Source organism: Oncorhynchus kisutch, linkage group LG8 (assembly GCF_002021735.2).
Source record: "Oncorhynchus kisutch isolate 150728-3 linkage group LG8, Okis_V2, whole genome shotgun sequence".
NCBI lineage: Eukaryota > Metazoa > Chordata > Actinopteri > Salmoniformes > Salmonidae > Oncorhynchus > Oncorhynchus kisutch.
Window position 1 is genome coordinate 45185395 of NC_034181.2, and position 71540 is coordinate 45256934.

Consider the following 71540-nt stretch of genomic DNA (forward strand, 5'->3'; position numbering starts at 1 on the left):
AGTGTGTGACAGGTTAGTACAGTGGTGAACCTATAGGCCTTCAGTGAGTGACAGGTTAGTACAGTGGCAAACTATAGGTCTTCAGTGTGTGACAGGTTAGTACAGTGGCAAACCTATAGGTCTTCAGTGAGTGACAGGTTAGTACAGTGGCAAACCTATAGGCCTTCAGTGAGTGACAGGTTAGTACAGTGGCAAACCTATAGGCCTTCAGTGAGTGACAGGTTAGTACAGTGGCAAACCTATAGGTCTTCAGTGTGTGACAGGTTAGTACAGTGGCAAACCTATAGGCCTTCAGTGTGTGACAGGTTAGTACAGTGGCAAACCTATAGGCCTTCAGTGAGTGACAGGTTAGTACAGTGGCAAACCTATAGGCCTTCAGTGTGTGACAGGTTAGTACAGTGGTGAACCTATAGGTCTTCAGTGTGTGACAGGTTAGTACAGTGGCAAACCTATAGGCCTTCAGTGAGTGACAGGTTAGTACAGTGGCAAACCTATAGGTCTTCAGTGTGTGACAGGTTAGTACAGTGGTGAAACATAGTCCTTCAGTGTGTGACAGGTTAGTACAGTGGCAAACCTATAGGTCTTCAGTGTGTGACAGGTTAGTACAGTGGCAAACCTATAGGCCTTCAGTGAGTGACAGGTTAGTACAGTGCAAACCTATAGGCCTTCAGTGTGTGACAGGTTAGTACAGTGGTGAACCTATAGGCCTTCAGTGAGTGACAGGTTAGTACAGTCGCAAACCTATAGGTCTTCAGTGTGTGACAGGTTAGTACAGTGGCAAACCTATAGGACTTCAGTGAGTGACAGGTTAGTACAGTGGCAAACCCATAGGCCTTCAGTGAGTGACAGGTTAGTACAGTGGTGAACCTATAGGCCTTCAGTGTGTGACAGGTTAGTACAGTGGCAAACCTATAGGCCTTCAGTGTGTGACAGGTTAGTACAGTGGTGAACCTATAGGCCTTCAGTGAGTGACAGGTTAGTACAGTGGCAAACCTATAGGCCTTCAGTGAGTGACAGGTTAGTACAGTGGCAAACCTATAGGCCTTCAGTGAGTGACAGGTTAGTACAGTGGCAAACCTATAGGCCTTCAGTGTGTGACAGGTTAGTACAGTGGCAAACCTATAGGCCTTCAGTGTGTGACAGGTTAGTACAGTGGCAAACCTATAGGTCTTCAGTGTGTGACAGGTTAGTACAGTGGCAAACCTATAGGTCTTCAGTGTGTGACAGGTTAGTACAGTGGTGAACCTATAGGCCTTCAGTGAGTGACAGGTTAGTACAGTGGCAAACCTATAGGCCTTCAGTGTGTGACAGGTTAGTACAGTGGCAAACCTATAGGTCTTCAGTGAGTGACAGGTTAGTACAGTGGCAAACCTATAGGTCTTCAGTGAGTGACAGGTTAGTACAGTGGCAAACCTATAGGCCTTCAGTGAGTGACAGGTTAGTACAGTGGTGAACCTATAGGCCTTCAGTGTGTGACAGGTTAGTACAGTGGCAAACCTATAGGCCTTCAGTGAGTGACAGGTTAGTACAGTGGAACCTATAGGCCTTCAGTGTGTGACAGGTTAGTACAGTGGCAAACCTATAGGCCTTCAGTGTGTGACAGGTTAGTACAGTGGCAAACCTATAGGTCTTCAGTGTGTGACAGGTTAGTACAGTGGTGAACCTATAGGCCTTCAGTGAGTGACAGGTTAGTACAGTGGCAAACCTATAGGTCTTCAGTGTGTGACAGGTTAGTACAGTGGCAAACCTATAGGTCTTCAGTGAGTGACAGGTTAGTACAGTGGCAAACCTATAGGCCTTCAGTGAGTGACAGGTTAGTACAGTGGTGAACCTATAGTCCTTCAGTGAGTGACAGGTTAGTACAGTGGCAAACCTAGTTCTTCAGTGAGTGACAGGTTAGTACAGTGGCAAACCTATAGGCCTTCAGTGAGTGACAGGTTAGTACAGTGGCAAACCTATAGGCCTTCAGTGTGTGACAGTTTAGTACAGTGGCAAACCTATAGGTCTTCAGTGTGTGACAGGTTAGTACAGTGGCAAACCTATAGGTCTTCAGTGTGTGACAGGTTAGTACAGTGGTGAACCTATAGGCCTTCAGTGAGTGACAGGTTAGTACAGTGGCAAACATATAGGTCTTCAGTGTGTGACAGGTTAGTACAGTGGCAAACCTATAGGTCTTCAGTGAGTGACAGGTTAGTACAGTGGCAAACCTATAGGCCTTCAGTGAGTGACAGGTTAGTACAGTGGTGAACCTATAGTCCTTCAGTGAGTGACAGGTTAGTACAGTGGCAAACCATAGTTCTTCAGTGAGTGACAGGTTAGTACAGTGGCAAACCTATAGGCCTTCAGTGAGTGACAGGTTAGTACAGTGGCAAACCTATAGGCCTTCAGTGTGTGACAGTTTAGTACAGTGGCAAACCTATAGGTCTTCAGTGTGTGACAGGTTAGTACAGTGGCAAACTATAGGTCTTCAGTGTGTGACAGGTTAGTACAGTGGTGAACCTATAGGCCTTCAGTGAGTGACAGGTTAGTACAGTGGCAAACATATAGGTCTTCAGTGTGTGACAGGTTAGTACAGTGGCAAACCTATAGGTCTTCAGTGAGTGACAGGTTAGTACAGTGGCAAACCTATAGGCCTTCAGTGAGTGACAGGTTAGTACAGTGGCAAACCTATAGGCCTTCAGTGAGTGACAGGTTAGTACAGTGGCAAACCTATAGGTCTTCAGTGTGTGACAGGTTAGTACAGTGGCAAACCTATAGGCCTTCAGTGTGTGACAGGTTAGTACAGTGGCAAACCTATAGGCCTTCAGTGAGTGACAGGTTAGTACAGTGGCAAACCTATAGGCCTTCAGTGTGTGACAGGTTAGTACAGTGGTGAACCTATAGTTCTTCAGTGTGTGACAGGTTAGTACAGTGGCAAACCTATAGGCCTTCAGTGAGTGACAGGTTAGTACAGTGGCAAACCTATAGGTCTTCAGTGTGTGACAGGTTAGTACAGTGGTGAAACATAGTCCTTCAGTGTGTGACAGGTTAGTACAGTGGCAAACCTATAGGTCTTCAGTGTGTGACAGGTTAGTACAGTGGCAAACCTATAGGCCTTCAGTGAGTGACAGGTTAGTACAGTGCTGAACCTATAGGCCTTCAGTGTGTGACAGGTTAGTACAGTGGTGAACCTATAGGCCTTCAGTGTGTGACAGGTTAGTACAGTGGTGAACCTATAGGCCTTCAGTGAGTGACAGGTTAGTACAGTGGCAAACCTATAGGTCTTCAGTGTGTGACAGGTTAGTACAGTGGCAAACCTATAGGCCTTCAGTGAGTGACAGGTTAGTACAGTGGCAAACCTATAGGCCTTCAGTGAGTGACAGGTTAGTACAGTGGTGAACCTATAGGCCTTCAGTGTGTGACAGGTTAGTACAGTGGCAAACCTATAGGCCTTCAGTGTGTGACAGGTTAGTACAGTGGTGAACCTATAGGCCTTCAGTGAGTGACAGGTTAGTACAGTGGCAAACCTATAGGCCTTCAGTGAGTGACAGGTTAGTACAGTGGCAAACCTATAGGCCTTCAGTGAGTGACAGGTTAGTACAGTGGCAAACCTATAGGCCTTCAGTGTGTGACAGGTTAGTACAGTGGCAAACCTATAGGCCTTCAGTGAGTGACAGGTTAGTACAGTGGCAAACCTATAGGTCTTCAGTGTGTGACAGGTTAGTACAGTGGTGAAACATAGTCCTTCAGTGTGTGACAGGTTAGTACAGTGGCAAACCTATAGGCCTTCAGTGTGTGACAGGTTAGTACAGTGGCAAACCTATAGGCCTTCAGTGAGTGACAGGTTAGTACAGTGGCAAACCTATAGGCCTTCAGTGTGTGACAGGTTAGTACAGTGGTGAACCTATAGGCCTTCAGTGAGTGACAGGTTAGTACAGTGGCAAACCTATAGGTCTTCAGTGTGTGACAGGTTAGTACAGTGGCAAACCTATAGGCCTTCAGTGAGTGACAGGTTAGTACAGTGGCAAACCTATAGGCCTTCAGTGAGTGACAGGTTAGTACAGTGGTGAACCTATAGGCCTTCAGTGTGTGACAGGTTAGTACAGTGGCAAACCTATAGGCCTTCAGTGTGTGACAGGTTAGTACAGTGGTGAACCTATAGGCCTTCAGTGAGTGACAGGTTAGTACAGTGGCAAACCTATAGGCCTTCAGTGAGTGACAGGTTAGTACAGTGGCAAACCTATAGGCCTTCAGTGAGTGACAGGTTAGTACAGTGGCAAACCTATAGGCCTTCAGTGTGTGACAGGTTAGTACAGTGGCAAACCTATAGGCCTTCAGTGTGTGACAGGTTAGTACAGTGGCAAACCTATAGGTCTTCAGTGTGTGACAGGTTAGTACAGTGGCAAACCTATAGGTCTTCAGTGTGTGACAGGTTAGTACAGTGGCAACCTATAGGCCTTCAGTGAGTGACAGGTTAGTACAGTGGCAAACCTATAGGCCTTCAGTGTGTGACAGGTTAGTACAGTGGCAAACCTATAGGTCTTCAGTGAGTGACAGGTTAGTACAGTGGCAAACCTATAGGTCTTCAGTGAGTGACAGGTTAGTACAGTGGCAAACCTATAGGCCTTCAGTGAGTGACAGGTTAGTACAGTGGCAACCTATAGGCCTTCAGTGTGTGACAGGTTAGTACAGTGGCAAACCTATAGGCCTTCAGTGAGTGACAGGTTAGTACAGTGGTGAACCTATAGGCCTTCAGTGTGTGACAGGTTAGTACAGTGGCAAACCTATAGGCCTTCAGTGTGTGACAGGTTAGTACAGTGGCAAACCTATAGGTCTTCAGTGTGTGACAGGTTAGTACAGTGGTGAACCTATAGGCCTTCAGTGAGTGACAGGTTAGTACAGTGGCAAACCTATAGGTCTTCAGTGTGTGACAGGTTAGTACAGTGGCAAACCTATAGGTCTTCAGTGAGTGACAGGTTAGTACAGTGGCAAACCTATAGGCCTTCAGTGAGTGACAGGTTAGTACAGTGGTGAACCTATAGTCCTTCAGTGAGTGACAGGTTAGTACAGTGGCAAACCTATAGTTCTTCAGTGAGTGACAGGTTAGTACAGTGGCAAACCTATAGGCCTTCAGTGAGTGACAGGTTAGTACAGTGGCAAACCTATAGGCCTTCAGTGTGTGACAGGTTAGTACAGTGGCAAACCTATAGGTCTTCAGTGTGTGACAGGTTAGTACAGTGGCAAACCTATAGGTCTTCAGTGTGTGACAGGTTAGTACAGTGGTGAACCTATAGGCCTTCAGTGAGTGACAGGTTAGTACAGTGGCAAACCTATAGGTCTTCAGTGTGTGACAGGTTAGTACAGTGGCAAACCTATAGGTCTTCAGTGAGTGACAGGTTAGTACAGTGGCAAACCTATAGGCCTTCAGTGAGTGACAGGTTAGTACAGTGGTGAACCTATAGTCCTTCAGTGAGTGACAGGTTAGTACAGTGGCAAACCTATAGTTCTTCAGTGAGTGACAGGTTAGTACAGTGGCAAACCTATAGGCCTTCAGTGAGTGACAGGTTAGTACAGTGGCAAACCTATAGGCCTTCAGTGTGTGACAGTTTAGTACAGTGGCAAACCTATAGGTCTTCAGTGTGTGACAGGTTAGTACAGTGGCAAACCTATAGGTCTTCAGTGTGTGACAGGTTAGTACAGTGGTGAACCTATAGGCCTTCAGTGAGTGACAGGTTAGTACAGTGGCAAACCTATAGGTCTTCAGTGTGTGACAGGTTAGTACAGTGGCAAACCTATAGGTCTTCAGTGAGTGACAGGTTAGTACAGTGGCAAACCTATAGGCCTTCAGTGAGTGACAGGTTAGTACAGTGGCAAACCTATAGGCCTTCAGTGAGTGACAGGTTAGTACAGTGGCAAACCTATAGGTCTTCAGTGTGTGACAGGTTAGTACAGTGGCAAACCTATAGGCCTTCAGTGTGTGACAGGTTAGTACAGTGGCAAACCTATAGGCCTTCAGTGAGTGACAGGTTAGTACAGTGGCAAACCTATAGGCCTTCAGTGTGTGACAGGTTAGTACAGTGGTGAACCTATAGTTCTTCAGTGTGTGACAGGTTAGTACAGTGGCAAACCTATAGGCCTTCAGTGAGTGACAGGTTAGTACAGTGGCAAACCTATAGGTCTTCAGTGTGTGACAGGTTAGTACAGTGGTGAAACATAGTCCTTCAGTGTGTGACAGGTTAGTACAGTGGCAAACCTATAGGTCTTCAGTGTGTGACAGGTTAGTACAGTGGCAAACCTATAGGCCTTCAGTGAGTGACAGGTTAGTACAGTGCTGAACCTATAGGCCTTCAGTGTGTGACAGGTTAGTACAGTGGTGAACCTATAGGCCTTCAGTGTGTGACAGGTTAGTACAGTGGTGAACCTATAGGCCTTCAGTGAGTGACAGGTTAGTACAGTGGCAAACCATAGGTCTTCAGTGTGTGACAGGTTAGTACAGTGGCAAACCTATAGGACTTCAGTGAGTGACAGGTTAGTACAGTGGCAAACCTATAGGCCTTCAGTGAGTGACAGGTTAGTACAGTTGTGAACCTATAGGCCTTCAGTGTGTGACAGGTTAGTACAGTGGCAAACCTATAGGCCTTCAGTGTGTGACAGGTTAGTACAGTGGTGAACCTATAGGCCTTCAGTGAGTGACAGGTTAGTACAGTGGCAAACCTATAGGCCTTCAGTGAGTGACAGGTTAGTACAGTGGCAAACCCATAGGCCTTCAGTGAGTGACAGGTTAGTACAGTGGCAAACCTATAGGCCTTCAGTGTGTGACAGTTTAGTACAGTGGCAAACCTATAGGCCTTCAGTGTGTGACAGGTTAGTACAGTGGCAAACCTATAGGTCTTCAGTGTGTGACAGGTTAGTACAGTGGCAAACCTATAGGTCTTCAGTGTGTGACAGGTTAGTACAGTGGTGAACCTATAGGCCTTCAGTGAGTGACAGGTTAGTACAGTGGCAAACCTATAGGCCTTCAGTGTGTGACAGGTTAGTACAGTGGCAAACCTATAGGCCTTCAGTGTGTGACAGGTTAGTACAGTGGCAAACCTATAGGCCTTCAGTGAGTGACAGGTTAGTACAGTGGTGAACCTATAGGCCTTCAGTGAGTGACAGGTTAGTACAGTGGCAAACCTATAGGTCTTCAGTGAGTGACAGGTTAGTACAGTGGCAAACCTATAGGTCTTCAGTGAGTGACAGGTTAGTACAGTGGCAAACCTATAGGCCTTCAGTGAGTGACAGGTTAGTACAGTGGTGAACCTATAGGCCTTCAGTGTGTGACAGGTTAGTACAGTGGCAAACCTATAGGTCTTCAGTGTGTGACAGGTTAGTACAGTGGCAAACCTATAGGCCTTCAGTGTGTGACAGGTTAGTACAGTGGCAAACCTATAGGTCTTCAGTGTGTGACAGGTTAGTACAGTGGCAAACCTATAGGTCTTCAGTGTGTGACAGGTTAGTACAGTGGCAACCTATAGGCCTTCAGTGAGTGACAGGTTAGTACAGTGGCAAACCTATAGGCCTTCAGTGTGTGACAGGTTAGTACAGTGGCAAACCTATAGGTCTTCAGTGAGTGACAGGTTAGTACAGTGGCAAACCTATAGGCCTTCAGTGAGTGACAGGTTAGTACAGTGGCAAACCTATAGGCCTTCAGTGAGTGACAGGTTAGTACAGTGGCAAACCTATAGGCCTTCAGTGTGTGACAGGTTAGTACAGTGGCAAACCTATAGGCCTTCAGTGAGTGACAGGTTAGTACAGTGGTGAACCTATAGGCCTTCAGTGTGTGACAGGTTAGTACAGTGGCAAACCTATAGGCCTTCAGTGTGTGACAGGTTAGTACAGTGGCAAACCTATAGGTCTTCAGTGTGTGACAGGTTAGTACAGTGGTGAACCTATAGGCCTTCAGTGAGTGACAGGTTAGTACAGTGGCAAACCTATAGGTCTTCAGTGTGTGACAGGTTAGTACAGTGGCAAACCTATAGGTCTTCAGTGAGTGACAGGTTAGTACAGTGGCAAACCTATAGGCCTTCAGTGAGTGACAGGTTAGTACAGTGGCAAACCTATAGTCCTTCAGTGAGTGACAGGTTAGTACAGTGGCAAACCTATAGGTCTTCAGTGAGTGACAGGTTAGTACAGTGGCAAACCTATAGGCCTTCAGTGAGTGACAGGTTAGTACAGTGGCAAACCTATAGGCCTTCAGTGTGTGACAGGTTAGTACAGTGGCAAACCTATAGGTCTTCAGTGTGTGACAGGTTAGTACAGTGGCAAACCTATAGGTCTTCAGTGTGTGACAGGTTAGTACAGTGGTGAACCTATAGGCCTTCAGTGAGTGACAGGTTAGTACAGTGGCAAACCTATAGGTCTTCAGTGTGTGACAGGTTAGTACAGTGGCAAACCTATAGGTCTTCAGTGAGTGACAGGTTAGTACAGTGGCAAACCTATAGGCCTTCAGTGAGTGACAGGTTAGTACAGTGGTGAACCTATAGTCCTTCAGTGAGTGACAGGTTAGTACAGTGGCAAACCTATAGTTCTTCAGTGAGTGACAGGTTAGTACAGTGGCAAACCTATAGGCCTTCAGTGAGTGACAGGTTAGTACAGTGGCAAACCTATAGGCCTTCAGTGTGTGACAGGTTAGTACAGTGGCAAACCTATAGGTCTTCAGTGTGTGACAGGTTAGTACAGTGGCAAACCTATAGGTCTTCAGTGTGTGACAGGTTAGTACAGTGGTGAACCTATAGGCCTTCAGTGAGTGACAGGTTAGTACAGTGGCAAACCTATAGGTCTTCAGTGTGTGACAGGTTAGTACAGTGGCAAACCTATAGGTCTTCAGTGAGTGACAGGTTAGTACAGTGGCAAACCTATAGGCCTTCAGTGAGTGACAGGTTAGTACAGTGGCAAACCTATAGGCCTTCAGTGAGTGACAGGTTAGTACAGTGGCAAACCTATAGGTCTTCAGTGTGTGACAGGTTAGTACAGTGGCAAACCTATAGGCCTTCAGTGTGTGACAGGTTAGTACAGTGGCAAACCTATAGGCCTTCAGTGAGTGACAGGTTAGTACAGTGGCAAACCTATAGGCCTTCAGTGTGTGACAGGTTAGTACAGTGGTGAACCTATAGGTCTTCAGTGTGTGACAGGTTAGTACAGTGGCAAACCTATAGGCCTTCAGTGAGTGACAGGTTAGTACAGTGGCAAACCTATAGGTCTTCAGTGTGTGACAGGTTAGTACAGTGGTGAACCTATAGTCCTTCAGTGTGTGACAGGTTAGTACAGTGGCAAACCTATAGGTCTTCAGTGTGTGACAGGTTAGTACAGTGGCAAACCTATAGGCCTTCAGTGAGTGACAGGTTAGTACAGTGCTGAACCTATAGGCCTTCAGTGTGTGACAGGTTAGTACAGTGGTGAACCTATAGGCCTTCAGTGTGTGACAGGTTAGTACAGTGGCAACCTATAGGCCTTCAGTGAGTGACAGGTTAGTACAGTGGCAAACCTATAGGTCTTCAGTGTGTGACAGGTTAGTACAGTGGCAAACCTATAGGCCTTCAGTGAGTGACAGGTTAGTACAGTGGCAAACCTATAGGCCTTCAGTGAGTGACAGGTTAGTACAGTGGTGAACCTATAGGCCTTCAGTGTGTGACAGGTTAGTACAGTGGCAAACCTATAGGCCTTCAGTGTGTGACAGGTTAGTACAGTGGTGAACCTATAGGCCTTCAGTGAGTGACAGGTTAGTACAGTGGCAAACCTATAGGCCTTCAGTGAGTGACAGGTTAGTACAGTGGCAAACCTATAGGCCTTCAGTGAGTGACAGGTTAGTACAGTGGCAAACCTATAGGCCTTCAGTGTGTGACAGGTTAGTACAGTGGCAAACCTATAGGCCTTCAGTGTGTGACAGGTTAGTACAGTGGCAAACCTATAGGTCTTCAGTGTGTGACAGGTTAGTACAGTGGCAAACCTATAGGTCTTCAGTGTGTGACAGGTTAGTACAGTGGTGAACCTATAGGCCTTCAGTGAGTGACAGGTTAGTACAGTGGCAAACCTATAGGCCTTCAGTGTGTGACAGGTTAGTACAGTGGCAAACCTATAGGCCTTCAGTGTGTGACAGGTTAGTACAGTGGCAAACCTATAGGTCTTCAGTGTGTGACAGGTTAGTACAGTGGTGAACCTATAGGCCTTCAGTGAGTGACAGGTTAGTACAGTGGCAAACCTATAGGTCTTCAGTGTGTGACAGGTTAGTACAGTGGCAAACCTATAGGTCTTCAGTGAGTGACAGGTTAGTACAGTGGCAAACCTATAGGCCTTCAGTGAGTGACAGGTTAGTACAGTGGTGAACCTATAGTCCTTCAGTGAGTGACAGGTTAGTACAGTGGCAAACCATAGTTCTTCAGTGAGTGACAGGTTAGTACAGTGGCAAACCTATAGGCCTTCAGTGAGTGACAGGTTAGTACAGTGGCAAACCTATAGGCCTTCAGTGTGTGACAGGTTAGTACAGTGGCAAACCTATAGGTCTTCAGTGTGTGACAGGTTAGTACAGTGGCAAACCTATAGGTCTTCAGTGTGTGACAGGTTAGTACAGTGGTGAACCTATAGGCCTTCAGTGAGTGACAGGTTAGTACAGTGGCAAACCTATAGGTCTTCAGTGTGTGACAGGTTAGTACAGTGGCAAACCTATAGGTCTTCAGTGAGTGACAGGTTAGTACAGTGGCAAACCTATAGGCCTTCAGTGAGTGACAGGTTAGTACAGTGGTGAACCTATAGTCCTTCAGTGAGTGACAGGTTAGTACAGTGGCAAACCCATAGTTCTTCAGTGAGTGACAGGTTAGTACAGTGGCAAACCTATAGGCCTTCAGTGAGTGACAGGTTAGTACAGTGGCAAACCTATAGGCCTTCAGTGTGTGACAGTTTAGTACAGTGGCAAACCTATAGGTCTTCAGTGTGTGACAGGTTAGTACAGTGGCAAACCTATAGGTCTTCAGTGTGTGACAGGTTAGTACAGTGGTGAACCTATAGGCCTTCAGTGAGTGACAGGTTAGTACAGTGGCAAACTATAGGTCTTCAGTGTGTGACAGGTTAGTACAGTGGCAAACCTATAGGTCTTCAGTGAGTGACAGGTTAGTACAGTGGCAAACCTATAGGCCTTCAGTGAGTGACAGGTTAGTACAGTGGCAAACCTATAGGCCTTCAGTGAGTGACAGGTTAGTACAGTGGCAAACCTATAGGTCTTCAGTGTGTGACAGGTTAGTACAGTGGCAAACCTATAGGCCTTCAGTGTGTGACAGGTTAGTACAGTGGCAAACCTATAGGCCTTCAGTGAGTGACAGGTTAGTACAGTGGCAAACCTATAGGCCTTCAGTGTGTGACAGGTTAGTACAGTGGTGAACCTATAGTTCTTCAGTGTGTGACAGGTTAGTACAGTGGCAAACCTATAGGCCTTCAGTGAGTGACAGGTTAGTACAGTGGCAAACCTATAGGTCTTCAGTGTGTGACAGGTTAGTACAGTGGTGAAACATAGTCCTTCAGTGTGTGACAGGTTAGTACAGTGGCAAACCTATAGGTCTTCAGTGTGTGACAGGTTAGTACAGTGGCAAACCTATAGGCCTTCAGTGAGTGACAGGTTAGTACAGTGCAAACCTATAGGCCTTCAGTGTGTGACAGGTTAGTACAGTGGCAAACCTATAGGCCTTCAGTGTGTGACAGGTTAGTACAGTGGTGAACCTATAGGCCTTCAGTGAGTGACAGGTTAGTACAGTGGCAAACCTATAGGTCTTCAGTGTGTGACAGGTTAGTACAGTGGCAAACCTATAGGACTTCAGTGAGTGACAGGTTAGTACAGTGGCAAACCTATAGGCCTTCAGTGAGTGACAGGTTAGTACAGTTGTGAACCTATAGGCCTTCAGTGTGTGACAGGTTAGTACAGTGGCAAACCTATAGGCCTTCAGTGTGTGACAGGTTAGTACAGTGGTGAACCTATAGGCCTTCAGTGAGTGACAGGTTAGTACAGTGGCAAACCTATAGGCCTTCAGTGAGTGACAGGTTAGTACAGTGGCAAACCTATAGGCCTTCAGTGAGTGACAGGTTAGTACAGTGGCAAACCTATAGGCCTTCAGTGTGTGACAGGTTAGTACAGTGGCAAACCTATAGGCCTTCAGTGTGTGACAGGTTAGTACAGTGGCAAACCTATAGGTCTTCAGTGTGTGACAGGTTAGTACAGTGGCAAACCTATAGGTCTTCAGTGTGTGACAGGTTAGTACAGTGGTGAACCTATAGGCCTTCAGTGAGTGACAGGTTAGTACAGTGGCAAACCTATAGGCCTTCAGTGTGTGACAGGTTAGTACAGTGGCAAACCTATAGGCCTTCAGTGTGTGACAGGTTAGTACAGTGGCAAACCTATAGGCCTTCAGTGAGTGACAGGTTAGTACAGTGGTGAACCTATAGGCCTTCAGTGAGTGACAGGTTAGTACAGTGGCAAACCTATAGGTCTTCAGTGAGTGACAGGTTAGTACAGTGGCAAACCTATAGGTCTTCAGTGAGTGACAGGTTAGTACAGTGGCAAACCTATAGGCCTTCAGTGAGTGACAGGTTAGTACAGTGGTGAACCTATAGGCCTTCAGTGTGTGACAGGTTAGTACAGTGGCAAACCTATAGGTCTTCAGTGTGTGACAGGTTAGTACAGTGGCAAACCTATAGGTCTTCAGTGTGTGACAGGTTAGTACAGTGGCAAACCTATAGGTCTTCAGTGTGTGACAGGTTAGTACAGTGGTGAACCTATAGGCCTTCAGTGAGTGACAGGTTAGTACAGTGGCAAACCTATAGGTCTTCAGTGTGTGACAGGTTAGTACAGTGGCAAACCTATAGGTCTTCAGTGAGTGACAGGTTAGTACAGTGGCAAACCTATAGGCCTTCAGTGAGTGACAGGTTAGTACAGTGGCAAACCTATAGGCCTTCAGTGAGTGACAGGTTAGTACAGTGGCAAACCTATAGGTCTTCAGTGTGTGACAGGTTAGTACAGTGGCAAACCTATAGGCCTTCAGTGAGTGACAGGTTAGTACAGTGGCAAACCTATAGGCCTTCAGTGAGTGACAGGTTAGTACAGTGGTGAACCTATAGGCCTTCAGTGTGTGACAGGTTAGTACAGTGGCAAACCTATAGGCCTTCAGTGTGTGACAGGTTAGTACAGTGGCAAACCTATAGGTCTTCAGTGTGTGACAGGTTAGTACAGTGGTGAACCTATAGGCCTTCAGTGAGTGACAGGTTAGTACAGTGGCAAACCTATAGGTCTTCAGTGTGTGACAGGTTAGTACAGTGGCAAACCTATAGGTCTTCAGTGAGTGACAGGTTAGTACAGTGGCAAACCTATAGGCCTTCAGTGAGTGACAGGTTAGTACAGTGGCAAACCTATAGGTCTTCAGTGTGTGACAGGTTAGTACAGTGGCAAACCTATAGGTCTTCAGTGAGTGACAGGTTAGTACAGTGGCAAACCTATAGGCCTTCAGTGAGTGACAGGTTAGTACAGTGGCAAACCTATAGGCCTTCAGTGAGTGACAGGTTAGTACAGTGGCAAACCTATAGGTCTTCAGTGTGTGACAGGTTAGTACAGTGGCAAACCTATAGGCCTTCAGTGAGTGACAGGTTAGTACAGTGGCAAACCTATAGGCCTTCAGTGAGTGACAGGTTAGTACAGTGGCAAACCTATAGGCCTTCAGTGTGTGACAGGTTAGTACAGTGGCAAACCTATAGGCCTTCAGTGTGTGACAGGTTAGTACAGTGGCAAACCTATAGGCCTTCAGTGAGTGACAGGTTAGTACAGTGGCAAACCTATAGGCCTTCAGTGAGTGACAGGTTAGTACAGTGGCAAACCTATAGGCCTTCAGTGAGTGACAGGTTAGTACAGTGGCAAACCTATAGGCCTTCAGTGTGTGACAGGTTAGTACAGTGGCAAACCTATAGGCCTTCAGTGTGTGACAGGTTAGTACAGTGGCAAACCTATAGGTCTTCAGTGTGTGACAGGTTAGTACAGTGGCAAACCTATAGGTCTTCAGTGTGTGACAGGTTAGTACAGTGGCAAACCTATAGGCCTTCAGTGAGTGACAGGTTAGTACAGTGGCAAACCTATAGGCCTTCAGTGTGTGACAGGTTAGTACAGTGGCAAACCTATAGGCCTTCAGTGTGTGACAGGTTAGTACAGTGGCAAACCTATAGGCCTTCAGTGAGTGACAGGTTAGTACAGTGGCAAACCTATAGGCCTTCAGTGAGTGACAGGTTAGTACAGTGGCAAACCTATAGGCCTTCAGTGTGTGACAGGTTAGTACAGTGGCAAACCTATAGGCCTTCAGTGTGTGACAGGTTAGTACAGTGGCAAACCTATAGGTCTTCAGTGTGTGACAGGTTAGTACAGTGGCAAACCTATAGGTCTTCAGTGTGTGACAGGTTAGTACAGTGGTGAACCTATAGGCCTTCAGTGAGTGACAGGTTAGTACAGTGGCAAACCTATAGGCTTCAGTGTGTGACAGGTTAGTACAGTGGCAAACCTATAGGTCTTCAGTGAGTGACAGGTTAGTACAGTGGCAAACCTATAGGCCTTCAGTGAGTGACAGGTTAGTACAGTGGCAAACCTATAGGCCTTCAGTGAGTGACAGGTTAGTACAGTGGCAAACCTATAGGTCTTCAGTGTGTGACAGGTTAGTACAGTGGCAAACCTATAGGCCTTCAGTGAGTGACAGGTTAGTACAGTGGCAAACCTATAGGCCTTCAGTGAGTGACAGGTTAGTACAGTGGCAAACCTATAGGTCTTCAGTGAGTGACAGGTTAGTACAGTGGCAAACCTATAGGCCTTCAGTGAGTGACAGGTTAGTACAGTGGCAAACCTATAGGCCTTCAGTGAGTGACAGGTTAGTACAGTGGCAAACCTATAGGTCTTCAGTGTGTGACAGGTTAGTACAGTGGCAAACCTATAGGCTTCAGTGAGTGACAGGTTAGTACAGTGGCAAACCTATAGGCCTTCAGTGAGTGACAGGTTAGTACAGTGGCAACCTATAGGCCTTCAGTGTGTGACAGGTTAGTACAGTGGCAAACCTATAGGCCTTCAGTGTGTGACAGGTTAGTACAGTGGCAAACCTATAGGTCTTCAGTGTGTGACAGGTTAGTACAGTGGTGAACCTATAGGCCTTCAGTGAGTGACAGGTTAGTACAGTGGCAAACCTATAGGTCTTCAGTGTGTGACAGGTTAGTACAGTGGCAAACCTATAGGCCTTCAGTGAGTGACAGGTTAGTACAGTGGCAAACCTATAGGCCTTCAGTGAGTGACAGGTTAGTACAGTGGCAAACCTATAGGTCTTCAGTGTGTGACAGGTTAGTACAGTGGCAAACCTATAGGTCTTCAGTGAGTGACAGGTTAGTACAGTGGCAAACCTATAGGCCTTCAGTGTGTGACAGGTTAGTACAGTGGCAAACCTATAGGTCTTCAGTGTGTGACAGGTTAGTACAGTGGCAAACCTATAGGTCTTCAGTGTGTGACAGGTTAGTACAGTGGCAAACCTATAGGCCTTCAGTGAGTGACAGGTTAGTACAGTGGCAAACCTATAGGTCTTCAGTGTGTGACAGGTTAGTACAGTGGCAAACCTATAGGTCTTCAGTGAGTGACAGGTTAGTACAGTGGCAAACCTATAGGCCTTCAGTGAGTGACAGGTTAGTACAGTGGCAAACCTATAGGCCTTCAGTGAGTGACAGGTTAGTACAGTGGCAAACCTATAGGCCTTCAGTGTGTGACAGGTTAGTACAGTGGCAAACCTATAGGCCTTCAGTGTGTGACAGGTTAGTACAGTGGCAAACCTATAGGCCTTCAGTGTGTGACAGGTTAGTACAGTGGCAAACCTATAGGTCTTCAGTGTGTGACAGGTTAGTACAGTGGCAAACCTATAGGCCTTCAGTGAGTGACAGGTTAGTACAGTGGCAAACCTATAGGCCTTCAGTGTGTGACAGGTTAGTACAGTGGCAAACCTATAGGCCTTCAGTGTGTGACAGGTTAGTACAGTGGCAAACCTATAGGCCTTCAGTGAGTGACAGGTTAGTACAGTGGCAAACCTATAGGCCTTCAGTGAGTGACAGGTTAGTACAGTGGCAAACCTATAGGCCTTCAGTGAGTGACAGGTTAGTACAGTGGCAAACCTATAGGTCTTCAGTGTGTGACAGGTTAGTACAGTGGCAAACCTATAGGTCTTCAGTGAGTGACAGGTTAGTACAGTGGCAAACCTATAGGCCTTCAGTGTGTGACAGGTTAGTACAGTGGTGAACCTATAGGCCTTCAGTGTGTGACAGGTTAGTACAGTGGCAAACCTATAGGTCTTCAGTGTGTGACAGGTTAGTACAGTGGCAAACCTATAGGCCTTCAGTGAGTGACAGGTTAGTACAGTGGCAAACCTATAGGCCTTCAGTGAGTGACAGGTTAGTACAGTGGCAAACCTATAGGCCTTCAGTGAGTGACAGGTTAGTACAGTGGCAAACCTATAGGTCTTCAGTGTGTGACAGGTTAGTACAGTGGCAAACCTATAGGCCTTCAGTGAGTGACAGGTTAGTACAGTGGCAAACCTATAGGCCTTCAGTGAGTGACAGGTTAGTACAGTGGCAAACCTATAGGTCTTCAGTGAGTGACAGGTTAGTACAGTGGCAAACCTATAGGCCTTCAGTGTGTGACAGGTTAGTACAGTGGCAAACCTATAGGCCTTCAGTGAGTGACAGGTTAGTACAGTGGCAAACCTATAGGTCTTCAGTGTGTGACAGGTTAGTACAGTGGCAAACCTATAGGCCTTCAGTGAGTGACAGGTTAGTACAGTGGCAAACCTATAGGCTTCAGTGAGTGACAGGTTAGTACAGTGGCAAACCTATAGGCCTTCAGTGAGTGACAGGTTAGTACAGTGGCAAACCTATAGGCCTTCAGTGTGTGACAGGTTAGTACAGTGGCAAACCTATAGGCCTTCAGTGAGTGACAGGTTAGTACAGTGGCAAACCTATAGGCCTTCAGTGAGTGACAGGTTAGTACAGTGGCAAACCTATAGGCCTTCAGTGAGTGACAGGTTAGTACAGTGGCAAACCTATAGGCCTTCAGTGTGTGACAGGTTAGTACAGTGGCAAACCTATAGGTCTTCAGTGAGTGACAGGTTAGTACAGTGGCAAACCTATAGGTCTTCAGTGTGTGACAGGTTAGTACAGTGGCAAACCTATAGGCCTTCAGTGAGTGACAGGTTAGTACAGTGGCAAACCTATAGGCCTTCAGTGTGTGACAGGTTAGTACAGTGGCAAACCTATAGGTCTTCAGTGAGTGACAGGTTAGTACAGTGGCAAACCTATAGGCCTTCAGTGAGTGACAGGTTAGTACAGTGGCAAACCTATAGGCCTTCAGTGAGTGACAGGTTAGTACAGTGGCAAACCTATAGGTCTTCAGTGTGTGACAGGTTAGTACAGTGGCAAACCTATAGGCCTTCAGTGTGTGACAGGTTAGTACAGTGGCAAACCTATAGGCCTTCAGTGTGTGACAGGTTAGTACAGTGGCAAACCTATAGGCCTTCAGTGTGTGACAGGTTAGTACAGTGGCAAACCTATAGGCTTCAGTGTGTGACAGGTTAGTACAGTGGCAAACCTATAGGCCTTCAGTGAGTGACAGGTTAGTACAGTGGCAAACCTATAGGCCTTCAGTGTGTGACAGGTTAGTACAGTGGCAAACCTATAGTCCTTCAGTGTGTGACAGGTTAGTACAGTGGCAAACCTATAGGTCTTCAGTGTGTGACAGGTTAGTACAGTGGCAAACCTATAGGCCTTCAGTGAGTGACAGGTTAGTACAGTGGCAAACCTATAGGCCTTCAGTGTGTGACAGGTTAGTACAGTGGCAAACCTATAGGCCTTCAGTGTGTGACAGGTTAGTACAGTGGTGAACCTATAGGCCTTCAGTGAGTGACAGGTTAGTACAGTGGCAAACCTATAGGTCTTCAGTGTGTGACAGGTTAGTACAGTGGCAAACCTATAGGCCTTCAGTGAGTGACAGGTTAGTACAGTGGCAAACCTATAGGCCTTCAGTGAGTGACAGGTTAGTACAGTGGCAAACCTATAGGCCTTCAGTGTGTGACAGGTTAGTACAGTGGCAAACCTATAGGCCTTCAGTGTGTGACAGGTTAGTACAGTGGTGAACCTATAGGCCTTCAGTGAGTGACAGGTTAGTACAGTGGCAAACCTATAGGCCTTCAGTGAGTGACAGGTTAGTACAGTGGCAAACCTATAGGCCTTCAGTGAGTGACAGGTTAGTACAGTGGCAAACCTATAGGCCTTCAGTGTGTGACAGGTTAGTACAGTGGCAAACCTATAGGCCTTCAGTGTGTGACAGGTTAGTACAGTGGCAAACCTATAGGTCTTCAGTGTGTGACAGGTTAGTACAGTGGCAAACCTATAGGTCTTCAGTGTGTGACAGGTTAGTACAGTGGTGAACCTATAGGCCTTCAGTGAGTGACAGGTTAGTACAGTGGCAAACCTATAGGCCTTCAGTGTGTGACAGGTTAGTACAGTGGCAAACCTATAGGCCTTCAGTGTGTGACAGGTTAGTACAGTGGCAAACCTATAGGCCTTCAGTGAGTGACAGGTTAGTACAGTGGTGAACCTATAGGCCTTCAGTGAGTGACAGGTTAGTACAGTGGCAAACCTATAGGTCTTCAGTGAGTGACAGGTTAGTACAGTGGAAAACCTATAGGTCTTCAGTGAGTGACAGGTTAGTACATTGGCAAAACCCATAGGCCTTCAGTGAGTGACAGGTTAGTACAGTGGTGAACCTATAGGCCTTCAGTGTGTGACAGCTTAGTACAGTGGCAATCTATAGGTCTTCAGTGTGTGAAAGGTTAGTACAGTGGCAAACCTATAGGTCTTCATTGTGTTACAGGTTAGTACAGTGGCAAACATATAGGTCTTCAGTGTGTGACAGGGTGAGTACAGCGGTGGTGAACCTATAGGCCTTCAGTGAGTGACAGGTTAGTACAGTGGCAAACATATAGGTCTTCAGTGTGTGACAGGTTAGAACAGTGGCAAACCTATAGGTCTTCAGTGAGTGGACAGGTAGTACAGTGGCAAACCTATAGGCCTTCAGTGAGTGAACAGGTTAGTAAGTGGCAAACCTACAGGCCTTCAGTGAGTGACAGGTTAGTACAGTGGCAAACCTATTGGTCTTCAGTGTGTGACAGGTTAGTACAGTGGCAAACCTATAGGACTTCAGTGAGTGAACAGGTTAGTACAGTGCAATCCCATAGGCCTTCAGTGAGTGACAGGTTAGTACAGTTGTGAACCTATAGGCCTTCAGTGTTGTGAAAGGTTAGTACAGTGGCAAACCTATAGGCCTTCAGTGTGTGACAGGTTAGTACAGTGGCAAACATATAGGTCTTCAGTGTGTGACAGGTGAGTACAGCGGTGAACCTATAGGCCTTCAGTGAGTGACAGGTTAGTACAGTGGCAAACATATAGGTCTTCAGTGTGTGACAGGTTAGAACAGTGGCAAACCTATAGGTCTTCAGTGAGTGACAGGTTAGTACAGTGGCAAACCTATAGGCCTTCAGTGAGGTACAGGTTAGTACAGTGGCAAACATATAGGTCTTCAGTGTGTTGACAGGTTAGAACAGTGGCAAACCTATAGGTCTTCAGTGAGTGACAGGTTAGTACAGTGGCAAACCTATAGGCCTTCAGTGAGTGACAGGTTAGTAAAGTGGCAAACCTACAGGCCTTCAGTGAGTGACAGGTTAGTACAGTGGCAAACCTATTGGTCTTCAGTGTGTGACAGGTTAGTACAGTGGCAAACCTATAGGACTTCAGTGAGTGACAGGTTAGTACAGTGGCAATCCCATAGGCCTTCAGTGAGTGACAGGTTAGTACAGTTGTGAACCTATAGGCCTTCAGTGTGTGACAGGTTAGTACAGTGGCAAACCTATAGGCCTTCAGTGTGTGACAGGTTAGTACAGTGGGTGAACCTATAGGCCTTCAGTGAGTGACAGGTTAGTACAGTGGCAAACCTATAGGCCTTCAGTGAGTGACAGGTTAGTACAGTGGCAAACCCATAGGCCTTCAGTGAGTGACAGGTTAGTACAGTGGCAAACCTATAGGCCTTCAGTGTGTGAAAGTTTAGTACAGTGGCAAACCTATAGGCCTTCAGTGTGTGACAGGTTAGTACAGTGGCAAACCTATAGGTCTTCAGTGTGTGACAGGTTAGTACAGTGGCAAACCTATAGGCCTTCAGTGAGTGACAAGTTAGTACAGTGGCAAACCTATATGTCTTCAGTGTGTGACAGGTTAGTACAGTGGTGAAGACATAGTCCTTCAGTGTGTGACAGGTTAGTACAGTGGCAAATCTATAGGTCTTCAATGTGTGACAGTTAGTACAGTGGCAAACCCATAGGCCTACAGTGAGTGACAGGTTAGTACAGTGCTGAACCTATAGGCCTTCAGTGTGTGACAGGTTAGTACAGTGGTGAACCTATAGGCCTTCAGTGTGTGACAGGTTAGTACAGTGGTGAACCTATAGGCCTTCAGTGAGTGACAGGTTAGTACAGTGGCAATCCCATAGGTCTTCAGTGTGTGACAGGTTAGTACAGTGGCAAACCTATAGGACTTCAGTGAGTGACAGGTTAGTACAGTGGCAATCCCATAGGCCTTCAGTGAGTGACAGGTTAGTACAGTTGTGAACCTATAGGCCTTCAGTGTGTGACAGGTTAGTACAGTGGCAAACCTATAGGCCTTCAGTGTGTGACAGGTTAGTACAGTGGTGAACCTATAGGCCTTCAGTGAGTGACAGGTTAGTACAGTGGCAAACCTATAGGCCTTCAGTGAGTGACAGGTTAGTACAGTGGCAAACCCATAGACCTTCAGTGAGTGACAGGTTAGTACAGTGGCAAACCTATAGGCCTTCGGTGTGAAAGTTTAGTACAGTGGCAAACCTATAGGCCTTCAGTGTGTGACAGGTTAGTACAGTGGCAAACCTATAGGTCTTCAGTGTGTGACAGGTTAGTACAGTGGCAAACCTATAGGTCTTCAGTGTGTGACAGGTTAGTACCGTGGTGAACCTATAGGCCTTCAGTGAGTGACAGGTTAGTACAGTGGCAAACCTACAGGCCTTCAGTGTGTGACAGGTTAGTACAGTGGCAAACCTATAGGCCTTAAGTGTGTGATGGGTTAGTACAGTGGCAAACCCATAGGCCTTCAGTGAGTGACAGGTTAGTACAGTGGTGAACCGATAGGCCTTCAGTGAGTGACAGGTTAGTACAGTGGCAAACGTATAGGTCTTCAGTGAGTGACAGGTTAGTACAGTGGAAACCTATAGGTCTTCAGTGAGTGACAGGTTAGTACATTGGCAAACCCATAGGCCTTCAGTGAGTGACAGGTTAGTACAGTGGTGAACCTATAGGCCTTCAGTGTGTGACAGCTTAGTACAGTGGCAATCCTATAGGTCTTCAGTGTGTGAAAGGTTAGTACAGTGGCAAACCTATAGGTCTTCATTGTGTGACAGGTTAGTACAGTGGCAAACATATAGGTCTTCAGTGTGTGACAGGTGAGTACAGCGGTGAACCTATAGGCCTTCAGTGAGTGACAGGTTAGTACAGTGGCAAACATATAGGTCTTCAGTGTGTGACAGGTTAGAACAGTGGCAAACCTATAGGTCTTCAGTGAGTGACAGGTTAGTACAGTGGCAAACCTATAGGCCTTCAGTGAGTGACAGGTTAGTAAAGTGGCAAACCTACAGGCCTTCAGTGAGTGACAGGTTAGTACAGTGGCAAACCTATTGGTCTTCAGTGTGTGACAGGTTAGTACAGTGGCAAACCTATAGGACTTCAGTGAGTGATAGGTTAGTACAGTGGCAATCCCATAGGCCTTCAGTGAGTGACAGGTTAGTACAGTTGTGAACCTATAGGCCTTCAGTGTGTGACAGGTTAGTACAGTGGCAAACCTATAGGCCTTCAGTGTGTGACAGGTTAGTACAGTGGCAAACATATAGGTCTTCAGTGTGTGACAGGTGAGTACAGCGGTGAACCTATAGGCCTTCAGTGAGTGACAGGTTAGTACAGTGGCAAACATATAGGTCTTCAGTGTGTGACAGGTTAGAACAGTGGCAAACCTATAGGTCTTCAGTGAGTGACAGGTTAGTACAGTGGCAAACCTATAGGCCTTCAGTGAGTGACAGGTTAGTACAGTGGCAAACATATAGGTCTTCAGTGTGTGACAGGTTAGAACAGTGGCAAACCTATAGGTCTTCAGTGAGTGACAGGTTAGTACAGTGGCAACCTATAGGCCTTCAGTGAGTGACAGGTTAGTAAAGTGGCAAACCTACAGGCCTTCAGTGAGTGACAGGTTAGTACAGTGGCAAACCTATTGGTCTTCAGTGTGTGACAGGTTAGTACAGTGGCAAACCTATAGGACTTCAGTGAGTGACAGGTTAGTACAGTGGCAATCCATAGGCCTTCAGTGAGTGACAGGTTAGTACAGTTGTGAACCTATAGGCCTTCAGTGTGTGACAGGTTAGTACAGTGGCAAACCTATAGGCCTTCAGTGTGTGACAGGTTAGTACAGTGGTGAACCTATAGGCCTTCAGTGAGTGACAGGTTAGTACAGTGGCAAACCTATAGGCCTTCAGTGAGTGACAGGTTAGTACAGTGGCAAACCCATAGGCCTTCAGTGAGTGACAGGTTAGTACAGTGGCAAACCTATAGGCCTTCAGTGTGTGAAAGTTTAGTACAGTGGCAAACCTATAGGCCTTCAGTGTGTGACAGGTTAGTACAGTGGCAAACCTATAGGTCTTCAGTGTGTGACAGGTTAGTACAGTGGCAAACCTATAGGTCTTCAGTGTGTGACAGGTTAGTACAGTGGTGAACCTATAGGCCTTCAGTGAGTGACAGGTTAGTACAGTGGCAAACCTACAGGCCTTCAGTGTGTGACAGGTTAGTACAGTGGCAAACCTATAGGCCTTAAGTGTGTGATGGGTTAGTACCGTGGCAAACCCATAGGCCTTCAGTGAGTGACAGGTTAGTACAGTGGTGAACCGATAGGCCTTCAGTGAGTGACAGGTTAGTACAGTGGCAAACGTATAGGCCTTCAGTGTGTGACAGCTTAGTACAGTGGCAATCCTATAGGTCTTCAGTGTGTGAAAGGTTAGTACAGTGGCAAACCTATAGGTCTTCATTGTGTGACAGGTTAGTACAGTGGCAAACATATAGGTCTTCAGTGTGTGACAGGTGAGAATACAGCGGTGAACCTATAGGCCTTCAGTGAGTGACAGGTTAGTTACAGTGGCAAACATATAGGTCTTCAGTGTGTGACAGGTTAGAACAGTGGCAAACCTATAGGTCTTCAGTGAGTGACAGGTTAGTACAGTGGCAAACCTATAGGCTTCAGTGAGTGACAGGTTAGTAAAGTGGCAAACCTACAGGCCTTCAGTGTGTGACAGGTTAGTACAGTGGCAAACCTATAGGCCTTAAGTGTGTGATGGGTTAGTACAGTGGCAAACCATAGGCCTTCCAGTGAGTGACAGGTTAGTACAGTGGTGAACCGATAGGCCTTCAGTGAGTGACAGGTTAGTACAGTGGCAAACGTATAGGCCTTCAGTGTGTGACAGCTTAGTACAGTGGCAATCCTATAGGTCTCAGTGTGTGAAAGGTTAGTACAGTGGCAAACCTATAGGTCTTCATTGTGTGACAGGTTAGTACAGTGGCAAACATATAGGTCTTCAGTGTGTGACAGGTGAGTACAGCGGTGAACCTATAGGCCTTCAGTGAGTGACAGGTTAGTACAGTGGCAAACATATAGGTCTTCAGTGTGTGACAGGTTAGAACAGTGGCAAACCTATAGGTCTTCAGTGAGTGACAGGTTAGTACAGTGGCAAACCTATAGGCCTTCAGTGAGTGACAGGTTAGTAAAGTGGCAAACCTACAGGCCTTCAGTGAGTGACAGGTTAGTACAGTGGCAAACCTATTGGTCTTCAGTGTGTGACAGGTTAGTACAGTGGCAAACCTATAGGACTTCAGTGAGTGACAGGTTAGTACAGTGGCAATCCCATAGGCCTTCAGTGAGTGACAGGTTAGAACAGTGGCAAACCTATAGGTCTTCAGTGAGTGACAGGTTAGTACAGTGGCAACCTATAGGCCTTCAGTGAGTGACAGGTTAGTAAAGTGGCAAACCTACAGGCCTTCAGTGAGTGACAGGTTAGTACAGTGGCAAACCTATTGGTCTTCAGTGTGTGACAGGTTAGTACAGTGGCAAACCTATAGGACTTCAGTGAGTGACAGGTTAGTACAGTGGCAATCCCATAGGCCTTCAGTGAGTGACAGGTTAGTACAGTTGTGAACCTATAGGCCTTCAGTGTGTGACAGGTTAGTACAGCGGCAAACCTATAGGCCTTCAGTGTGTGACAGGTTAGTACAGTGGCAAACATATAGGTCTTCAGTGTGTGACAGGTGAGTACAGCGGTGAACCTATAGGCCTTCAGTGAGTGACAGGTTAGTACAGTGGCAAACATAAAGGTCTTCAGTGTGTGACAGGTTAGAACAGTGGCAAACCTATAGGTCTTCAGTGAGTGACAGGTTAGTACAGTGGCAAACCTATAGGCCTTCAGTGAGTGACAGGTTAGTAAAGTGGCAAACCTACAGGCCTTCAGTGAGTGACAGGTTAGTACAGTGGCAACCTATTGGTCTTCAGTGTGTGACAGGTTAGTACAGTGGCAAACCTATAGGACTTCAGTGAGTGACAGGTTAGTACAGTGGCAATCCCATAGGCCTTCAGTGAGTGACAGGTTAGTACAGTTGTGAACCTATAGGCCTTCAGTGTGTGACAGGTTAGAACAGTGGCAAACCTATAGGCCTTCAGTGTGTGACAGGTTAGTACAGTGGTGAACCTATAGGCCTTCAGTGAGTGACAGGTTAGTACAGTGGCAAACCTATAGGCATTCAGTGAGTGACAGGTTAGTACAGTGGCAAACCCATAGGCCTTCAGTGAGTGACAGGTTAGTACAGTGGCAAACCTATAGGCCTTCAGTGTGTGAAAGTTTAGTACAGTGGCAAACCTATAGGCCTTCAGTGTGTGACAGGTTAGTACAGTGGCAAACCTATAGGTCTTCAGTGTGTGACAGGTTAGTACAGTGGCAAACCTATAGGTCTTCAGTGTGTGACAGGTTAGTACAGTGGCAAACCCATCGTTCTTCAGTGAGTGACAGGTTAGTACAGTGGCAAACCTAGAGGCCTTCAGTGAGTGACAGGTTAGTACAGTGGCAAACCTATAGGCCTTCAGTGTGTGACAGTTTAGTACAATGGCAAATCTATAGGTCTTCATTGTGTGACAGGTTAGTACAGTGGCAAACATATAGGTCTTCAGTGTGTGACAGGTGAGTACAGCGGTGAACCTATAGGCCTTCAGTGAGTGACAGGTTAGTACAGTGGCAAACATATAGGTCTTCAGTGTGTGACAGGTTAGAACAGTGGCAAACCTATAGGTCTTCAGTGAGTGACAGGTTAGTACAGTGGCAAACCTATAGGCCTTCAGTGAGTGACAGGTTAGTACAGTGGTGAAACTATAGTCCTTCAGTGAGTGACAGGTTAGTACAGTGGCAAACCCATCGTTCTTCAGTGAGTGACAGGTTAGTACAGTGGCAAACCTACAGGCCTTCAGTGAGTGACAGGTTAGTACAGTGGCAAACCTATAGGCCTTCAGTGTGTGACAGTTTAGTACAATGGCAAATCTATAGGTCTTCATTGTGTGACAGGTTAGTACAGTGGCAAACATATAGGTCTTCAGTGTGTGACAGGTGAGTACAGCGGTGAACCTATAGGCCTTCAGTGAGTGACAGGTTAGTACAGTGGCAAACATATAGGTCTTCAGTGTGTGACAGGTTAGAACAGTGGCAAACCTATAGGTCTTCAGTGAGTGACAGGTTAGTACAGTGGCAAACCTATAGGCCTTCAGTGAGTGACAGGTTAGTACAGTGGCAAACCTACAGGCCTTCAGTGAGTGACAGGTTAGTACAGTGGCAAACCTATAGGTCTTCAGTGTGTGACAGGTTAGTACAATGGCAAACCTATAGGCCTTCAGTGTGTGACAGGTTAGTAAAGTGGCAAACCTATAGGCCTTCAGTGAGTGACAGGTTAGTACAGTGGCAAACCTATAGGCCTTCAGTGTGTGACTGGTTAGTACTGTGGTGAACCTATAGTTCTTCATTGTGTGACAGGTTAGTACAGTGGCAAACCTATAGGCCTTCAGTGAGTGACAAGTTAGTACAGTGGCAAACCTATATGTCTTCAGTGTGTGACAGGTTAGTACAGTGGTGAAGACATAGTCCTTCAGTGTGTGACAGGTTAGTACAGTGGCAAATCTATAGGTCTTCAATGTGTGACAGGTTAGTACAGTGGCAAACCCATAGGCCTACAGTGAGTGACAGGTTAGTACAGTGCTGAACCTATAGGCCTTCAGTGTGTGACAGGTTAGTACAGTGGTGAACCTATAGGCCTTCAGTGTGTGACAGGTTAGTACAGTGGTGAACCTATAGGCCTTCAGTGAGTGACAGGTTAGTACAGTGGCAATCCCATAGGTCTTCAGTGTGTGACAGGTTAGTACAGTGGCAAACCTATAGGACTTCAGTGAGTGACAGGTTAGTACAGTGGCAATCCCATAGGCCTTCAGTGAGTGACAGGTTAGTACAGTTGTGAACCTATAGGCCTTCAGTGTGTGACAGGTTAGTACAGTGGCAAACCTATAGGCCTTCAGTGTGTGACAGGTTAGTACAGTGGTGAACCTATAGGCCTTCAGTGAGTGACAGGTTAGTACAGTGGCAAACCTATAGGCCTTCAGTGAGTGACAGGTTAGTACAGTGGCAAACCCATAGACCTTCAGTGAGTGACAGGTTAGTACAGTGGCAAACCTATAGGCCTTCAGTGTGTGAAAGTTTAGTACAGTGGCAAACCTATAGGCCTTCAGTGAGTGACAAGTTAGTACAGTGGCAAACCTATATGTCTTCAGTGTGTGACAGGTTAGTACAGTGGTGAAGACATAGTCCTTCAGTGTGTGACAGGTTAGTACAGTGGCAAATCTATAGGTCTTCAATGTGTGACAGGTTAGTACAGTGGCAAACCCATAGGCCTACAGTGAGTGACAGGTTAGTACAGTGCTGAACCTATAGGCCTTCAGTGTGTGACAGGTTAGTACAGTGGTGAACCTATAGGCCTTCAGTGAGTGACACGTTAGTACAGTCGCAAACCTATAGGTCTTCAGTGTGTGACAGGTTAGTACAGTGGCAAACCTATAGGACTTCAGTGAGTGACAGGTTAGTACAGTGGCAATCCCATAGGCCTTCAGTGAGTGACAGGTTAGTACAGTTGTGAACCTATAGGCCTTCAGTGTGTGACAGGTTAGTACAGTGGCAAACCTATAGGCCTTCAGTGTGTGACAGGTTAGTACAGTGGTGAACCTATAGGCCTTCAGTGAGTGACAGGTTAGTACAGTGGCAAACCTATAGGCCTTCAGTGAGTGACAGGTTAGTACAGTGGCAAACCCATAGACCTTCAGTGAGTGACAGGTTAGTACAGTGGCAAACCTATAGGCCTTCAGTGTGTGAAAGTTTAGTACAGTGGCAAACCTATAGGCCTTCAGTGTGTGACAGGTTAGTACAGTGGCAAACCTATAGGTCTTCAGTGTGTGACAGGTTAGTACAGTGGCAAACCTATAGGTCTTCAGTGTGTGACAGGTTAGTACCGTGGTGAACCTATAGGCCTTCAGTGAGTGACAGGTTAGTACAGTGGCAAACCTACAGGCCTTCAGTGTGTGACAGGTTAGTACAGTGGCAAACGTATAGGTCTTCAGTGAGTGACAGGTTAGTACAGTGGAAAACCTATAGGTCTTCAGTGAGTGACAGGTTAGTACATTGGCAAACCCATAGGCCTTCAGTGAGTGACAGGTTAGTACAGTGGTGAACCTATAGGCCTTCAGTGTGTGACAGGTTAGTACAGTGGCAATCCCATAGGCCTTCAGTGAGTGACAGGTTAGTACAGTTGTGAACCTATAGGCCTTCAGTGTGTGACAGGTTAGTACAGTGGCAAACCTATAGGCCTTCAGTGTGTGACAGGTTAGTACAGTGGCAAACATATAGGTCTTCAGTGTGTGACAGGTGAGTACAGCGGTGAACCTATAGTCCTTCAGTGAGTGACAGGTTAGTACAGTGGCAAACATATAGGTCTTCAGTGTGTGACAGGTTAGAACAGTGGCAAACCTATAGGTCTTCAGTGAGTGACAGGTTAGTACAGTGGCAAACCTATAGGCCTTCAGTGAGTGACAGGTTAGTACAGTGGTGAACCTATAGTCCTTCAGTGAGTGACAGGTTAGTACAGTGGCAAACCCATCGTTCTTCAGTGAGTGACAGGTTAGTACAGTGGCAAACCTAGAGGCCTTCAGTGAGTGACAGGTTAGTACAGTGGCAAACCTATAGGCCTTCAGTGTGTGACAGTTTAGTACAATGGCAAATCTATAGGTCTTCATTGTGTGACAGGTTAGTACAGTGGCAAACATATAGGTCTTCAGTGTGTGACAGGTGAGTACAGCGGTGAACCTATAGGCCTTCAGTGAGTGACAGGTTAGTACAGTGGCAAACATATAGGTCTTCAGTGTGTGACAGGTTAGAACAGTGGCAAACCTATAGGTCTTCAGTGAGTGACAGGTTAGTACAGTGGCAAACCTATAGGCCTTCAGTGAGTGACAGGTTAGTACAGTGGTGAACCTATAGTCCTTCAGTGAGTGACAGGTTAGTACAGTGGCAAACCCATCGTTCTTCAGTGAGTGACAGGTTAGTACAGTGGCAAACCTACAGGCCTTCAGTGAGTGACAGGTTAGTACAGTGGCAAACCTATAGGCCTTCAGTGTGTGACAGTTTAGTACAATGGCAAATCTATAGGTCTTCATTGTGTGACAGGTTAGTACAGTGGCAAACATATAGGTCTTCAGTGTGTGACAGGTGAGTACAGCGGTGAACCTATAGGCCTTCAGTGAGTGACAGGTTAGTACAGTGGCAAACATATAGGTCTTCAGTGTGTGACAGGTTAGAACAGTGGCAAACCTATAGGTCTTCAGTGAGTGACAGGTTAGTACAGTGGCAAACCTATAGGCCTTCAGTGAGTGACAGGTTAGTACAGTGGCAAACCTACAGGCCTTCAGTGAGTGACAGGTTAGTACAGTGGCAAACCTATAGGTCTTCAGTGTGTGACAGGTTAGTACAATGGCAAACCTATAGGCCTTCAGTGTGTGACAGGTTAGTAAAGTGGCAAACCTATAGGCCTTCAGTGAGTGACAGGTTAGTACAGTGGCAAACCTATAGGCCTTCAGTGTGTGACTGGTTAGTACTGTGGTGAACCTATAGTTCTTCATTGTGTGACAGGTTAGTACAGTGGCAAACCTATAGGCCTTCAGTGAGTGACAAGTTAGTACAGTGGCAAACCTATATGTCTTCAGTGTGTGACAGGTTAGTACAGTGGTGAAGACATAGTCCTTCAGTGTGTGACAGGTTAGTACAGTGGCAAATCTATAGGTCTTCAATGTGTGACAGGTTAGTACAGTGGCAAACCCATAGGCCTACAGTGAGTGACAGGTTAGTACAGTGCTGAACCTATAGGCCTTCAGTGTGTGACAGGTTAGTACAGTGGTGAACCTATAGGCCTTCAGTGTGTGACAGGTTAGTACAGTGGTGAACCTATAGGCCTTCAGTGAGTGACAGGTTAGTACAGTGGCAATCCCATAGGTCTTCAGTGTGTGACAGGTTAGTACAGTGGCAAACCTATAGGACTTCAGTGAGTGACAGGTTAGTACAGTGGCAATCCCATAGGCCTTCAGTGAGTGACAGGTTAGTACAGTTGTGAACCTATAGGCCTTCAGTGTGTGACAGGTTAGTACAGTGGCAAACCTATAGGCCTTCAGTGTGTGACAGGTTAGTACAGTGGTGAACCTATAGGCCTTCAGTGAGTGACAGGTTAGTACAGTGGCAAACCTATAGGCCTTCAGTGAGTGACAGGTTAGTACAGTGGCAAACCCATAGACCTTCAGTGAGTGACAGGTTAGTACAGTGGCAAACCTATAGGCCTTCAGTGTGTGAAAGTTAAGTACAGTGGCAAACCTATAGGCCTTCAGTGTGTGACAGGTTAGTACAGTGGCAAACCTATAGGTCTTCAGTGTGTGACAGGTTAGTACAGTGGCAAACCTATAGGTCTTCAGTGTGTGACAGGTTAGTACCGTGGTGAACCTATAGGCCTTCAGTGAGTGACAGGTTAGTACAGTGGCAAACCTACAGGCCTTCAGTGTGTGACAGGTTGTACAGTGGCAAACCTATAGGCCTTAAGTGTGTGATGGGTTAGTACAGTGGCAAACCCATAGGCCTTCAGTGAGTGACAGGTTAGTACAGTGGTGAACCGATAGGCCTTCAGTGAGTGACAGGTTAGTACAGTGGCAAACGTATAGGTCTTCAGTGAGTGACAGGTTAGTACAGTGGAAAACCTATAGGTCTTCAGTGAGTGACAGGTTAGTACATTGGCAAACCCATAGGCCTTCAGTGAGTGACAGGTTAGTACAGTGGTGAACCTATAGGCCTTCAGTGTGTGACAGCTTAGTACAGTGGCAATCCTATAGGTCTTCAGTGTGTGAAAGGTTAGTACAGTGGCAAACCTATAGGTCTTCATTGTGTGACAGGTTAGTACAGTGGCAAACATATAGGTCTTCAGTGTGTGACAGGTGAGTACAGCGGTGAACCTATAGGCCTTCAGTGAGTGACAGGTTAGTACAGTGGCAAACATATAGGTCTTCAGTGTGTGACAGGTTAGAACAGTGGCAAACCTATAGGTCTTCAGTGAGTGACAGGTTTGTACAGTGGCAAACCTATAGGCCTTCAGTGAGTGACAGGTTAGTAAAGTGGCAAACCTACAGGCCTTCAGTGAGTGACAGGTTAGTACAGTGGCAAACCTATTGGTCTTCAGTGTGTGACAGGTTAGTACAGTGGCAAACCTATAGGACTTCAGTGAGTGACAGGTTAGTACAGTGGCAATCCCATAGGCCTTCAGTGAGTGACAGGTTAGTACAGTTGTGAACCTATAGGCCTTCAGTGTGTGACAGGTTAGTACAGTGGCAAACCTATAGGCCTTCAGTGTGTGACAGGTTAGTACAGTGGCAAACATATAGGTCTTCAGTGTGTGACAGGTGAGTACAGCGGCAAACCTATAGGTCTTCAGTGAGTGACAGGTTAGTACAGTGGCAAACCTATAGGCCTTCAGTGAGTGACAGGTTAGTAAAGTGGCAAACCTACAGGCCTTCAGTGAGTGACAGGTTAGTACAGTGGCAAACCTATTGGTCTTCAGTGTGTGACAGGTTAGTACAGTGGCAAACCTATAGGACTTCAGTGAGTGACAGGTTAGTACAGTGGCAATCCCATAGGCCTTCAGTGAGTGACAGGTTAGTACAGTTGTGAACCTATAGGCCTTCAGTGTGTGACAGGTTAGTACAGTGGCAAACCTATAGGCCTTCAGTGTGTGACAGGTTAGTACAGTGGTGAACCTATAGGCCTTCAGTGAGTGACAGGTTAGTACAGTGGCAAACCTATAGGCCTTCAGTGAGTGACAGGTTAGTACAGTGGCAAACCCATAGGCCTTCAGTGAGTGACAGGTTAGTACAGTGGCAAACCTATAGGCCTTCAGTGTGTGAAAGTTTAGTACAGTGGCAAACCTATAGGCCTTCAGTGTGTGACAGGTTAGTACAGTGGCAAACCTATAGGTCTTCAGTGTGTGACAGGTTAGTACAGTGGCAAACCTATAGGTCTTCAGTGTGTGACAGGTTAGTACAGTGGTGAACCTATAGGACTTCAGTGAGTGACAGGTTAGTACAGTGGCAAACCTACAGGCCTTCAGTGTGTGACAGGTTAGTACAGTGGCAAACCTATAGGCCTTAAGTGTGTGATGGGTTAGTACAGTGGCAAACCCATAGGCCTTCAGTGAGTGACAGGTTAGTACAGTGGTGAACCGATAGGCCTTCAGTGAGTGACAGGTTAGTACAGTGGCAAACGTATAGGCCTTCAGTGTGTGACAGCTTAGTACAGTGGCAATCCTATAGGTCTTCAGTGTGTGAAAGGTTAGTACAGTGGCAAACCTATAGGTCTTCATTGTGTGACAGGTTAGTACAGTGGCAAACATATAGGTCTTCAGTGTGTGACAGGTGAGTACAGCGGTGAACCTATAGGCCTTCAGTGAGTGACAGGTTAGTACAGTGGCAAACATATAGGTCTTCAGTGTGTGACAGGTTAGAACAGTGGCAAACCTATAGGTCTTCAGTGAGTGACAGGTTAGTACAGTGGCAAACCTATAGGCCTTCAGTGAGTGACAGGTTAGTAAAGTGGCAAACCTACAGGCCTTCAGTGAGTGACAGGTTAGTACAGTGGCAAACCTATTGGTCTTCAGTGTGTGACAGGTTAGTACAGTGGCAAACCTATAGGACTTCAGTGAGTGACAGGTTAGTACAGTGGCAATCCCATAGGCCTTCAGTGAGTGACAGGTTAGAACAGTGGCAAACCTATAGGTCTTCAGTGAGTGACAGGTTAGTACAGTGGCAAACCTATAGGCCTTCAGTGAGTGACAGGTTAGTAAAGTGGCAAACCTACAGGCCTTCAGTGAGTGACAGGTTAGTACAGTGGCAAACCTATTGGTCTTCAGTGTGTGACAGGTTAGTACAGTGGCAAACCTATAGGACTTCAGTGAGTGACAGGTTAGTACAGTGGCAATCCCATAGGCCTTCAGTGAGTGACAGGTTAGTACAGTTGTGAACCTATAGGCCTTCAGTGTGTGACAGGTTAGTACAGCGGCAAACCTATAGGCCTTCAGTGTGTGACAGGTTAGTACAGTGGCAAACATATAGGTCTTCAGTGTGTGACAGGTGAGTACAGCGGTGAACCTATAGGCCTTCAGTGAGTGACAGGTTAGTACAGTGGCAAACATATAGGTCTTCAGTGTGTGACAGGTTAGAACAGTGGCAAACCTATAGGTCTTCAGTGAGTGACAGGTTAGTACAGTGGCAAACCTATAGGCCTTCAGTGAGTGACAGGTTAGTACAGTGGCAAACATATAGGTCTTCAGTGTGTGACAGGTTAGAACAGTGGCAAACCTATAGGTCTTCAGTGAGTGACAGGTTAGTACAGTGGCAAACCTATAGGCCTTCAGTGTGTGACAGGTTAGTACAGTGGCAAACCTATAGGTCTTCAGTGTGTGACAGGTTAGTACAGTGGCAAACATATAGGTCTTCAGTGTGTGACAGGTGAGTACAGCGGTGAACCTATAGGCCTTCAGTGAGTGACAGGTTAGTACAGTGGCAAACATATAGGTCTTCAGTGTGTGACAGGTTAGAACAGTGGCAAACCTATAGGTCTTCAGTGAGTGACAGGTTAGTACAGTGGCAAACCTATAGGCCTTCAGTGAGTGACAGGTTAGTACAGTGGCAAACCCATAGGCCTTCAGTGAGTGACAGGTTAGTACAGTGGCAAACCTATAGGCCTTCAGTGTGTGAAAGTTTAGTACAGTGGCAAACCTATAGGCCTTCAGTGTGTGACAGGTTAGTACAGTGGCAAACCTATAGGTCTTCAGTGTGTGACAGGTTAGTACAGTGGCAAACCTATAGGTCTTCAGTGTGTGACAGGTTAGTACAGTGGTGAACCTATAGGCCTTCAGTGAGTGACAGGTTAGTACAGTGGCAAACCTACAGGCCTTCAGTGTGTGACAGGTTAGTACAGTGGCAAACCTATAGGCCTTAAGTGTGTGATGGGTTAGTACAGTGGCAAACCCATAGGCCTTCAGTGAGTGACAGGTTAGTACAGTGGTGAACCGATAGGCCTTCAGTGAGTGACAGGTTAGTACAGTGGCAAACGTATAGGCCTTCAGTGTGTGACAGCTTAGTACAGTGGCAATCCTATAGGTCTTCAGTGTGTGAAAGGTTAGTACAGTGGCAAACCTATAGGTCTTCATTGTGTGACAGGTTAGTACAGTGGCAAACATATAGGTCTTCAGTGTGTGACAGGTGAGTACAGCGGTGAACCTATAGGCCTTCAGTGAGTGACAGGTTAGTACAGTGGCAAACATATAGGTCTTCAGTGTGTGACAGGTTAGAACAGTGGCAAACCTATAGGTCTTCAGTGAGTGACAGGTTAGTACAGTGGCAAACCTATAGGCCTTCAGTGAGTGACAGGTTAGTAAAGTGGCAAACCTACAGGCCTTCAGTGAGTGACAGGTTAGTACAGTGGCAAACCTATTGGTCTTCAGTGTGTGACAGGTTAGTACAGTGGCAAACCTATAGGACTTCAGTGAGTGACAGGTTAGTACAGTGGCAATCCCATAGGCCTTCAGTGAGTGACAGGTTAGAACAGTGGCAAACCTATAGGTCTTCAGTGAGTGACAGGTTAGTACAGTGGCAAACCTATAGGCCTTCAGTGAGTGACAGGTTAGTAAAGTGGCAAACCTACAGGCCTTCAGTGAGTGACAGGTTAGTACAGTGGCAAACCTATTGGTCTTCAGTGTGTGACAGGTTAGTACAGTGGCAAACCTATAGGACTTCAGTGAGTGACAGGTTAGTACAGTGGCAATCCCATAGGCCTTCAGTGAGTGACAGGTTAGTACAGTTGTGAACCTATAGGCCTTCAGTGTGTGACAGGTTAGTACAGCGGCAAACCTATAGGCCTTCAGTGTGTGACAGGTTAGTACAGTGGCAAACATATAGGTCTTCAGTGTGTGACAGGTGAGTACAGCGGTGAACCTATAGGCCTTCAGTGAGTGACAGGTTAGTACAGTGGCAAACATATAGGTCTTCAGTGTGTGACAGGTTAGAACAGTGGCAAACCTATAGGTCTTCAGTGAGTGACAGGTTAGTACAGTGGCAAACCTATAGGCCTTCAGTGAGTGACAGGTTAGTACAGTGGCAAACATATAGGTCTTCAGTGAGTGACAGGTTAGTACAGTGGCAAACCTATAGGTCTTCAGTGTGTGACAGGTTAGTACAGTGGTGAACCTATAGAACTTCAGTGAGTGACAGGGTAGTACAGTGGCAAACCTATAGGCCTTCAGTGAGTGACAGGTTAGTACAGTGGCAAACCTATAGGTCTTCAGTGTGTGACAGGTTAGTACAGTGGCAAACCTTTTGGCTTTCAGTGTGTGACAGGTTAGTACAGTGGCAAACCTATAGCCCTTCAATGTTTGACAGGGTAGTACAGTGGCAAACCTATAGGTTTTCAGTGTGTGACAGGTTAGTACAGTGGCAAACCTATAGGCCTTCATTGAGTGACAGGTTAGTACAGTGGCAAACGTATAGGTCTTCAGTGTGTGACAGGTTAGTACAGTGGCAAACCTATAGGCCTTCAGTGAGTGACAGGTTAGTACAGTGGCAAACCTACAGGCCTTCAGTGAGTGACAGGTTAGTACAGTGGCAAACCTATAGGCCTTCAGTGAGTGACAGGTTAGTACAGTGGCAAACCTACAGGCCTTCAGTGAGTGACAGGTTAGTACAGTGGCAAACCTATAGGTCTTCAGTGTGTGACAGGTTAGTACAGTGGTGAACCTATAGAACTTCAGTGAGTGACAGGGTAGTACAGTGGCAAACCTATAGGCCTTCAGTGAGTGACAGGTTAGTACAGTGGCAAACCTATAGGTCTTCAGTGTGTGACAGGTTAGTACAGTGGCAAACCTTTTGGCTTTCAGTGTGTGACAGGTTAGTACAGTGGCAAACCTACAGGCCTTCAGTGAGTGACAGGTTAGTACAGTGGCAAACCTACAGGCCTTCAGTGAGTGACAGGTTAGTACAGTGGCAAACCTATAGGTCTTCAGTGAGTGACAGGTTAGTACAGTGGCAAACCTATAGGCCTTCAGTGAGTGACAGGTTAGTACAGTGGCAAACCTACAGGCCTTCAGTGAGTTTTTTAATTTTTTTTTATTTCACCTTTATTTAACCAGGTAGGCTAGTTGAGAACAAGTTCTCATTTGCAACTGCGACCTGGCCAAGATAAAGCATAGCAGTGTGAGCATACAACAAAGAGTTACACATGGAGTAAACAATTAACAAGTCAATAACACAGTAGAAAACGAAGGGGGGGTCTATATACAATGTGTGCAAAAGGCATGAGGAGGTAGGCAAATAATTACAATTTTGCAGATTAACACTGGAGTGATAAAAGATCAGATGGTCATGTACAGGTAGAGATGTTGGTGTGCAGAAGAGCAGAAAAGTAAATAAATAGAAACAGTACGGGGATGAGGTAGGTGAAAAGGGTGGGCTATTTACCAATAGACTATGTACAGCTGCAGCGATCGGTTAGCTGCTCAGATAGCTGATGTTTGAAGTTGGTGAGGGAGATAAAAGTCTCCAACTTCAGCGATTTTTGCAATTCGTTCCAGTCACAGGCAGCAGAGTACTGGAACGAAAGGCGGCCAAATGAGGTGTTGGCTTTAGGGATGATCAGTGAGATACACCTGCTGGAGCGCGTGCTACGGATGGGTGTTGCCATCGTGACCAGTGAGCTGAGATAAGGCGGAGCTTTACCTAGCATAGACTTGTAGATGACCTGGAGCCAGTGGGTCTGGCGACGAATATGTAGCGAGGGCCAGCCGACTAGAGCATACAAGTCGCAGTGGTGGGTAGTATAAGGTGCTTTAGTGACAAAACGGATGGCACTGTGATAGACTGCATCCAGTTTGCTGAGTAGAGTGTTGGAAGCCATTTTGTAGATGACATCGCCGAAGTCGAGGATCGGTAGGATAGTCAGTTTTACTAGGGTAAGCTTGGCGGCTTGAGTGAAGGAGGCTTTGTTGCGGAATAGAAAGCCGACTCTTGATTTGATTTTCGATTGGAGATGTTTGATATGAGTCTGGAAGGAGAGTTTGCGGTCTAGCCAGACACCTAGGTACTTATAGACGTCCACATATTCTAGGTCGGAACCATCCAGGGTGGTGATGCTAGTCGGGCATGCAGGTGCAGGCAGCGACCGGTTGAAAAGCATGCATTTGGTCTTACTAGCGTTTAAGAGCAGTTGGAGGCCACGGAAGGAGTGTTGTATGGCATTGAAGCTTGTTTGGAGGTTAGATAGCACAGTGTCCAGAGACGGGCCGAAAGTATATAGAATGGTGTCGTCTGCGTAGAGGTGGATCAGGGAATCGCCCGCAGCAAGAGCAACATCATTGATATACACAGAGAAAAGAGTCGGCCCGAGAATTGAACCCTGTGGCACCCCCATAGAGACTGCCAGAGGACCGGACAGCATGCCCTCCGATTTGACACACTGAACTCTGTCTGCAAAGTAATTGGTGAACCAGGCAAGGCTGTCATCCGAAAAACCGAGGCTACTGAGTCTGCCGATAAGAATATGGTGATTGACAGAGTCGAAAGCCTTGGCGAGGTCGATGAAGACGGCTGCACAGTACTGTCTTTTATCGATGGCGGTTATGATGTCGTTTAGTACCTTGAGTGTGGCTGAGGTGCACCCATGACCGGCTCGGAAACCAGATTGCACAGCGGAGAAGGTACGGTGGGATTCGAGATGGTCAGTGACCTGTTTGTTGACTTGGCTTTCGAAGACCTTAGATAGGCAGGGCAGGATGGATATAGGTCTGTAACAGTTTGGGTCCAGGGTGTCTCCCCCTTTGAAGAGGGGGATGACTGCGGCAGCTTTCCAATCCTTGGGGATCTCAGACGAGATGAAAGAGAGGTTGAACAGGCTGGTAATAGGGGTTGCGACAATGGTGGCAGATAGTTTCAGAAATAGAGGGTCCAGATTGTCAAGCCCAGCTGATTTGTACGGGTCCAGGTTTTGCAGCTCTTTCAGAACATCTGCTATCTGGATTTGGGTAAAGGAGAACCTGGAGAGGCTTGGGCGAGGAGCTGCGGGGGGGGCGGAGCTGTTGGCCGAGGTTGAAGTAGCCAGGCGGAAGGCATGGCCAGCCGTTGAGAAATGCTTATTGAAGTTTTCGATAATCATGGATTTATCAGTGGTGACCGTGTTACCTAGCCTCAGTGCAGTGGGCAGCTGGGAGGAGGTGCTCTTGTTCTCCATGGACTTCACAGTGTCCCAGAACTTTTTGGAGTTGGAGCTACAGGATGCAAACTTCTGCCTGAAGAAGCTGGCCTTAGCTTTCCTGACTGACTGCGTGTATTGGTTCCGGACTTCCCTGAACAGTTGCATATCACGGGGACTATTCGATGCTATTGCAGTCCGCCACAGGATGTTTTTGTGCTGGTCGAGGGCAGTCAGGTCTGGGGTGAACCAAGGGCTGTATCTGTTCTTAGTTCTGCATTTTTTGAACGGAGCATGCTTATCTAAAATGGTGAGGAAGTTACTTTTAAAGAATGACCAGGCATCCTCAACTGACGGGATGAGGTCAATGTCCTTCCAGGATACCCGGGCCAGGTCGATTAGAAAGGCCTGCTCACAGAAGTGTTTTAGGGAGCGCTTGACAGTGATGAGGGGTGGTCGTTTGACTGCGGCTCCGTAGCGGATACAGGCAATGAGGCAGTGATCGCTGAGATCCTGGTTGAAGACAGCGGAGGTGTATTTGGAGGGCCAGTTGGTCAGGATGACGTCTATGAGGGTGCCCTTGTTTACAGAGTTAGGGTTGTACCTGGTGGGTTCCTTGATGATTTGTGTGAGATTGAGGGCATCTAGCTTAGATTGTAGGACTGGCGGGGTGTTAAGCATATCCCAGTTTAGGTCACCTAACAGAACAAACTCTGAAGCTAGATGGGGGGCGATCAATTCACAAATGGTGTCCAGGGCACAGCTGGGAGCTGAGGGGGGTTGGTAGCAGGCGGCAACCGTGAGAGACTTATTTCTGGAGAGAGTAATTTTCAAAATTAGTAGTTCGAACTGTTTGGGTATGGACCTGGAAAGTATGACATTACTTTGCAGGCCATCTCTGCAGTAAACTGCAACTCCTCCCCCTTTGGCAGTTCTATCTTGACGGAAGATGTTATAGTTGGGTATGGAAATCTCTGAATTTTTGGTGGCCTTCCTGAGCCAGGATTCAGACACAGCAAGGACATCAGGGTTAGCAGAGTGTGCTAAAGCAGTGAGTAAGACAAACTTAGGGAGGAGGCTTCTGATGTTGACATGCATGAAACCAAGGCTTTTTCGAACACAGAAGTCAACAAATGAGGGTGCCTGGGGACATGCAGGGCCTGGGTTTACCTCCACATCACCCGCGGAACAGAGAAGGAGTAGTATGAGGGTGCGGCTAAAGGCTATCAAAACTGGTCGCCTAGAGCGTTGGGGACAGAGAATAAGAGGAGCAGGTTTCTGGGCATGGTAGAATATATTCAGGGCATAATGCGCAGACAGGGGTATGGTGGGGTGCGGGTACAGCGGAGGTAAGCCCAGGCACTGGGTGATGATGAGAGAGGTTGTATCTCTGGACATGCTGGTAGTAATGGGTGAGGTCACCGCATGTGTGGGAGGTGGGACAAAGGAGTTATCAGGGGTATGAAGAGTGGAACTCGGGGCTCCATTGTGGACTAAAACAATGATAACTAACCTGAACAACAGTATACAAGGCATATTGACATTTGAGAGAGACATACAGCGAGGCATACAGTAATCACAGGTGTTGAATTGGGAAAGCTAGCTAAAACAGTAGGTGAGACAACAGCTAATCAGCTAGCACAACAACAGCAGGTAAAATGGCGTAGACTAGGCAACGGGGCCAACAGATAAAACAAACAAGCAGAATGGAGTACCGTGATTTATGGACAGTCCAGCGTGCATCAGCTATGTAGCCAAGAGATCAGTGTCCAGGGGGCAGCGGTGGATGGGGAAGGGAAGCTGGACTGGCGAGTGTTATCCAGGTTAAAAAAACGAACAATGACTAAATAGCTTGTAGCTAGTTAGCTGGTTAGCTTCTGGAGGTTCTTGAGTGTGTTCTAAAAATAAATAAAAAATAATAGCGATTCCGTATCACATTGGGTGAGGCAGGTTTCCGGAAGGTATAAACAAATTAAAAGTCAAAAGAGATAGAAAGTAAATATGGGTCCGGAGGGCGTTTGGGACGCAGGGATTCAGGCGGTTAGCAGGCCTGTGCTAACAAGCTAACAGTTTGTAGGCCCGGGCTAGACAAGGTAGCAGTTAGCGGACCGGAGCTGGACAAGCTAGCAGTTAGCAGGCCGAATTAGCAAGCAGGGAGATAGCGAGGGCTAGAGAGTTAGCCTTTGGGGGACGTCGCGATGGGGTGAGTCTGTTTATTCCTCTTCATGCGGTGACATCGATAGACCGGTCGTGGGCCCGGGTATTGTAGCTCAGGAGTATGCTACGGTGGTAGCGCAGGCCGGGCTAGCTTCAAGCTAAGTGGGTGGAAACGCTAGCCAGGGGTAATCGTCCAGGGTTGCGGTTTAGCTGGATAGCTAGTTGTGAAGATCCAGCGTATTTGGAAGCTTAGGTTTAGCGAAATGTTTTTAAAGGGATAGCTATGTAAAAAACGAAAAATATGTAAAAAAACGAAAAATAAACAAAATATAAACAAAATATACAGGGACACGACACGACAGGACGACTTACTGCTACGCCAGGTTAGTACAGTGGCAAACCTATAGGTCTTCAGTGTGTGACAGGTTAGTACAGTGGCAAACCTATAGGCCTTCAGTGTGTGACAGGTTAATACAGTGGCAAACCTAAAGGCCTTCAGTGAGTGACAGGTTAGTACAGTGGCAAACCCATCGTTCTTCAGTGAGTGACAGGTTAGTACAGTGGTGAACCTATAGGTCTTCAGTAAATGACAGGTTAGTACAGTGGCAAACCTATAGGTCTTCAGTGAGTGACAGGTTAGTACAGTGGCAAACCCATAGGTCTTCAGTGTGTGACAGGGTAGTACAGTGGCAAACCTATAGGTCTTCAGTGAGTGACAGGTGAGTATAGCGGTGAACCTATAGGCCTTCAGTGAGTGACAGGTTAGTACAGTGGCAAACATATAGGTCTTCAGTGTGTGACAGGTTAGAACAGTGGCAAACCTATAGGTCTTCAGTGAGTGACAGGTTAGTACAGTGGCAAACCTATAGGCCTTCAGTGAGTGACAGGTTAGTACAGTGGCAAACCTACAGGCCTTCAGTGAGTGACAGGTTAGTACAGTGGCAAACCTATAGGTCTTCAGTGTGTGACAGGTTAGTACAGTGGCAAACCTATAGGCCTTCAGTGTGTGACAGGTTAATACAGTGGCAAACCTAAAGGCCTTCAGTGAGTGACAGGTTAGTACAGTGGCAAACCCATCGTTCTTCAGTGAGTGACAGGTTAGTACAGTGGTGAACCTATAGGTCTTCAGTAAATGACAGGTTAGTACAGTGGCAAACCTATAGGTCTTCAGTGAGTGACAGGTTAGTACAGTGGCAAACCCATAGGTCTTCAGTGTGTGACAGGGTAGTACAGTGGCAAACCTATAGGTCTTCAGTGAGTGACAGGTCAGTACAGTGGCAAACCTACAGGCCTTCAGTGAGTGACAGGTTAGTACAGTGGCAAACCTACAGGCCTTCAGTGAGTGACAGGTTAGTACAGTGGCAAACCTATAGGCCTTCAGTGAGTGACAGGTTAGTACAGTGGTGAACCTATAAGCCGTCAGTGTGTGACAGGTTAATACAGTGGTGAACCTATAGGCCTTCAGTGTGTGACAGGTAAGTACAGTGGTGAACCTATAGGCCTTCAGTGAGTGACAGGTTAGTACAGTGGCAAACCTACAGGCCTTCAGTGAGTGACAGGTTAGTACAGTGGCAAACCTATAGGCCTTCAGTGAGTGACAGGTTAGTACAGTGGTGAACCTATAAGCCGTCAGTGTGTGACAGGTTAATACAGTGGTGAACCTATAGGCCTTCAGTGTGTGACAGGTAAGTACAGTGGTGAACCTATAGGCCTTCAGTGAGTGACAGGTTAGTACAGTGGCAAACCTACAGGTCTTCAGTGTGTGACAGGTTAGTACAGTGGTGAACCTATATTCAGTGTGTGACAGGTTAGTACAGTGGTGAACCTATAAGCCTTCAGTGTGTGACAGGTTAGTACAGTGGCAAACGTGTAGGTCTTCAGTGTGTGACAGGTTAGTACAGTGGCAAACCTTTTGGCTTTCAGTGTGTGACAGGTTAGTACAGTGGCAAACCTATAGCCCTTCAATGTGTGACAGGGTAGTACAGTGGCAAACCTATAGGTCTTCAGTGTGTGACAGGTTAGTACAGTGGCAAACCTATAGGCCTTCAGTGAGTGACAGGTTAGTACAGTGGCAAACGTATAGGTCTTCAGTGTGTGACAGGTTAGTACAGTGGCAAACCTATAGGCCTTCAGTGAGTGTCAGGTTAGTACAGTGGTGAACCTATAGTCCTTCAGTGAGTGACCGGTTAGTACAGTGGCAAACCCATCGTTCTTCAGTGAGTAACAGGTTAGTACAGTGGCAAACCTACAGGCCTTCAGTGAGTGACAGGTTAGTACAGTGGCAAACCTATAGGCATTCAGTGTGTGACAGTTTTGTACAGTGGCAAATCTATAAGTCTTCATTGTGTGACAGGTTAGTACAGTGGCAAACCCATAGGCCTACAGTGAGTGACAGGTTAGTACAGTGCTGAACCTATAGGCCTTCAGTGTGTGACAGGTTAGTACAGTCGCAAACCTATAAGTCTTCAGTGTGTGACAGGTTAGTACAGTGGCAAACCTATAGGACTTCAGTGAGTGACAGGTTAGTACAGTGGCAAACCCATAGGCCTTCAGTGAGTGACAGGTTAGTACAGTTGTGAACCTATAGGCCTTCAGTGTGTGACAGGTTAGTACAGTGGCAAACCTATAGGCCTTCAGTGTGTGACAGGTTAGTAAAGTGGTGAACCTATAGGCCTTCAGTGAGTGACAGGTTAGTACAGTGGCAAACCTATAGGCCTTCAGTGAGTGACAGGTTAGTACAGTGGCAAACCCATAGGCCTTCAGTGAGTGACAGGTTAGTACAGTGGCAAACCTATAGGCCATCAGTGTGTGAAAGTTTAGTACAGTGGCAAACCTATAGGCCTTCAGTGTGTGACAGGTTAGTACAGTGGCAAACCTATAGGTCTTCAGTGTGTGACAGGTTAGTACAGTGGTGAACCTATAGGTCTTCAGTAAATGACAGGTTAGTACAGTGGCAAACCTATAGGTCTTCAGTGAGTGACAGGTTCACCACTGTACTAACCTATAGGCCTTCAGTGTGTGACAGGTTAGTACAGTGGCGAACCTTTTGGCTTTCAGTGTGTGACAGGTTAGTACAGTGGCAAACCTATAGCCCTTCAATGTGTGACAGGGTAGTACAGTGGCAAACGTATAGGTCTTCAGTGTGTGACAGGTTAGTACAGTGGCAAACCTACAGGCCTTCAGTGAGTGACAGGTTAGTACAGTGGCAAACCTATAGGCCTTCAGTGAGTGAGAGGTTAGTACAGTGGCAAACCTATAGGCCTTCAGTGAGTGACAGGTTAGTACAGTGGTGAACCTATAGTCCTTCAGTGAGTGACAGGTTAGTACAGTGGCAAACCCATCGTTCTTCAGTGAGTGACAGGTTAGTACAGTGGCAAACCTACAGGCCTTCAGTGAGTGACAGGTTAGTACAGTGGCAAACCTATAGGCCTTCAGTGTGTGACAGTTTAGTACAGTGGCAAATCTATAGGTCTTCATTGTGTGACAGGTTAGTACAGTGGCAAACATATAGGTCTTCAGTGTGTGACAGGTTAGAACAGTGGCAAACCTATAGGTCTTCAGTGAGTGACAGGTTAGTACAGTGGCAAACCTATAGGCCTTCAGTGAGTGACAGGTTAGTACAGTGGCAAACCTACAGGCCTTCAGTGAGTGACAGGTTAGTACAGTGGCAAACCTATAGGTCTTCAGTGTGTGACAGGTTAGTACAATGGCAAACCTATAGGCCTTCAGTGAGTGACAGGTTAGTACAGTGGCAAACCTATAGGCCTTCAGTGAGTGACAGGTTAGTACAGTGGCAAACCTATAGGCCTTCAGTGTGTGACAGGTTAGTACAGTGGTGAACCTATAGTTCTTCAGTGTGTGACAGGTTAGTACAGTGGCAAACCCGTAGGCCTTCAGTGAGTGACAGGTTAGTACAGTGGTGAACCTATAGGTGTTCAGTGAGTGACAGGTTAGTACAGTGGCAAACCTATAGGTCTTCAGTAAATGACAGGTTAGTACAGTGGCAAACATAAAGGCCTTCATTGAGTGACAGGTTAGTACAGTGGCAAACCCTTAGGCCTTCAGTGACTGACAGGTTAGTTCAGTGGCAAACCTATAGGCCTTCAGTGAGTGACAGGTTAGTACAGTGGCAAACCTATAGGCCTTCAGTGAGTGACAAGTTAGTACAGTGGCAAACCTATATGTCTTCAGTGTGTGACAGGTTAGTACAGTGGTGAACCTATAGGACTTCAGTGAGTGACAAGTTAGTACAGTGGCAAACCTATATGTCTTCAGTGTGTGACAGGTTAGTACAGTGGTGAAGATATAGGCCTTCAGTGTGTGACAAGTTAGTACAGTGGCAAACCTATATGTCTTCAGTGTGTGACAGGTTAGTACAGTGGTGAACCTATAGGACTTCAGTGAGTGACAGGTTAGTACAGTGGTGAACCTATATTCAGTGTGTGACAGGTTAGTACAGTGGTGAACCTATAAGCCTTCAGTGTGTGACAGGTTAGTACAGTGGCAAACGTATAGGTCTTCAGTGTGTGACAGGTTAGTACAGTGGTGAACCTATATTCAGTGTGTGACAGGTTAGTACAGTGGTGAACCTATAAGCCTTCAGTGTGTGACAGGTTAGTACAGTGGCAAACGTATAGGTCTTCAGTGAGTGACAGGTTAGTACAGTGGCAAACCTATAGGTCTTCAGTGAGTGACAGGTTCACCACTGTACTAACCTATAGGCCTTCAGTGTGTGACAGGTTAGTACAGTGGCGAACCTTTTGGCTTTCAGTGTGTGACAGGTTAGTACAGTGGCAAACCTATAGCCCTTCAATGTGTGACAGGGTAGTACAGTGGCAAACGTATAGGTCTTCAGTGTGTGGCAGGATAGTACAGTGGCAAACCTACAGGCCTTCAGTGAGTGACAGGTTAGTACAGTGGCAAACCTATAGGCCTTCAGTGAGTGAGAGGTTAGTACAGTGGCAATCCTATAGGTCTTCAGTGAGTGACAGGTTAGTACAGTGGTGAACCTATAGTCCTTCAGTGAGTGACAGGTTAGTACAGTGGCAAACCCATCGTTCTTCAGTGAGTGACAGGTTAGTACAGTGGCAAACCTACAGGCCTTCAGTGAGTGACAGGTTAGTACAGTGGCAAACCTATAGGCCTTCAGTGTGTGACAGTTTAGTACAGTGGCAAATCTATAGGTCTTCATTGTGTGACAGGTTAGTACAGTGGCAAACATATAGGTCTTCAGTGTGTGATAGGTGAGTACAGCGGTGAACCTATAGGCCTTCAGTGAGTGACAGGTTAGTACAGTGGCAAACATATAGGTCTTCAGTGTGTGACAGGTTAGAACAGTGGCAAACCTATAGGTCTTCAGTGAGTGACAGGTTAGTACAGTGGCAAACCTATAGGCCTTCAGTGAGTGACAGGTTAGTACAGTGACAAACCTACAGGCCTTCAGTGAGTGACAGGTTAGTACAGTGGCAAACCTATAGGTCTTCAGTGTGTGACCGGTTAGTACAGTGGCAAACCTATAGGCCTTCAGTGTGTGACAGGTTAATACAGTGGCAAACCTAAAGGCCTTCAGTGAGTGACAGGTTAGTACAGTGGCAAACCCATCGTTCTTCAGTGAGTGACAGGTTAGTACAGTGGTGAACCTATAGGTCTTCAGTAAATGACAGGTTAGTACAGTGGCAAATCTATAGGTCTTCAATGTGTGACAGGTTAGTACAGTGGCAAACCCATAGGCCTACAGTGAGTGACAGGTTAGTACAGTGCTGAACCTATAGGCCTTCAGTGTGTGACAGGTTAGTACAGTGGTGAACCTATAGGCCTTCAGTGTGTGACAGGTTAGTACAGTGGCAAACCTATAGGCCTTCAGTGTGTGACAGGTTAGTACAGTGGCAAACCTATAGGACTTCAGTGAGTGACAGGTTAGTACAGTGGCAATCCCATAGGCCTTCAGTGAGTGACAGGTTAGTACAGTTGTGAACCTATAGGCCTTCAGTGTGTGACAGGTTAGTACAGTGGCAAACCTATAGGCCTTCAGTGTGTGACAGGTTAGTACAGTGGTGAACCTATAGGCCTTCAGTGAGTGACAGGTTAGTACAGTGGCAAACCTATAGGCCTTCAGTGAGTGACAGGTTAGTACAGTGGCAAACCCATAGGCCTTCAGTGAGTGACAGGTTAGTACAGTGGCAAACCTATAGGCCTTCAGTGTGTGAAAGTTTAGTACAGTGGCAAACCTATAGGCCTTCAGTGTGTGACAGGTTAGTACAGTGGTGAACCTATAGGACTTCAGTGAGTGACAATTTAGTACAGTGGCAAACCTATATGTCTTCAGTGTGTGACAGGTTAGTACAGTGGTGAACCTATAGTTCTTCAGTGTGTGACAGGTTAGTACAGTGGCAAACCCGTAGGCCTTCAGTGAGTGACAGGTTAGTACAGTGGTGAACCTATAGGTCTTCAGTGAGTGACAGGTTAGTACAGTGGCAAACCTATAGGTCTTCAGTAAATGACAGGTTAGTACAGTGGCAAACATAAAGGCCTTCAGTGAGTGACAGGTTAGTACAGTGGCAAACCCTTAGGCCTTCAGTGAGTGACAGGTTAGTTCAGTGGCAAACCTATAGGCCTTCAGTGAGTGACAGGTTAGTACAGTGGCAAACCTATAGGCCTTCAGTGAGTGACAAGTTAGTACAGTGGCAAACCTATATGTCTTCAGTGTGTGACAGGTTAGTACAGTGGTGAAGATATAGGCCTTCAGTGTGTGACAGGTTAGTACAGTGGTGAACCTATAGGACTTCAGTGAGTGACAGGTTAGTACAGTGGTGAACCTATATTCAGTGTGTGACAGGTTAGTACAGTGGTGAACCTATAAGCCTTCAGTGTGTGACAGGTTTGTACAGTGGCAAACGTATAGGTCTTCAGTGTGTGACAGGTTAGTACAGTGGTGAACCTATATTCAGTGTGTGACAGGTTAGTACAGTGGTGAACCTATAAGCCTTCAGTGTGTGACAGGTTAGTACAGTGGCAAACGTATAGGTCTTCATTGAGTGACAGGTTAGTACAGTGGCAAACCTATAGGTCTTCAGTGTGTGACAGGTTAGTACAGTGGTGAACCTATAGAACTTCAGTGAGTGACAGGGTAGTACAGTGGCAAACCTATAGGCCTTCAGTGAGTGACAGGTTAGTACAGTGGCAAACCTATAGGTCTTCAGTGTGTGACAGGTTAGTACAGTGGCAAACCTTTTGGCTTTCAGTGTGTGACAGGTTAGTACAGCGGCAAACCTATAGCCCTTCAATGTGTGACAGGGTAGTACAGTGGCAAACCTATAGGTCTTCAGTGTGTGACAGGTTAGTACAGTGGCAAACCTATAGGCCTTCAGTGAGTGACAGGTTAGTACAGTGGCAAACGTATAGGTCTTCAGTGTGTGACAGGTTAGTACAGTGGCAAACCTATAGGCCTTCAGTGAGTGACAGGTTAGTACAGTGGCAAACCTACAGGCCTTCAGTGAGTGACAGGTTAGTACAGTGGCAAACCTATAGGTCTTCAGTGTGTGACAGGTTAGTACAGTGGTGAACCTATAGAACTTCAGTGAGTGACAGGGTAGTACAGTGGCAAACCTATAGGCCTTCAGTGAGTGACAGGTTAGTACAGTGGCAAACCTATAGGTCTTCATTGTGTGACAGGTTAGTACAGTGGCAAACCTTTTGGCTTTCAGTGTGTGACAGGTTAGTACAGTGGCAAACCTATAGCCCTTCAATGTGTGACAGGGTAGTACAGTGGCAAACATATAGGTCTTCAGTGTGTGACAGGTTAGTACAGTGGCAAACCTATAGGCCTTCAGTGAGTGACAGGTTAGTACAGTGGCAAACGTATAGGTCTTCAGTGTGTGACAGGTTAGTACAGTGGCAAACCTATAGGCCTTCAGTGAGTGACAGGTTAGTACAGTGGCAAACCTACAGGCCTTCAGTGAGTGACAGGTTAGTACAGTGGCAAACCTATAGGCCTTCAGTGTGTGACAGTTTAGTACAGTGGCAAATCTATAGGTCTTCATTGTGTGACAGGTTAGTACAGTGGCAAACATATAGGTCTTCAGTGTGTGACAGGTGAGTACAGCGGTGAACCTATAGGCCTTCAGTGAGTGACAGGTTAGTACAGTGGCAAACATATAGGTCTTCAGTGTGTGACAGGTTAGAACAGTGGCAAACCTATAGGTCTTCAGTGAGTGACAGGTTAGTACAGTGGCAAACCTGTAGGCCTTCAGTGAGTGACAGGTTAGTACAGTGGCAAACCTACAGGCCTTCAGTGAGTGACAGGTTAGTACAGTGGCAAACCTATAGGTCTTCAGTGTGTGACAGGTTAGTACAGTGGCAAACCTATAGGCCTTCAGTGTGTGACAGGTTAATACAGTGGCAAACCTAAAGGCCTTCAGTGAGTGACAGGTTAGTACAGTGGCAAACCCATCGTTCTTCTTTGAGTGACAGGTTAGTACAGTGGTGAACCTATAGGTCTTCAGTAAATGACAGGTTAGTACAGTGGCAAACCTATAGGTCTTCAGTGAGTGACAAGTTAGTACAGTGGCAAACCCATAGGTCTTCAGTGTGTGACAGGGTAGTACAGTGGCAAACCTATAGGTCTTCAGTGAGTGACAGGTCAGTACAGTGGCAAACCTACAGGCCTTCAGTGAGTGACAGGTTAGTACAGTGGCAAACCTACAGGCCTTCAGTGAGTGACAGGTTAGTACAGTGGCAAACCTATAGGCCTTCAGTGAGTGACAGGTTAGTACAGTGGTGAACCTATAAGCCGTCAGTGTGTGACAGGTTAATACAGTGGTGAACCTATAGGCCTTCAGTATGTGACAGGTAAGTACAGTGGTGAACCTATAGGCCTTCAGTGAGTGACAGGTTAGTACAGTGGCAAACCTACAGGTCTTCAGTGTGTGACAGGTTAGACAGTGGTGGACCTATATTCAGTGTGTGACAGGTTAGTACAGTGGTGAACCTATAAGCCTTCAGTGTGTGACAGGTTAGTACAGTGGCAAACGTGTAGGTCTTCAGTGTGTGACAGGTTAGTACAGTGGCAAACCTTTTGGCTTTCAGTGTGTGACAGGTTAGTACAGTGGCAAACCTATAGCCCTTCAATGTGTGACAGGGTAGTACAGTGGCAAACCTATAGGTCTTCAGTGTGTGACAGGTTAGTACAATGGCAAACCTATAGGCCTTCAGTGTGTGACAGGTTAGTACAGTGGCAAACCTATAGGCCTTCAGTGAGTGTCAGGTTAGTACAGTGGTGAACCTATAGTCCTTCAGTGAGTGACCGGTTAGTACAGTGGCAAACCCATCGTTCTTCAGTGAGTAACAGGTTAGTACAGTGGCAAACCTACAGGCCTTCAGTGAGTGACAGGTTAGTACAGTGGCAAACCTATAGGCATTCAGTGTGTGACAGGTTAGACAGTGGTGGACCTATATTCAGTGTGTGACAGGTTAGTACAGTGGTGAACCTATAAGCCTTCAGTGTGTGACAGGTTAGTACAGTGGCAAACGTGTAGGTCTTCAGTGTGTGACAGGTTAGTACAGTGGCAAACCTTTGGCTTTCAGTGTGTGATAGGTTAGTACAGTGGCAAACCTATAGCCCTTCAATGTGTGACAGGGTAGTACAGTGGCAAACCTATAGGTCTTCAGTGTGTGACAGGTTAGTACAATGGCAAACCTATAGGCCTTCAGTGTGTGACAGGTTAGTACAGTGGCAAACCTATAGGCCTTCAGTGAGTGTCAGGTTAGTACAGTGGTGAACCTATAGTCCTTCAGTGAGTGACCGGTTAGTACAGTGGCAAACCCATCGTTCTTCAGTGAGTAACAGGTTAGTACAGTGGCAACCTACAGGCCTTCAGTGAGTGACAGGTTAGTACAGTGGCAAACCTATAGGCATTCAGTGTGTGACAGTTTGTACAGTGGCAAATCTATAGGTCTTCATTGTGTGACAGGTTAGTACAGTGCCAAACATATAGGTCTTCAGTGTGTGACAGGTGAGTACAAGCGGTGAACCTATAGGCCTTCCAGTGAGTGCCAGGTTAGTACAGTGGCCAAACATATAGGTCTTCAGTGTGTGACAGGTTAGAACCAGCTGGCAAACCTATAGAGGTCTTCAGGAGTGACAGGTAGTACGTAGTGAGCAAACCTGTAGGCCTTCAGTGAGTGACACGGTTAGTGCAGTGGCAAACCTACAGCCTTCAGTGAGTGACAGTTTTAGTACAGTGGCACAACCCTATAGTTCTCAGTGTGTGGACAGGTTAGTACAGTGTGGCAAACCCCACCTTAGGCCTTCAGTGTGTGAAACAGGTTAATTACAGTGGAACTAAGGCCCTTCAGGAGAAACTGGACAGGTTAGTACAGTGGCAAACCCATCGTTCTTCAGTGAGTGAAAGGTTAGACAGTGTTGAACCTATAGGTCTTCATAATGACAGGTTAGTACAGTGGCAAACCATATAGTCTTCAGTGAGTGACAGTTAGTACAGTGGACAACCATAGGCTTCAGTGTGTGACAGGTTAGTACAGTGGCAAACCTATAGGTCTTCAGTGTGTGACAGGTTAGTACAGTGGCAAACCTATAGGTCTTCAGTGTGTGACAGGTTAGTACAGTGGCAAACCTATAGGCCTTCAGTGAGTGACAGGTTAGTACAGTGGCAAACCTATAGGCCTTCAGTGAGTGACAGGTTAGTACAGTGGCAAACCTATAGGCCTTCAGTGTGTGACAGGTTAGTACAGTGGCAAACCTATAGGTCTTCAGTGTGTGACAGGTTAGTACAGTGGCAAACCTATAGGTCTTCAGTGAGTGACAGGTTAGTACAGTGGCAAACCTATAGGCCTTCAGTGAGTGACAGGTTAGTACAGTGGCAAACCTATAGGCCTTCAGTGAGTGACAGGTTAGTACAGTGGCAAACCTATAGGCCTTCAGTGTGTGACAGGTTAGTACAGTGGCAACCTATAGGCCTTCAGTGTGTGACAGGTTAGTACAGTGGCAAACCTATAGGCCTTCAGTGAGTGACAGGTTAGTACAGTGGCAAACCTATAGGTCTTCAGTGTGTGACAGGTTAGTACAGTGGCAAACCTATATTCAGTGTGTGACAGGTTAGTACAGTGGCAAACCTATAGGCCTTCAGTGTGTGACAGGTTAGTACAGTGGCAAACCTATAGGTCTTCAGTGTGTGACAGGTTAGTACAGTGGCAAACCTATAGGCTTTCAGTGTGTGACAGGTTAGTACAGTGGCAAACCTATAGGCCTTCAGTGTGTGACAGGTTAGTACAGTGGCAAACCTATAGGTCTTCAGTGTGTGACAGGTTAGTACAGTGGCAAACCTATAGGCCTTCAGTGAGTGACAGGTTAGTACAGTGGCAAACCTATAGGTCTTCAGTGTGTGACAGGTTAGTACAGTGGCAAACCTATAGGCCTTCAGTGAGTGACAGGTTAGTACAGTGGTGAACCTATAGTCCTTCAGTGAGTGACAGGTTAGTACAGTGGCAAACCCATAGTTCTTCAGTGAGTGACAGGTTAGTACAGTGGCAAACCTATAGGCCTTCAGTGAGTGACAGGTTAGTACAGTGGCAAACCTATAGCTTCAGTGTGTGACAGGTTAGTACAGTGGCAAATCTATAGGTCTTCATTGTGTGACAGGTTAGTACAGTGGCAAACCCATAGGCCTTCAGTGAGTGACAGGTTAGTACAGTTGTGAACCTATAGGCCTTCAGTGTGTGACAGGTTAGTACAGTGGCAAACCTATAGGCCTTCAGTGTGTGACAGGTTAGTACAGTGGTGAACCTATAGGCCTTCAGTGAGTGACAGGTTAGTACAGTGGCAAACCTATAGGCCTTCAGTGAGTGACAGGTTAGTACAGTGGCAAACCTATAGGCCTTCAGTGAGTGACAGGTTAGTACAGTGGCAAACCTATAGGCCTTCAGTGTGTGACAGGTTAGTACAGTGGCAAACCTATAGGTCTTCAGTGAGTGACAGGTTAGTACAGTGGCAAACCTATAGGTCTTCAGTGAGTGACAGGTTAGTACAGTGGCAAACTATAGGCCTTCAGTGTGTGACAGGTTAGTACAGTGGCAAACCTATAGGCTTTCAGTGTGTGACAGGTTAGTACAGTGGCAAACCTATAGGCCTTCAGTGTGTGACAGGTTAGTACAGTGGCAAACCTATAGGTCTTCAGTGTGTGACAGGTTAGTACAGTGGCAAACCTATAGGCCTTCAGTGAGTGACAGGTTAGTACAGTGGCAAACCTATAGGCCTTCAGTGAGTGACAGGTTAGTACAGTGGCAAACCTATAGGCCTTCAGTGAGTGACAGGTTAGTACAGTGGTGAACCTATAGTCCTTCAGTGAGTGACAGGTTAGTACAGTGGCAAACCTATAGGTCTTCAGTGAGTGACAGGTTAGTACAGTGGCAAACCTATAGGCCTTCAGTGAGTGACAGGTTAGTACAGTGGCAAACCTATAGGCCTTCAGTGTGTGACAGGTTAGTACAGTGGCAAACCTATAGGTCTTCAGTGTGTGACAGGTTAGTACAGTGGCAAACCTATAGGCTTCAGTGTGTGACAGGTTAGTACAGTGGCAAACCTATAGGCCTTCAGTGTGTGACAGGTTAGTACAGTGGCAAACCTATAGGTCTTCAGTGTGTGACAGGTTAGTACAGTGGCAAACCTATAGGCCTTCAGTGAGTGACAGGTTAGTACAGTGGCAAACCTATAGGTCTTCAGTGTGTGACAGGTTAGTACAGTGGCAAACCTATAGGCCTTCAGTGAGTGACAGGTTAGTACAGTGGCAACCTATAGTCCTTCAGTGAGTGACAGGTTAGTACAGTGGCAAACCTATAGGTCTTCAGTGAGTGACAGGTTAGTACAGTGGCAAACCTATAGGCCTTCAGTGAGTGACAGGTTAGTACAGTGGCAAACCTATAGCCTTCAGTGTGTGACAGGTTAGTACAGTGGCAAACCTATAGGTCTTCAGTGTGTGACAGGTTAGTACAGTGGCAAACCTATAGGCCTTCAGTGAGTGACAGGTTAGTACAGTGGTGAACCTATAGGCCTTCAGTGTGTGACAGGTTAGTACAGTGGCAAACCTATAGGCCTTCAGTGTGTGACAGGTTAGTACAGTGGTGAACCTATAGGCCTTCAGTGAGTGACAGGTTAGTACAGTGGCAAACCTATAGGCCTTCAGTGAGTGACAGGTTAGTACAGTGGCAAACCTAGGCCTTCAGTGAGTGACAGGTTAGTACAGTGGCAAACCTATAGGCCTTCAGTGTGTGACAGGTTAGTACAGTGGCAAACCTATAGGCCTTCAGTGTGTGACAGGTTAGTACAGTGGCAAACCTATAGGTCTTCAGTGTGTGACAGGTTAGTACAGTGGTGAACCTATAGGTCTTCAGTGAGTGACAGGTTAGTACAGTGGCAAACCTATAGGTCTTCAGTGAGTGACAGGTTAGTACTGTACAAACCTATAGGCCTTCAGTGTGTGACAGGTTAGTACAGTGGCGAACCTATAGGCTTTCAGTGTGTGACAGGTTAGTACAGTGGCAAACCTATAGCCCTTCAGTGTGTGACAGGTTAGTACAGTGGCAAACCTATAGGTCTTCAGTGTGTGACAGGTTAGTACAGTGGCAAACCTATAGGCCTTCAGTGAGTGACAGGTTAGTACAGTGGCAAACCTATAGGCCTTCAGTGAGTGACAGGTTAGTACAGTGGCAAACCTATAGGCCTTCAGTGAGTGACAGGTTAGTACAGTGGTGAACCTATAGTCCTTCAGTGAGTGACAGGTTAGTACAGTGGCAAACCCATCGTTCTTCAGTGAGTGACAGGTTAGTACAGTGGCAAACCTACAGGCCTTCAGTGAGTGACAGGTTAGTACAGTGGCAAACCTATAGGCCTTCAGTGTGTGACAGTTTAGTACAGTGGCAAACCTATAGGTCTTCAGTGTGTGACAGGTTAGTACAGTGGCAAACATATAGGTCTTCAGTGTGTGACAGGTTAGTACAGTGGTGAACCTATAGGCCTTCAGTGAGTGACAGGTTAGTACAGTGGCAAACATATAGGTCTTCAGTGTGTGACAGGTTAGTACAGTGGCAAACCTATAGGTCTTCAGTGAGTGACAGGTTAGTACAGTGGCAAACCTATAGGCCTTCAGTGAGTGACAGGTTAGTACAGTGGCAAACCTATAGGCCTTCAGTGAGTGACAGGTTAGTACAGTGGCAAACCTATAGGCCTTCAGTGTGTGACAGGTTAGTACAGTGGCAAACCTATAGGCCTTCAGTGAGTGACAGGTTAGTACAGTGGCAAACCTATAGGCCTTCAGTGAGTGACAGGTTAGTACAGTGGCAAACCTATAGGCCTTCAGTGTGTGACAGGTTAGTACTGTGGTGAACCTATAGTTCTTCAGTGTGTGACAGGTTAGTACAGTGGCAAACCTATAGGCCTTCAGTGAGTGACAGGTTAGTACAGTGGCAAACCTATAGGTCTTCAGTGAGTGACAGGTTAGTACAGTGGCAAACCTATAGGTCTTCAGTGAGTGACAGGTTAGTACAGTGGCAAACCTATAGGCCTTCAGTGAGTGACAGGTTAGTACAGTGGCAAACCTATAGGCCTTCAGTGAGTGACAGGTTAGTACAGTGGCAAACCTATAGGCCTTCAGTGAGTGACAGGTTAGTACAGTGGCAAACCTATAGGCCTTCAGTGAGTGACAGGTTAGTACAGTGGCAAACCTATAGGTCTTCAGTGTGTGACAGGTTAGTACAGTGGTGAACCTATAGGCCTTCAGTGAGTGACAGGTTAGTACAGTGGCAAACCTATAGGTCTTCAGTGTGTGACAGGTTAGTACAGTGGTGAACCTATAGGCCTTCAGTGAGTGACAGGTTAGTACAGTGGCAAACCTATATTCAGTGTGTGACAGGTTAGTACAGTGGCAAACCTATAGGCCTTCAGTGTGTGACAGGTTAGTACAGTGGCAAACCTATAGGCCTTCAGTGAGTGACAGGTTAGTACAGTGGCAAACCTATAGGCCTTCAGTGAGTGACAGGTTAGTACAGTGGCAAACCTATAGGCCTTCAGTGAGTGACAGGTTAGTACAGTGGCAAACCTATAGGCCTTCAGTGTGTGACAGGTTAGTACAGTGGCAAACCTATAGGCCTTCAGTGTGTGACAGGTTAGTACAGTGGCAAACCTATAGGCCTTCAGTGAGTGACAGGTTAGTACAGTGGCAAACCTATAGGCCTTCAGTGAGTGACAGGTTAGTACAGTGGCAAACCTATAGGCCTTCAGTGAGTGACAGGTTAGTACAGTGGCAAACCTATAGGCCTTCAGTGTGTGACAGGTTAGTACAGTGGCAAACCTATAGGCCTTCAGTGTGTGACAGGTTAGTACAGTGGCAAACCTATAGGTCTTCAGTGTGTGACAGGTTAGTACAGTGGTGAACCTATAGGTCTTCAGTGAGTGACAGGTTAGTACAGTGGCAAACCTATAGGTCTTCAGTGAGTGACAGGTTAGTACAGTGGCAAACCTATAGGCCTTCAGTGTGTGACAGGTTAGTACAGTGGCAAACCTATAGGCTTTCAGTGTGTGACAGGTTAGTACAGTGGCAAACCTATAGCCCTTCAGTGTGTGACAGGTTAGTACAGTGGCAAACCTATAGGTCTTCAGTGTGTGACAGGTTAGTACAGTGGCAAACCTATAGGCCTTCAGTGAGTGACAGGTTAGTACAGTGGCAAACCTATAGGCCTTCAGTGAGTGACAGGTTAGTACAGTGGCAAACCTATAGGTCTTCAGTGTGTGACAGGTTAGTACAGTGGCAAACCTATAGGTCTTCAGTGTGTGACAGGTTAGTACAGTGGCAAACCTATAGGTCTTCAGTGAGTGACAGGTTAGTACAGTGGCAAACCTATAGGCCTTCAGTGAGTGACAGGTTAGTACAGTGGCAAACCTATAGGCCTTCAGTGAGTGACAGGTTAGTACAGTGGCAAACCTATAGGCCTTCAGTGTGTGACAGGTTAGTACAGTGGCAAACCTATAGGCCTTCAGTGTGTGACAGGTTAGTACAGTGGTGAACCTATAGGCCTTCAGTGAGTGACAGGTTAGTACAGTGGCAAACCTATAGGTCTTCAGTGTGTGACAGGTTAGTACAGTGGCAAACCTATATTCAGTGTGTGACAGGTTAGTACAGTGGCAAACCTATAGGCCTTCAGTGTGTGACAGGTTAGTACAGTGGCAAACCTATAGGCCTTCAGTGTGTGACAGGTTAGTACAGTGGCAAACCTATAGGCTTTCAGTGTGTGACAGGTTAGTACAGTGGCAAACCTATAGGCCTTCAGTGTGTGACAGGTTAGTACAGTGGCAAACCTATAGGTCTTCAGTGTGTGACAGGTTAGTACAGTGGCAAACCTATAGGCCTTCAGTGAGTGACAGGTTAGTACAGTGGCAAACCTATAGGTCTTCAGTGTGTGACAGGTTAGTACAGTGGCAAACCTATAGGCCTTCAGTGAGTGACAGGTTAGTACAGTGGTGAACCTATAGGCCTTCAGTGAGTGACAGGTTAGTACAGTGGCAAACCTATAGGTCTTCAGTGAGTGACAGGTTAGTACAGTGGCAAACCTATAGGCCTTCAGTGAGTGACAGGTTAGTACAGTGGCAAACCTATAGCCTTCAGTGTGTGACAGGTTAGTACAGTGGCAAACCTATAGGTCTTCAGTGTGTGACAGGTTAGTACAGTGGCAAACCTATAGGCCTTCAGTGAGTGACAGGTTAGTACAGTGGTGAACCTATAGGCCTTCAGTGTGTGACAGGTTAGTACAGTGGCAAACCTATAGGCCTTCAGTGTGTGACAGGTTAGTACAGTGGCAAACCTATAGGCCTTCAGTGAGTGACAGGTTAGTACAGTGGCAAACCTATAGGCCTTCAGTGAGTGACAGGTTAGTACAGTGGCAAACCTATAGGCCTTCAGTGAGTGACAGGTTAGTACAGTGGCAAACCTATAGGCCTTCAGTGTGTGACAGGTTAGTACAGTGGCAAACCTATAGGTCTTCAGTGAGTGACAGGTTAGTACAGTGGCAAACCTATAGGTCTTCAGTGAGTGACAGGTTAGTACAGTGGCAAACTATAGGCCTTCAGTGTGTGACAGGTTAGTACAGTGGCAAACCTATAGGCTTTCAGTGTGTGACAGGTTAGTACAGTGGCAAACCTATAGGCCTTCAGTGTGTGACAGGTTAGTACAGTGGCAAACCTATAGGTCTTCAGTGTGTGACAGGTTAGTACAGTGGCAAACCTATAGGCCTTCAGTGAGTGACAGGTTAGTACAGTGGCAAACCTATAGGCCTTCAGTGAGTGACAGGTTAGTACAGTGGCAAACCTATAGGCCTTCAGTGAGTGACAGGTTAGTACAGTGGTGAACCTATAGTCCTTCAGTGAGTGACAGGTTAGTACAGTGGCAAACCTATAGGTCTTCAGTGAGTGACAGGTTAGTACAGTGGCAAACCTATAGGCCTTCAGTGAGTGACAGGTTAGTACAGTGGCAAACCTATAGGCCTTCAGTGTGTGACAGGTTAGTACAGTGGCAAACCTATAGGTCTTCAGTGTGTGACAGGTTAGTACAGTGGCAAACCTATAGGCCTTCAGTGTGTGACAGGTTAGTACAGTGGCAAACCTATAGGCCTTCAGTGTGTGACAGGTTAGTACAGTGGCAAACCTATAGGTCTTCAGTGTGTGACAGGTTAGTACAGTGGCAAACCTATAGGCCTTCAGTGAGTGACAGGTTAGTACAGTGGCAAACCTATAGGTCTTCAGTGTGTGACAGGTTAGTACAGTGGCAAACCTATAGGCCTTCAGTGAGTGACAGGTTAGTACAGTGGTGAACCTATAGTCCTTCAGTGAGTGACAGGTTAGTACAGTGGCAAACCTATAGGCCTTCAGTGAGTGACAGGTTAGTACAGTGGCAAACCTATAGGCCTTCAGTGAGTGACAGGTTAGTACAGTGGCAAACCTATAGCCTTCAGTGTGTGACAGGTTAGTACAGTGGCAAACCTATAGGTCTTCAGTGTGTGACAGGTTAGTACAGTGGCAAACCTATAGGCCTTCAGTGAGTGACAGGTTAGTACAGTTGTGAACCTATAGGCCTTCAGTGTGTGACAGGTTAGTACAGTGGCAAACCTATAGGCCTTCAGTGTGTGACAGGTTAGTACAGTGGCAACCTATAGGCCTTCAGTGAGTGACAGGTTAGTACAGTGGCAAACCTATAGGCCTTCAGTGAGTGACAGGTTAGTACAGTGGCAAACCTAGGCCTTCAGTGAGTGACAGGTTAGTACAGTGGCAAACCTATAGGCCTTCAGTGTGTGACAGGTTAGTACAGTGGCAAACCTATAGGCCTTCAGTGTGTGACAGGTTAGTACAGTGGCAAACCTATAGGTCTTCAGTGTGTGACAGGTTAGTACAGTGGTGAACCTATAGGTCTTCAGTGAGTGACAGGTTAGTACAGTGGCAAACCTATAGGTCTTCAGTGAGTGACAGGTTAGTACAGTGCAAACCTATAGGCCTTCAGTGTGTGACAGGTTAGTACAGTGGCAAACCTATAGGCTTTCAGTGTGTGACAGGTTAGTACAGTGGCAAACCTATAGGCCTTCAGTGTGTGACAGGTTAGTACAGTGGCAAACCTATAGGTCTTCAGTGTGTGACAGGTTAGTACAGTGGCAAACCTATAGGCCTTCAGTGAGTGACAGGTTAGTACAGTGGCAAACCTATAGGCCTTCAGTGAGTGACAGGTTAGTACAGTGGCAAACCTATAGGCCTTCAGTGAGTGACAGGTTAGTACAGTGGTGAACCTATAGTCCTTCAGTGAGTGACAGGTTAGTACAGTGGCAAACCCATAGTTCTTCAGTGAGTGACAGGTTAGTACAGTGGCAAACCTATAGGCCTTCAGTGAGTGACAGGTTAGTACAGTGGCAAACCTATAGGCCTTCAGTGTGTGACAGGTTAGTACAGTGGCAAACCTATAGGTCTTCAGTGTGTGACAGGTTAGTACAGTGGCAAACCTATAGGTCTTCAGTGTGTGACAGGTTAGTACAGTGGTGAACCTATAGGCCTTCAGTGAGTGACAGGTTAGTACAGTGGCAAACCTATAGGTCTTCAGTGTGTGACAGGTTAGTACAGTGGCAAACCTATAGGTCTTCAGTGAGTGACAGGTTAGTACAGTGGCAAACCTATAGGCCTTCAGTGAGTGACAGGTTAGTACAGTGGCAAACCTATAGGCCTTCAGTGAGTGACAGGTTAGTACAGTGGCAAACCTATAGGCTTCAGTGTGTGACAGGTTAGTACAGTGGCAAACCTATAGGCCTTCAGTGAGTGACAGGTTAGTACAGTGGCAAACCTATAGGCCTTCAGTGAGTGACAGGTTAGTACAGTGGCAAACCTATAGGCCTTCAGTGTGTGACAGGTTAGTAACTGTGGTGAACCTATAGTTCTTCAGTGTGTGACAGGTTAGTACAGTGGCAAACCCGTAGGCCTTCAGTGAGTGACAGGTTAGTACAGTGGTGAACCTATAGGTCTTCAGTGAGGGACAGGTTAGTACATGGCAAACCTATAGGTCTTCAGTAAATGACAGGTTTAGTACAGTGGCAAACATAAAGGCCTTCAGTGAGTGACAGGTTAGTACAGTGGCAAACCCTTAGCCTTCAGTGAGTGACAGGTTAGTTCAGTGGCCAAACCTATAGGCCTTCAGTGAGTGACAGGTTAGTACAGTGGCAAACCTATAGGCCTTCAGTGAGTGACAAGTTAGTACAGTGGCAACCTATATGTCTTCAGTGTGTGACAGGTTAGTACAGTGGTGAACCTATAGGAACTTCAGTGAGGACAAGTTAGTACAGTGGCAACCTATATGTCTTCAGTGTGGGACAGGTTAGTACAGTGGTGAACCTATAGGACTTCAGTGAGTGACAGGTTAGTACAGTGGTGAACCTATATTCAGTGTGTGACAGGTTAGTACAGTGGCAAAACCTATAGGCCTTCAGTGTGTGACAGGTTAGTAAAGTGGTGAACCTATAGCCTTCAGTGAGTGTCAGGTTAGTACAGTGGCAAACCTATAGGCCTTCAGTGAGTGACAGGTAGTACAGTGGCAAAACCCATAGGCCTTCAGTGAGTGACAGGTTAGTACAGTGGCAAACCTATAGGCCATCAGTGTGTGAAAGTTTAGTACAGTGGCAAACCTATAGGCCTTCAGTGTGTGACAGGTTAGTACAGTGGCAAACCTATAGGTCTTCAGTGTGTGACAGTTTAGTACAGTGGTGAACCTATAGGTCTTCAGTAAATGACAGGTTAGTACAGTGGCAAAACTATAGGTCTTCAGTGAAGTGACAGGTTCACCACTGTACTAACCTATAGGCCTTCAGTGTGTGACAGGTTAGTACAGTGGCGAACCTTTTGGCTTTCAGTGTGTGACAGGTTAGTACAGTGGCAAACCTATAGCCCTTCAATGTGTGAACAGGTTAGTACAGTGGCAAACCCATAGGCCTTCAATGAGTGACAGGTTAGTACAGTGGCAAACCTATAGGCCATCAGTGTGTGAAAGTTTAGTACAGTGGCAAACCTATAGGCCTTCAGTGTGTGACAGGTTAGTACAGTGGCAAAACCTATAGGTCTTCAGTGTGTGACAGTTTAGTACAGTGGTGAACCTATAGGTCTTCAGTAAATGACAGGTTAGTACAGTGGCAAACCTATAGGTCTTCAGTGAGTGACAGGTTCACCACTGTACTAACCTATAGGCCTTCAGTGTGTGACAGGTTAGTACAGTGGCGAACCTTTTGGCTTTCAGTGTGTGACAGGTTAGTACAGTGGCAAACCTATAGCCCTTCAATGTGTGACAGGGTAGTACAGTGGCAAACGTATAGGTCTTCAGTGTGTGACAGGTTAGTACAGTGGCAAACCTACAGGCCTTCAGTGAGTGACAGGTTAGTACAGTGGCAAACCTATAGGCCTTCAGTGAGTGAGAGGTTAGTACAGTGGCAAACCTATAGGCCTTCAGTGAGTGACAGGTTAGTACAGTGGTGAACCTATAGTCCTTCAGTGAGTGACAGGTTAGTACAGTGGCAAACCCATCGTTCTTCAGTGAGTGACAGGTTAGTACAGTGGCAACCTACAGGCCTTCAGTGAGTGACAGGTTAGTACAGTGGCAAACCTATAGGCCTTCAGTGTGTGACAGTTTAGTACAGTGGCAAATCTATAGGTCTTCATTGTGTGACAGGTTAGTACAGTGGCAAACATATAGGTCTTCAGTGTGTGACAGGTGAGTACAGCGGGTGAACCTATAGGCCTTCAGTGAGTGACAGGTTAGTACAGTGGCAAACATATAGGTCTTCAGTGTTGTGACAGGTTAGAACAGTGGCAAACCTATAGGTCTTCAGTGAGTGACAGGTTAGTACAGTGGCAAACCTATAGGTCTTCAGTGTGTGGACAGGTTAGTACAATGGCAAACCTATAGGCCTTCAGTGAGTGACAGGTTAGTACAGTGGCAAACCTATAGGCCTTCAGTGAGTGACAGGTTAGTACAGTGGCAAACCTATAGGCCTTCAGTGTGTGACAGGTTAGTACAATGGCAAACCTATAGGCCTTCAGTGAGTGACAGGTTAGTACAGTGGCAAACCTATAGGCCTTCAGTGAGTGACAGGTTAGTACAGTGGCAAACCTATAGGCCTTCAGTGTGTGACAGGTTAGTACTGTGGTGAACCTATAGTTCTTCAGTGTGTGACAGGTTAGTACAGTGGCAAACCCGTAGGCCTTCAGTGAGTGACAGGTTAGTACAGTGGTGAACCTATAGGTCTTCAGTGAGTGACAGGTTAGTACAGTGGCAAACCTATAGGCCTTCAGTGTGTGATAGGTTAGTACAGTGGCAAACCTATAGGTCTTCAGTGTGTGACAGTTTAGTACAGTGGTGAACCTATAGGTCTTCAGTAAATGACAGGTTAGTACAGTGGCAAACCTATAGGTCTTCAGTGAGTGACAGGTTCACCACTGTACTAACCTATAGGCCTTCAGTGTGTGACAGGTTAGTACAGTGGCGAACCTTTTGGCTTTCAGTGTGTGACAGGTTAGTACAGTGGCAAACCTATAGCCCTTCAATGTGTGACAGGTTAGTACAGTGGCAAACCCATAGGCCTTCAGTGAGTGACAGGTTAGTACAGTGGCAAACCTATAGGCCATCAGTGTGTGAAAGTTTAGTACAGTGGCAAACCTATAGACCTTCAGTGTGTGACAGGTTAGTACAGTGGCAAACCTATAGGTCTTCAGTGTGTGACAGTTTAGTACAGTGGTGAACCTATAGGTCTTCAGTAAATGACAGGTTAGTACAGTGGCAAACCTATAGGTCTTCAGTGAGTGACAGGTTCACCACTGTACTAACCTATAGGCCTTCAGTGTGTGACAGGTTAGTACAGTGGCGAACCTTTTGGCTTTCAGTGTGTGACAGGTTAGTACAGTGGCAAACCTATAGCCCTTCAATGTGTGACAGGGTAGTACAGTGGCAAACGTATAGGTCTTCAGTGTGTGACAGGTTAGTACAGTGGCAAACCTACAGGCCTTCAGTGAGTGACAGGTTAGTACAGTGGCAAACCTATAGGCCTTCAGTGAGTGAGAGGTTAGTACAGTGGCAAACCTATAGGCCTTCAGTGAGTGACAGGTTAGTACAGTGGTGAACCTATAGTCCTTCAGTGAGTGACAGGTTAGTACAGTGGCAAACCCATCGTTCTTCAGTGAGTGACAGGTTAGTACAGTGGCAAACCTACAGGCCTTCAGTGAGTGACAGGTTAGTACAGTGGCAAACCTATAGGCCTTCAGTGTGTGACAGTTTAGTACAGTGGCAAATCTATAGGTCTTCATTGTGTGACAGGTTAGTACAGTGGCAAACATATAGGTCTTCAGTGTGTGACAGGTGAGTACAGCGGTGAACCTATAGGCCTTCAGTGAGTGACAGGTTAGTACAGTGGCAAACATATAGGTCTTCAGTGTGTGACAGGTTAGAACAGTGGCAAACCTATAGGTCTTCAGTGAGTGACAGGTTAGTACAGTGGCAAACCTATAGGTCTTCAGTGTGTGACAGGTTAGTACAATGGCAAACCTATAGGCCTTCAGTGAGTGACAGGTTAGTACAGTGGCAAACCTATAGGCCTTCAGTGAGTGACAGGTTAGTACAGTGGCAAACCTATAGGCCTTCAGTGTGTGACAGGTTAGTACAATGGCAAACCTATAGGCCTTCAGTGAGTGACAGGTTAGTACAGTGGCAAACCTATAGGCCTTCAGTGAGTGACAGGTTAGTACAGTGGCAAACCTATAGGCCTTCAGTGTGTGACAGGTTAGTACTGTGGTGAACCTATAGTTCTTCAGTGTGTGACAGGTTAGTACAGTGGCAAACCCGTAGGCCTTCAGTGAGTGACAGGTTAGTACAGTGGTGAACCTATAGGTCTTCAGTGAGTGACAGGTTAGTACAGTGGCAAACCTATAGGTCTTCAGTAAATGACAGGTTAGTACAGTGGCAAACATAAAGGCCTTCAGTGAGTGACAGGTTAGTACAGTGGCAAACCCTTAGGCCTTCAGTGAGTGACAGGTTAGTTCAGTGGCAAACCTATAGGCCTTCAGTGTGTGATAGGTTAGTACAGTGGCAAACCTATAGGTCTTCAGTGTGTGACAGTTTAGTACAGTGGTGAACCTATAGGTCTTCAGTAAATGACAGGTTAGTACAGTGGCAAACCTATAGGTCTTCAGTGAGTGACAGGTTCACCACTGTACTAACCTATAGGCCTTCAGTGTGTGACAGGTTAGTACAGTGGCGAACCTTTTGGCTTTCAGTGTGTGACAGGTTAGTACAGTGGCAAACCTATAGCCCTTCAATGTGTGACAGGTTAGTACAGTGGCAAACCCATAGGCCTTCAATGAGTGACAGGTTAGTACAGTGGCAAACCTATAGGCCATCAGTGTGTGAAAGTTTAGTACAGTGGCAAACCTATAGGCCTTCAGTGTGTGACAGGTTAGTACAGTGGCAAACCTATAGGTCTTCAGTGTGTGACAGTTTAGTACAGTGGTGAACCTATAGGTCTTCAGTAAATGACAGGTTAGTACAGTGGCAAACCTATAGGTCTTCAGTGAGTGACAGGTTCACCACTGTACTAACCTATAGGCCTTCAGTGTGTGACAGGTTAGTACAGTGGCGAACCTTTTGGCTTTCAGTGTGTGACAGGTTAGTACAGTGGCAAACCTATAGCCCTTCAATGTGTGACAGGGTAGTACAGTGGCAAACGTATAGGTCTTCAGTGTGTGACAGGTTAGTACAGTGGCAAACCTACAGGCCTTCAGTGAGTGACAGGTTAGTACAGTGGCAAACCTATAGGCCTTCAGTGAGTGAGAGGTTAGTACAGTGGCAAACCTATAGGCCTTCAGTGAGTGACAGGTTAGTACAGTGGTGAACCTATAGTCCTTCAGTGAGTGACAGGTTAGTACAGTGGCAAACCCATCGTTCTTCAGTGAGTGACAGGTTAGTACAGTGGCAAACCTACAGGCCTTCAGTGAGTGACAGGTTAGTACAGTGGCAAACCTATAGGCCTTCAGTGTGTGACAGTTTAGTACAGTGGCAAATCTATAGGTCTTCATTGTGTGACAGGTTAGTACAGTGGCAAACATATAGGTCTTCAGTGTGTGACAGGTGAGTACAGCGGTGAACCTATAGGCCTTCAGTGAGTGACAGGTTAGTACAGTGGCAAACATATAGGTCTTCAGTGTGTGACAGGTTAGAACAGTGGCAAACCTATAGGTCTTCAGTGAGTGACAGGTTAGTACAGTGGCAAACCTATAGGTCTTCAGTGTGTGACAGGTTAGTACAATGGCAAACCTATAGGCCTTCAGTGAGTGACAGGTTAGTACAGTGGCAAACCTATAGGCCTTCAGTGAGTGACAGGTTAGTACAGTGGCAAACCTATAGGCCTTCAGTGTGTGACAGGTTAGTACAATGGCAAACCTATAGGCCTTCAGTGAGTGACAGGTTAGTACAGTGGCAAACCTATAGGCCTTCAGTGAGTGACAGGTTAGTACAGTGGCAAACCTATAGGCCTTCAGTGTGTGACAGGTTAGTACTGTGGTGAACCTATAGTTCTTCAGTGTGTGACAGGTTAGTACAGTGGCAAACCCGTAGGCCTTCAGTGAGTGACAGGTTAGTACAGTGGTGAACCTATAGGTCTTCAGTGAGTGACAGGTTAGTACAGTGGCAAACCTATAGGCCTTCAGTGTGTGATAGGTTAGTACAGTGGCAAACCTATAGGTCTTCAGTGTGTGACAGTTTAGTACAGTGGTGAACCTATAGGTCTTCAGTAAATGACATGTTAGTACAGTGGCAAACCTATAGGTCTTCAGTGAGTGACAGGTTCACCACTGTACTAACCTATAGGCCTTCAGTGTGTGACAGGTTAGTACAGTGGCGAACCTTTTGGCTTTCAGTGTGTGACAGGTTAGTACAGTGGCAAACCTATAGCCCTTCAATGTGTGACAGGTTAGTACAGTGGCAAACCCATAGGCCTTCAGTGAGTGACAGGTTAGTACAGTGGCAAACCTATAGGCCATCAGTGTGTGAAAGTTTAGTACAGTGGCAAACCTATAGACCTTCAGTGTGTGACAGGTTAGTACAGTGGCAAACCTATAGGTCTTCAGTGTGTGACAGTTTAGTACAGTGGTGAACCTATAGGTCTTCAGTAAATGACAGGTTAGTACAGTGGCAAACCTATAGGTCTTCAGTGAGTGACAGGTTCACCACTGTACTAACCTATAGGCCTTCAGTGTGTGACAGGTTAGTACAGTGGCGAACCTTTTGGCTTTCAGTGTGTGACAGGTTAGTACAGTGGCAAACCTATAGCCCTTCAATGTGTGACAGGGTAGTACAGTGGCAAACGTATAGGTCTTCAGTGTGTGACAGGTTAGTACAGTGGCAAACCTACAGGCCTTCAGTGAGTGACAGGTTAGTACAGTGGCAAACCTATAGGCCTTCAGTGAGTGAGAGGTTAGTACAGTGGCAAACCTATAGGCCTTCAGTGAGTGACAGGTTAGTACAGTGGTGAACCTATAGTCCTTCAGTGAGTGACAGGTTAGTACAGTGGCAAACCCATCGTTCTTCAGTGAGTGACAGGTTAGTACAGTGGCAAACCTACAGGCCTTCAGTGAGTGACAGGTTAGTAAAGTGGCAAACCTATAGGCCTTCAGTGTGTGACAGTTTAGTACAGTGGCAAATCTATAGGTCTTCATTGTGTGACAGGTTAGTACAGTGGCAAACATATAGGTCTTCAGTGTGTGACAGGTGAGTACAGCGGTGAACCTATAGGCCTTCAGTGAGTGACAGGTTAGTACAGTGGCAAACATATAGGTCTTCAGTGTGTGACAGGTTAGAACAGTGGCAAACCTATAGGTCTTCAGTGAGTGACAGGTTAGTACAGTGGCAAACCTATAGGTCTTCAGTGTGTGACAGGTTAGTACAATGGCAAACCTATAGGCCTTCAGTGAGTGACAGGTTAGTACAGTGGCAAACCTATAGGCCTTCAGTGAGTGACAGGTTAGTACAGTGGCAAACCTATAGGCCTTCAGTGTGTGACAGGTTAGTACAATGGCAAACCTATAGGCCTTCAGTGAGTGACAGGTTAGTACAGTGGCAAACCTATAGGCCTTCAGTGAGTGACAGGTTAGTACAGTGGCAAACCTATAGGCCTTCAGTGTGTGACAGGTTAGTACTGTGGTGAACCTATAGTTCTTCAGTGTGTGACAGGTTAGTACAGTGGCAAACCCGTAGGCCTTCAGTGAGTGACAGGTTAGTACAGTGGTGAACCTATAGGTCTTCAGTGAGTGACAGGTTAGTACAGTGGCAAACCTATAGGTCTTCAGTAAATGACAGGTTAGTACAGTGGCAAACATAAAGGCCTTCAGTGAGTGACAGGTTAGTACAGTGGCAAACCCTTAGGCCTTCAGTGAGTGACAGGTTAGTTCAGTGGCAAACCTATAGGCCTTCAGTGAGTGACAGGTTAGTACAGTGGCAAACCTATAGGCCTTCAGTGAGTGACAAGTTAGTACAGTGGCAAACCTATATGTCTTCAGTGTGTGACAGGTTAGTACAGTGGTGAACCTATAGGACTTCAGTGAGTGACAAGTTAGTACAGTGGCAAACCTATATGTCTTCAGTGTGTGACAGGTTAGTACAGTGGTGAACCTATAGGACTTCAGTGAGTGACAGGTTAGTACAGTGGTGAACCTATATTCAGTGTGTGACAGGTTAGTACAGTGGCAAACCTATAGGCCTTCAGTGTGTGACAGGTTAGTAAAGTGGTGAACCTATAGGCCTTCAGTGAGTGACAGGTTAGTACAGTGGCAAACCTATAGGCCTTCAGTGAGTGACAGGTTAGTACAGTGGCAAACCCATAGGCCTTCAGTGAGTGACAGGTTAGTACAGTGGCAAACCTATAGGCCATCAGTGTGTGAAAGTTTAGTACAGTGGCAAACCTATAGGCCTTCAGTGTGTGACAGGTTAGTACAGTGGCAAACCTATAGGTCTTCAGTGTGTGACAGTTTAGTACAGTGGTGAACCTATAGGTCTTCAGTAAATGACAGGTTAGTACAGTGGCAAACCTATAGGTCTTCAGTGAGTGACAGGTTCACCACTGTACTAACCTATAGGCCTTCAGTGTGTGACAGGTTAGTACAGTGGCGAACCTTTTGGCTTTCAGTGTGTGACAGGTTAGTACAGTGGCAAACCTATAGCCCTTCAATGTGTGACAGGGTAGTACAGTGGCAAACGTATAGGTCTTCAGTGTGTGACAGGTTAGTACAGTGGCAAACCTACAGGCCTTCAGTGAGTGTCAGGTTAGTACAGTGGTGAACCTATAGTCCTTCAGTGAGTGACAGGTTAGTACAGTGGCAAACCCATCGTTCTTCAGTGAGTGACAGGTTAGTACAGTGGCAAACCTACAGGCCTTCAGTGAGTGACAGGTTAGTACAGTGGCAAACCTATAGGCCTTCAGTGTGTGACAGTTTAGTACAGTGGCAAATCTATAGGTCTTCATTGTGTGACAGGTTAGTACAGTGGCAAACATATAGGTCTTCAGTGTGTGACAGGTGAGTACAGCGGTGAACCTATAGGCCTTCAGTGAGTGACAGGTTAGTACAGTGGCAAACATATAGGTCTTCAGTGTGTGACAGGTTAGAACAGTGGCAAACCTATAGGTCTTCAGTGAGTGACAGGTTAGTACAGTGGCAAACCTATAGGTCTTCAGTGTGTGACAGTTTAGTACAGTGGTGAACCTATAGGTCTTCAGTAAATGACAGGTTAGTACAGTGGCAAACCTATAGGTCTTCAGTGAGTGACAGGTTCACCACTGTACTAACCTATAGGCCTTCAGTGTGTGACAGGTTAGTACAGTGGCGAACCTTTTGGCTTTCAGTGTGTGACAGGTTAGTACAATGGCAAACCTATAGGCCTTCAGTGAGTGACAGGTTAGTACAGTGGTGAACCTATAGGCCTTCAGTGAGTGACAAGTTAGTACAGTGGCAAACCTATATGTCTTCAGTGTGTGACAGGTTAGTACAGTGGTGAACCTATAGGACTTCAGTGAGTGACAGGTTAGTACAGTGGTGAACCTATATTCAGTGTGTGACAGGTTAGTACAGTGGCAAACCTATAGGCCTTCAGTGTGTGACAGGTTAGTAAAGTGGTGAACCTATAGGCCTTCAGTGAGTGACAGGTTAGTACAGTGGCAAACCTATAGGCCTTCAGTGAGTGACAGGTTAGTACAGTGGCAAACCCATAGGCCTTCAGTGAGTGACAGGTTAGTACAGTGGCAAACCTATAGGCCATCAGTGTGTGAAAGTTTAGTACAGTGGCAAACCTATAGGCCTTCAGTGTGTGACAGGTTAGTACAGTGGCAAACCTATAGGTCTTCAGTGTGTGACAGTTTAGTACAGTGGTGAACCTATAGGTCTTCAGTAAATGACAGGTTAGTACAGTGGCAAACCTATAGGTCTTCAGTGAGTGACAGGTTCACCACTGTACTAACCTATAGGCCTTCAGTGTGTGACAGGTTAGTACAGTGGCGAACCTTTTGGCTTTCAGTGTGTGACAGGTTAGTACAGTGGCAAACCTATAGCCCTTCAATGTGTGACAGGGTAGTACAGTGGCAAACGTATAGGTCTTCAGTGTGTGACAGGTTAGTACAGTGGCAAACCTACAGGCCTTCAGTGAGTGTCAGGTTAGTACAGTGGTGAACCTATAGTCCTTCAGTGAGTGACAGGTTAGTACAGTGGCAAACCCATCGTTCTTCAGTGAGTGACAGGTTAGTACAGTGGCAAACCTACAGGCCTTCAGTGAGTGACAGGTTAGTACAGTGGCAAACCTATAGGCCTTCAGTGTGTGACAGTTTAGTACAGTGGCAAATCTATAGGTCTTCATTGTGTGACAGGTTAGTACAGTGGCAAACATATAGGTCTTCAGTGTGTGACAGGTGAGTACAGCGGTGAACCTATAGGCCTTCAGTGAGTGACAGGTTAGTACAGTGGCAAACATATAGGTCTTCAGTGTGTGACAGGTTAGAACAGTGGCAAACCTATAGGTCTTCAGTGAGTGACAGGTTAGTACAGTGGCAAACCTATAGGTCTTCAGTGTGTGACAGTTTAGTACAGTGGTGAACCTATAGGTCTTCAGTAAATGACAGGTTAGTACAGTGGCAAACCTATAGGTCTTCAGTGAGTGACAGGTTCACCACTGTACTAACCTATAGGCCTTCAGTGTGTGACAGGTTAGTACAGTGGCGAACCTTTTGGCTTTCAGTGTGTGACAGGTTAGTACAATGGCAAACCTATAGGCCTTCAGTGAGTGACAGGTTAGTACAGTGGTGAACCTATAGGCCTTCAGTGAGTGACAGGTTAGTACAGTGGCAAACCTATAGGCCTTCAGTGTGTGACAGGTTAGTACTGTGGTGAACCTATAGTTCTTCAGTGTGTGACAGGTTAGTACAGTGGCAAACCCGTAGGCCTTCAGTGAGTGACAGGTTAGTACAGTGGTGAACCTATAGGTCTTCAGTGAGTGACAGGTTAGTACAGTGGCAAACCTATAGGTCTTCAGTAAATGACAGGTTAGTACAGTGGCAAACATAAAGGCCTTCAGTGAGTGACAGGTTAGTACAGTGGCAAACCCTTAGGCCTTCAGTGAGTGACAGGTTAGTTCAGTGGCAAACCTATAGGCCTTCAGTGAGTGACAGGTTAGTACAGTGGCAAACCTATAGGCCTTCAGTGAGTGACAAGTTAGTACAGTGGCAAACCTATATGTCTTCAGTGTGTGACAGGTTAGTACAGTGGTGAACCTATAGGCCTTCAGTGTGTGACAGGTCAGTACAGTGGCAAACCTATAGGCCTTCAGTGTGTGACAGGTTAGTACAGTGGCAAACCTACAGGCCTTCAGTGAGTGACAGGTTAGTACAGTGGTGAACGTATAAGCCTTCAGTGAGTGACAGGTTAGTACAGTGGCAAACCTATAGGCCTTCAGTGAGTGACAGGTTAGTACAGTGGCAAACCCATAGGCCTTCAGTGAGTGACAGGTTAGTACAGTGGCAAATCTATAGGTCTTCAGTGTGTGACAGGTTAGTACAGTGGCAAATCTATAAGTCTTCAGTGTGTGACAGGTTAGTACAGTGGCAAACCTATAGGTCTTCAGTGTTTGACAGGTTAGTACAGTGGCAAACGTATAGGCCTTCAGTGTGTGACAGGTTAGTACAGTGGCAAACCTATAGGCCTTCAGTGAGTGACAGGTTAGTACAGTGGCAAATCTATAGGTCTTCAGTGTGTGACAGGTTAGTACAGTGGCAAACCTATAGGCCTTCAGTGTGTGACAGGTTAGTACAGTGGCAAACTATTAGGCCTTCAGTGTGTGACAGGTTAGTACAGTGGTGAACCTATAGGCCTTCAGTGAGTGACAGGTTAGTACAGTGGTGAACCTATAGTCCTTCAGTGAGTGACATGTTAGTACAGTGGCAAACCTATAGGCCTTCAGTGAGTGACAGGTTAGTACAGTGGTGAACCTACAGTCCTTCAGTGAGTGACAGGTTAGTACATTGGCAAACCCATAGGCCTTCAGTGAGTGACAGGTTAGTACAGTGGTGAACCTATAGGTCTTCAGTGTGTGACAGGTTAGTACAGTGGCAAACCTATAGGCCTTCAGTGAGTGACAGGTTAGTACAGTGGCAAATCTATAGGTCTTCAGTGTGTGACAGGTTAGTACAGTGGCAAATCTATAAGTCTTCAGTGTGT